The sequence below is a fragment of the Salmo salar genome, chromosome 23 (assembly GCF_965601325.2).
Source record: "Salmo salar chromosome 23, fSalSal1, whole genome shotgun sequence".
In the NCBI taxonomy this organism is placed as follows: domain Eukaryota; kingdom Metazoa; phylum Chordata; class Actinopteri; order Salmoniformes; family Salmonidae; genus Salmo; species Salmo salar.
This window is the reverse complement of record NC_138313.1, coordinates 4173108-4245196: the sequence shown is the minus strand read 5'-3', so window position 1 is coordinate 4245196 and position 72089 is coordinate 4173108. Positions and strand designations below refer to the sequence as shown.

Genomic DNA, 72089 nt, shown 5'->3' with positions numbered 1-72089 from the left:
CATGGTCCCTGAGATGGGGAAATAAAATGCAACCTGTGCTCCGCGTTAACTGAACAAGTTTGGGGGCAATATGGCTCTTTTCCATAGCTTAACATTCTTGTCCAATATCAGTATGTAGCACAATGTGGAGAACCCACATATCATCAGAAAGCTCGCCACACGAGTTGTTAATAGGCCATATTGCAGTAAAATATTGTGCAACGTTAAAGGAAAATGTGCTTCGTATTGGTCACTTTCAGAGAGGACCTCAGTTACGAACAGGGATGGAAGTGTCCATAACCTTAAAGTTAAAAATATAATTTGTACCTAGTTAGCACCATAACGCTATATTTTGAAACCGTGATCTCTGGTTCCCCAGGACGACGATGACGACGATGATGATGATGATGATGATGATGCGGACTTGTCAAAGTACGATCTGGATGCCAGTGGTGATGAGGGGGAGAAGGACAAGCCAGTCGCAATAAAGGATAGCACCCCGGGGTCTTCACAATCCTCCTCGGGCTCCTCCAGCTCTCGGTCCAGGTCCAGGTAAAAGGGTACAGGTCAAGGGTAACTCCAGGCAAAATGTCAGTATCAGCTCAATATTCCTTATAACCTATTGATCCTCATGAATTATGTACTTTTGTGCAACTTTTTTTCTCCTGTTTTGTCTTTTAAGTGATTCAGTATGTGTGTGGGTTTATCCCCTAATCGTAATGTGAAAAAGGGTACTTGTGTTTATTTGTACACTGAACAAAAATCTAAACGCAACAATTTCTAAGATTTTACTGAGTTACAGTTCATATAAGGAAATGGCCATTTAAATAAATTCATTAGTCCCAAATCTATGGATTTCACATGACTGGGAATACAGATACCTTTTAATTAAAAAAAGAATAGGTTGGGCGTTGATCAGAAAACCAGTCAGCATCTAGTGTGACCACCATTTGCCTCATGCAGGGTGATGCAACTTCTTCACATAGAGTTGATTGTGGCCTGTGGAATGTTGTCTCACTTCTCTTCAATGGCTGTGCCAAGTTTCTGGATATTGGTGGGAACTGGGACACGCTGTTGATCCAGAACATGCCAAACATGCTCAATGGGCCACATGTCTAGTGAGTATGCAGGCCATGGAAGAACTGGGACGTTTCCAGGAGTTGTGTACAGATCCTTGTGACATGGGGCCTTGCATTATCATGCTGAAACATGAGGTGATGGTGGCGGATGAATGGCACAACAATGGGCTTCATGATCTCGTCACGGTTTCTCTGTGCATTCAAATTGCCATTGATAAAATGCAGTTGTTTGTTGTCCATATCTTATGTCTGCCCATACATAACCCCACCGCCACCATGGGGCATTCTGTTAACGACGTTGAAATCAGTAAACCGCTCAACCTACACGACACCATACACGCTGTTTGCCATCTGCCCGGTACAGTTGAAACTGGCATCCATCCGTGAAGAACACACTTCTCAAATGCATTTACCCACTGAAGTTGGTTACGATGCCGAACCGCAGTCTGGTCAAGACCCTGGTGAGGACGACAAGATTAACTTCTCTGAGTTGGTTTCTGACAGTTTGTGCAGAAATTCTTTGTTGTACAAACTCTCATCAGCTGTCGGGTGACTTGTCTCAGACAATCCCGCAGGTGAAGCCGGATGTGGAGGTCCTGGGCTGGCGTGGTTATACGTGGTCTTAGGTTTAGGCTGGTTGAATGTACTGCCAAATTCTCTAAAATGCTGGAGAAATTAACAAATTCTTTGGCAACAGCTCTGGTGGAAATATCTGCAGTCAGCATGCCAATTGCACGCTCCCTCAACTTGTGTAGCATTATGTTGTGACACAACTGCAAATTTGAGTGTCCCCAGCACAAGGTGCACCTGTGTATGATCATGCTGTTTTAATCCGTCTTGATAGTCCATCCACCTGACAGGTGTGGCATATCTTGACAAAGGAGAAATGCTCACTAACAAGGATGTAAAAAAAAAAAATGTGTTCGCAAAATTTGAGAAACTTTGTGTGTATGGAACATTTCTGGAATATTTTTCAGCTCATGAAACATGGGACCAACACTACATGTTGCGTTTATATTTTTATTAAGTATAATCTGTTTTTTGTAATTTGTTACAACTAATGTTTTCAGATATGTTATTGATTTCTGTATTGCTGTCAATTGGTTACAATTGAAGGTCACTGCCATGACTTAAGTGGACACAACAATGTAAGATGGCGTATGATATCAAAAGGGGGGGGGGGCTGGGCATATTCACAAGTGTGCATCTTTTCATGCTTTAGAATGGTTGGTTAATGCTGGCCAGTTTAATACTTGGTTTATTGTTGATTGACCTTTTTATGTTAGCTTGACTCAGCTGCTTTTTTTAAAAGGTTGAATCCCTTGTATTGTCAGTTTTAGATGTTTTTCAGTTGCTTTGTCACATGGTCCAAAGTAGCCAGTGATCATTGGTTTATGTGCACATTAAGGTGTGCAACATTGATCTATTTTGCCATTGATGGACTGTTACACAATGTATGATAGATGTAACTTGTTTGTTTTCATCTATGTGCATGCCCCTTGTTTTTCACTCGTTAGAAAATATTGTTACATTTCTTGTTTTCTGTTTTTCAGATCCCAATCTAGAAGCTCATCCAGTTCCAGATCTCGCTCCAGTTCCCAAGAGCGAGGCCGGTCTCGCAGGTCCAACTCCAGGTGAATGAGGTGACATGCACTCTCCTTAGGAGAGAGTGTATGTGACTGGGCAGAATGTTCCAGAAACCATATTGGCCTATTTAAAGTGTAGAAGAGGCTGCGCATTGACCTCAAATTCTACAGTTTCTGCTTATACGGTTCCTTCCTTGGATGTCCCCAATTTAATTATGGAAAGTGTCACAATATAATGACAAGTTTGTCCCTGTTTATGAATTTATTTGTCATGTTAAATCAACTATTTCTATGTCCGTTGGTCTTTTTCATATCCATTTTAAGGCCGTGTCCCCTTTGTTTCACTTGCTGTGCATTCAGAAAGTATTCAGACCCTCTTGACCTTTTCCACATCTTGTTACGTTACAGCCTTATTCTAAAATGGATTAAATTTGTTTTTTTCCTCAATCTACACTCAATACCCCACAATGACACAGCAAAAATAGGTTGTTAGAAAATGTACGAAAAATAAACTGAAATATCACATTTACATAAGTATTCAGGCCCTTATTAAGTACTTTGTTGAAGCACCTTTGGCAGCGATTACAGCCTAGAGTCTTGGGTATGACGCAACAAGCTTGGCACACCTGTATTTGGGGAGGTTCTCCCATTCTTCTCTGCTGATCCTCTCAAGCTCTGTCAGGATGGAAGGGGAGCGTCGATGGACAGCTATTTTCAGGTCTCTCCAGAGATGTTAGATTGGCTTCAAGTCCGAGGTCTGGCTAGACCATTCAAGGACATTGAGACTTGTCCCGAAGCCATTCCTGCGTTGTCTTGGCTGTGTGCTTAGGGTTGTTGTCCTGTTGGAAGCTGAACCTTCCAACATGTCCTGATTGCTCTGGAGCAGGTTTTCATCAAGGATCTCTTTATTTTTATTTAAAAAATGTTTTATACACATTTAACCTTTTAACTAGGCAAGTCAGTTAAGAACAAATTCTTATTTACAATGACAGCCTACACCGGCCAATTGTGCACCGCCCTATGGGACTCCAAATCACGGCCGGTTGTGTTACAGCCTGGATTCAAACCAGGGTGTCTGTAGTGATGCCTCTAGCACTGAGATGCAGTGCCTTAGACTGCTGCATCACTCAGGAGCCCTGTACTTTGCTCTGTTCATATTTCCCTCAATCCTGACTAATCTCCCAGTCCCTGCTGCTGAAAAACATCCCCACAGCATGTTGCCACCACCATGCTTCACCATCTTGGTGGTTCAAAACTTCTTCCGTTTTAAGAATGATGGAGGCCACTGCGTTTTTGGGGCCCTTCAATGCTGCAGATTTTTTTTTTTTTTGGTACCCTTCCCTAGATCTGTGCCTCGACACAATCCTGTCTCGGAACTCTACGGACAATTCCTTCGACATCATGGTTTGGTTTGTCCTCTGACATGCACTGTCAACTCTGGGACCTTATCTAGACAGGTTTGTGCCCTTCCAAATAATGTCCAATCAATTGTATTTACCACAGGTGGACTCCAGTCAAGTTGTAGAAATGTCTCAAGGATGAACAATGGAAACAGGATGCACCTGAGCTCAATTTCGAGTCTCATAGCAAAGTCTGAATACTTATGTAAATAAGGTATTTCTGTTTTATGAATTTGCAAACATTTAAAAAAAAACCTGTTCGCTTTGTCGTTGTGGGTTATTGTGTATAGATTGAAAATTTGTTTAATCAATTTTAGAATAGGGCTGTAACGTGAAGTTAAGGGGTCTGAATACTTTCCGAATGCACTGTACCTGGTTCATTATTGTTTTTGCCTCACTGATTGCTTGATTTATCTCTACAAAAGATCCAGCTCTAGGTCTGGAAAGGCCTCTTCTCCCAGGAAGAGGACTCGCTCGCCCTCCTCCTCGCCAGAGAGAGAAAAGAAGCGTAGTCGCTCCAGGTCCTCATCTGGAGAGAGGAAAAAAAGGCGCTCTAGATCACGATCGTCCGAAAGGTTTGGGTTTCTGTGGAATACCGCAAAATGGTGTACTGAATATTAGCCTTGCCATCTACTACATCTACCCTTTTCACTACGCGAGTCAAGATTTTGATGTGACTTACTTACCTTAATGCTGTAATATCAGGTGCATGTGCTGATTTTAAGCCTTAGTTAGAGGGTTGTGCCTGTCCACCCTACTCACCTCTCTGGTATTTTGTTTCGTTTCAGGCGCCGTGGCCAGTCCTCTGGATCTTCCCATTCTGGCTCAAGTTCAAAACAGAAATAAGTTTAAAGCAGCCCGTAAAACGGGAAAAAGGAAACTTAATGCCAGTGAATGATGTTTAAAAAAAGAAAAGAAAAAAGAAACAGGACAGATCTGTTCATTATGCTGTTCATTTTACCAGAGCTTTGCAGTACACAACAAATATTTTCCTTAAAAAAAAAGAAAATGGTGACATGTCTCTTTTTACCATTCATTACATGCTGCCTTTTTAGAGCTCACTAAGCTCCCTGTCTGTATCAAGTGTGTAACTTTAGGTGTTCAATAGGCTTATGGTGTCTGGTCCTTTTTTGTTGTTGAGAAACAGAATAATATTGTGAAGAGGCAACATCCAATTTTAATCCAAACTGCACAATATCATGGCAGGATACATTTTAATCCAGTCATTGTTAGGTTTTGAGTAATGAAAATAGCATAGAATGAACTTTAATTTTTTACCAAGGATGTTTTACAGATGTTGGTCTTAACCCCTGATTTTCAGTGATTCAGGAACATTCTTGTGTGTGAAATTGTATAAGGGAGGCAAAAATGACCAACTCAGGTCTGTATAACCATCATCTTGAAATATCTATTGTGTTCACCAATAAGCTTGCTAAACTAATTTGATGTACTGTTAAGTCTTTTCTATGTTTTGAGGTAAAGTGAAGGTAAGTATTTTTCTTTACTTTCTGATATTTCTTGTTTTAAATAAGTGCAAGGTATTCCAATGGTGTTTTAGGTTTAGGAAATAACCCTAAATGATTTGGCGCTGACAGTTGTTAGGCCACCAATGACAGTTGAGGTAAAACTAAGTATATGTCTTACAGTAATTCATGTTTAGGGCCTATAAAATCACTACTCAACTTTGGTAAGTGTGTATGTGAAACTCATAACAGGTTTTCATGAAATTACTTTTTCTATTGTGAAAGCTAAAATCTTTTTGCTTTGTTTCTCTGCTCTGTTGTATACTCAAACAGTTCATGATTACTGTGCAGTAAGGATTAATTTAAAAACATATTTTTTCTCTTCAAAATGACAGTATCAATAGAATGTGTTAAGATCTCTAAAAATAAACTGAAATGTAAGCAGCATGAATAAAATCCTGTCAATCATTGCTGTGCTATTTTCAAATGCAAAACTCACGAGGTATGAATGTCAGGAGACCATTTTTAAATGACAGTGTGCCCGATCTAGGCCTGTGTAAACGTAATATGGTGGGAAATGTATCTCCGGTCACAGGTGACTGAGCGTGTGATGTGATCCATGATGCACGCCGATGCATCATCGTGGGGATAGTATGCAAATTATTGGAGCTTTCAAGACAACTGGGGGGGAGAGAAAGAGTTCAAATCACGACGTCAGTGATCTTCAGGATTGGAAAGTCAGCGCTCTAGAAAGATGCCTGAGATTCCGAGTTGGATGACGTCAAAAGTCTGAGGATTTCCCAGTTTTGAACCCCAACTGTCCATGAATTTCAAATGCTACCCTCTACTGACCTTGAGGTCACTACTATAATCAAAGCACATGTTACGGATTAATCATTTTATTGACGTTCAGTCTTGTCTTTAGGTGGCACTTAAAATACTAGCAGACTAAATTATGGAGCCCACTGTTAATTTTCAGACCAAATAATATCGTCCAGGAGGCTATGTAGAAACGCACTTCAGGGTTAGGAATCTGGGTTTACAGGAAATGTTGAATATCACGATTCTACTTTAAATCCAGGAAGCAGCCAATCCTACTTGCCATTCACCAGATTTTCATTAATTATATCAAAATAGATTCGGTACTTACCAAAGAGTTTTGCTTAGCAACTATTGTCATTACTGCTGTTACACCTGGGATGTACTTCAAAAAAATGTCTAAATAAAAAGTTGCATGCAACTGAAAAAATGCCTTGTCTGGAAAGAATATTGTTTTTGACCAAGTGCGTATGCGCCAAGTCCATCTATTACTCACCTACAATATTAAGAATTGAATTAAAATACACAAAATAAAGCTCATCTAGAAATATACAATCACTGAAAAACGTACTCTATATTGTCTACTTAATCTACTTGCATGAAATATTGCATTACGTGTAGCGTGGATGAAACAACAGATTCGTGTTGCGTTTATATACTGTTGTAGGTGATTCAAATCAATTACCTTTCCTACTGCTAAATCAGCCGACCTGTGCGTGGCAGTAATGAGGGATTTTATTGGAGGTGCAGAAGAGATGGATTTGGCACAGCACACTTGGTCAATAACAATACTTCTTTCCAGACATTTTTTTTTGGTTGCATGCAACTTTTTTATTTAGACCTTTTTTGGAAGTACATGACGGCAGTAATGATAGTTGCTCAGTGAAACTCCATTCTTTGATAAATACCGAACATATGTTGACATTAAGCTTGAAAAGCTGGTGCATGGCAAATTGAATGGCTGCTTCCTGGGCTTAAAGGAGAATTGCCATATTCAACATCTCCGCTAAACCCAGATTCTGGTTCATTTTCAGGGCAGAAAATGGTGTTAAACTGCACTGTGAAGGATATAGTTGCTTCATTTTGTTAAATGCAATAACTAGGCCTAGGCTTGCCTATGGCTCTGGAGTATCCTAGGTCAGTGATTTTCAACCATTGGACCAAGTGGCCTCGGGACCTTTTTTAAGAAATATCAGCAGCAAGGCCAAAATGTCTCATTTAATGCGAGAACTGACTGGCATAGTGTAATTTCATATTTTGTGTGAACAATTAGCACACATTTTGCTGGGGTGTCCTGGATTATTTGAAAGCTTTTCAGAGAAACCCAGAAGGGATCAGAACACTTAGTCCAGGTGAGATCAATCATGGGCCTATCAAAGCCGTTGATAGCCTATATTATATTTAAGGCATAGCTGCCTACTAGTATATGCTAGTAACATGAATTAAAAATAATGTATTCAATGAATAACCCTTGTCCAGCTGCCAAAATTTTCCTGCATGAGTCAAGTGTTGAAAGATAGGCCTGCCTCTTGTGCTTTAAAAGGTCTGATGCACTTTAATGCACAGTCACTTTGCAGATAAGTCTTGGTGATGCCAGCAGTGTCGGGGAAGCTACTCTGAAAATATAGTTTAACAATTACTTCACACTGGAAAAAGTTAATCTAAATGTAAGCTACCCTTAAGAAAATAAAGTTTATTAAGTGACTCACTACCTAAATGACATAAATTATATCTAAATCTGAAATGTCATACTACTACCAATTGCAAGAGCAAATCCAATCACTCTGGAGTCAATGTTAACCAAATGTGTAATTTAGCATAGACTCAAACTATATTTCAAGTGAGAATTGGGCAGGTCTGACGCTGAAAATAATTCTTACCTACTTCACACATTTTCTTTTCGCAACAAAGGTAGTGCATTTACAGTAGGCCTATTTACCTATACAATTACATAGACAAATGAATGTTAATCGTTTATTTACAAATTCTCTCCTAGTTTTGGTGCTGGTCCCGCCCTAAAGCAAGACGGATTGTGCAGTATGGCTGCATTTGTGCTGTATTCCATCCGAACAATCACTCCATCTGATTTGGCTGTGATTTAAGTTCAGTAGGACCTCCCCCACAGGACACTTTGCGTTGGACTATATTGGAAATCAAAACCTAAACAAAATGCGCGTCCCTGTGAAATTTTTTTCTTCTTCAAGATCTGGCCAATTTAAATTGCCAGAATAATTTTTTTAAGAAGATATGTATTTTTTATTATTGTTATTTCTGGGTAATTTGATATGCATCACTGTTCCTTTGTACGTAGGCATCGAATTGAGCGTATGCTGCGCAGGCTCACTGGTTTGCAAACCTAATGGATGGGTCGTGCTCATTGATGTGTAGATCTGATGCAGTTGCTACCTCAGACTATGAGCCCAGCTAGTGTTGCAAATGAGGTATGTAGTCCACCAGATGGCCACGGGGAGGAGCAATATATCTATAAACCCATACAGTTTTTGGCTGAATAAACCCTAAACCTAACCCTAGGTAAAATCGAATCAAATTATATTGGTCACATACACATTTAGCAAATGTTATTGCGGGTGTAGGAACACAAGCATTTCGTTATATCAAACAGTGCAGTAATATCTAACAATTCACAACAATACACACATCTAAAGTAAAAGAATGGAGTTAAGAAATATATAAATATTAGGATGAGCAATGTCAGTGGCATTGACTAAAATAGGGTAGAATACAGTACATATGAAATTAATAAGGCATTATTATAAACATTATTAAAGTGACTAGTGTTCCATGTCTATGTATATAGGTCAACAGCCTCTAAGGTGCAGGGTTGAGTAGTGGGGTGGTAGCCGGCTAGTGATGGCTATTTAAAAGTCTTATGGCCTTGAGAGACTGATAAACAGCTTCTCTCGGTCCCAGCTTTGATACATCTGTACTGACCTCGCCTTCTGGATGGTAGCGGGGTGAACAGGCAGTGGCTCGGGTGGTTGAAGTCCTTGATGATTTTTTTGGCCTTCCTGTGACATCAGCTGCTGTTAGTGTCCTGGAAAGCAGGCAGTGTGCCCCCGGTGACGCGTTGGGCAGACCGCACCAGACTGTTGTGGGCTGTGCAGTTCCTGTACCAGGCGGTGATACAGCCCGACAGGATGCTCTCAATTGTGCATCTGTAAACGTTTGTGAGGGTCTTAGGGGCCAAGCCAAATTTCTTCAGCCTTCTGAGGTTGAAGAGACGCTGTTGCACCTTCACCACACTGTCTGTGTGGGGGGACCATTTGAGATCGTCGGTGATGTGTATGCCAAGGAACTTGAAGCTTTTCACCTTCTCCACTGCAGTCCCATCGATGTGGATAGGGGCGTGCTCTCTCTGCTGTTTCCTGAAGTCCACGATCAGCTCCTTCGTTTTGTTGACGGTGAGGAAGAGGTTATGTTCCTGGCACCACTCCACCTGGGCCCTCACCTCCCTGTAGGCTGTCGTTGTCCTTGTTGGTAATCAGTTCAGTCGATAATCAATTGCTGTGTTGTCTGCAAACTTGATGATTGAGTTGGAGGCATGCATGGCCACGCAGTCATCAGTGAACAGGGAATACAGGAAGGGGCTGAGCATGCACCCTTGTGGGGCTCGTGTGTTGAGGATCAGCAAAATGGTGTTTCCTACCTTCCCCACCTGGGGGTGGCCGGTCAGGAAGTCCAGGACCCAGTTGCACAGGGCGGGCTTCAGACCCAGGGCCCTGAGCTTAATAATGAGCAGGGAGGGTGAGCTATAGTCAATTAACAGCATTCTTACATAGGTATTCCTCTTGTCCAAATGGGATAGGGCAGTGCGATGGAGATTGCATCGTCTGTGGATCTATTGGGGCGGTATGCAAATGGAAGTGGATCTAGGGTGTCAGGTAAGGTACAGATGATAGTCATTTAGTTCAGTTACCTTTTAGCCTCTCAAAGCACTTCATGATGACAGAAGTGAGTGCTACGGGGCGATAGTCATTTAGTTCAGTTACCTTTGCTTTCTTGAGTACAGGAACAATGCTGGACATCTTGAAGCAAGTGTGGACAGCAGACTGGGATAAGGAGAGATTGAATATGTTCGTAAACACACCAGCCAGCTGGTCTGCGCATGCTCTGAGGACGCGGCTAGGGATGCTGTCTGGGCCTTGCGAGGGTTAACACGTTTAAATGTCTTACGTTGGCCACCGAGAACGAGAGCCCACAATCCTTGGGAGCAGGCCGCGTCGTGGCTGGTTTTCCCTTTGTAATCTGTGATTGTCTGTAGAGACCCTGCCACATACGTCTCATGTCTGAGCCGTTGAATTCTGACTCCACTTTGTATCTGTACTGACATTTTGCCTATTTGATTGCATTACGGAGGAAATAACTACACTGTTTGTATTCAACCATATTCCCAGTCAACTTGCCATGGTTAAATGCTTTGGTTCGCCGTTTCAGTTTTGCGCGAATGCTGCCATCTATCCACGGTTTCTGATTTGGGTATGTTTTAATAGTCACAGTGGGAACAACATCCGCTATACACTTCCTGATGAACTCAGTCACCGTGTATACCGTGTATACATCAATGTTATTCTCAGAGGCTACCCGGAACATATCCCAGTCCGCATGATCAAAACGATCTTGAAGCATGAATTCCGATTGGTCAGACCAGAGTTGAATAGACCTTAGCACGGGTACTTCCTGTTTTAGTTTCTGCCTATAGGAAGGGATGAGCAAAATAAAGTCATGATCTGATTTGCTGAAGGGAGGGTCGGTGAAGGGCCTTGTAGGCATCCCGGAAATTCGAGGAGCAGTGGTCTAGTGTTTTAGTAGCGTGAGTACTACAGTCAATGTATTGATAGAACTTCGGTAGTGTTTTCCTCAAATTTGTTTTGTTAAAATCCCCAGCTACAATACATTTGGCCTCAGGATATGTGGTTTGCACAAAGTCCAGTGTAGGTCCTTGAGGGTCGCCGTGGTATCGGCTTGAGGGGGAATATACACCGCTGTGACTATAACCAAAGATAATTCTCTTGGGAGGTAATACGGTCGGCATTTGATTGTGAGATATTCTAGGTCGGGTGAACAGAAGGACAAAAGTAACAGTCAGTATCTGGTGTGGCCACCAGCTGCATTAAATACTACAGTGCATCTCCTAATGGACTGCACCAGATTTTCCAGTTCTTGCTGTGAGATGTTACCCCACTCTTCCACCAAGGCACCTGCAAGTTTCCGGACATTTCTGGGGGGAATTGCCCTAGCCCTCACCCTCCGATCCAACAGGTCCCAGACGTGCTCAATGGGATTGCTATCCGGGCTCTTTGCTGGCCATGGAAGAACACTGACATTCCTGTTTTGCAGGAAATCACGCACAGAACGAGCAGTATGGCTGGTGGCATTGTCATGCTGGAGGGTCATGTCAGGATGAGGCTGAAGGAAGGGTACCACATGAGGGAGGAGGATGTCTTCCCTGTAACACACAGCGTTGAGATTGCCTGCAATGACAACAAGCTCAGTCCGATGATGCTGTGACACACTGCACCAGACCATGAAAATATACTTCATTCATGTCTAATTATGGACATTGAGTAAAAATTTGCTTTGTCCTCATGTCTTCTCTATTGTTAGGAGAACATGCTTAGGTTCTTCATCCTTCGCAACACCATTCTCACTTACCGCTGCAATTTAAGGCCAGTTGCGGTAGAGAACATCTGTTTCGGTAATGAGAATTTAATCATACAGACTATATTTTTAAATATATATAATTAACAATTAATTTCAATATTATTTACTAACTTGATATTTTGCTTTATGTCCTGTTCAATTTCAGACATTCAGCAAGTAACAAAAAGAAAACTTTAGCGAAGGCTGACAAAATTCAGAGAAAAGGTTTACGCCAACCCAGAACTGCTGGAAGAGTACAGAAGGAAGGAGAGAGAGGTTTGGGGTTGGAGAGGTTACAGCAAGAGTAATTATCATATAGTCTATAGGAAGCCTATGCTCTCATACAGTGTTTATAGGAAGTCAATACCCTACAGTGTTAGGAAGTCTATACATGTGCACGCACACATTCATCACACACACACACACACACACACACACACACACACACACACACACACACACACACACACACACACACACACACACACACACACACACACACACATCAGTAAGCCATTTAGTTTATACGATAGGATGTCCACACACAGTCTGTAAGCCATTTAGTTTATACTATAGGATGTCCACACACAGTCTGTAAGCCATTCAGTCCCTACTGTAGGATGCATGCACACACACACACACACACACACACACACACACACACACACACACACACACACACACACACACACACACACACACACACACACACACACACACACACCACACACACACACACACACACAAACACAATCAGTAAGCCATTTAGTTTATACTGTAGGATGTCCACACAGTCTGTAAGCCATTCAGTCCCTACTGTAGGATGCACGCACACACACACACACACACACACACACACACCCACACACACACACACACACACACACACACACACACACACACACACACACACACACACACACACACACACACACACACACACACACACACACACAGTAAGTGTAATGGAAATTATATGATTAAAGGTTTGACTAAATGATTTCACTCAGAAACCCTATAACCTGTTGAAATGTATTCGAAATTATAAAGGCTATAATAATGGGTTAAAAACTATATTCCAATACTGTGTGTGAGCAAGACACTGTTACCACTTCAAAATCAGCAGGGCAGAGTTGATAAGACGACCTTGGGAAAGGAACCGGAGAAGATGTCTCCCTAAGTTAGGGAGAGAAACAACGGCCTGGGAACAGCTAGGCTGGCAAAAGATAAGGAGACAGGTGGTCTGGGTACTGTGGAAAAATACAGGCGCCTAAAGCTGGGTGGAGTTCTCTGCTGATGTAAGTGTGTGTGTGTGTTTGTGTCTGTGTGTTAATATAAAAGGCTTTGTACATTGTAAGGATTTTCAGAGCTCTCATAAATAAACGTTTTGACCCTTTTAGGCTGGCTATCCGTCTGCTTCATTCAACCAGAATCTTACACACTCTTGGGGGGGGGGGGGGGGGGCAGACTGAGTAGTTTAATTGAAGTTCGGTTTAAGAACATTGATAACTTAATTCACGTAACAGTAAGTCATTCAGTCTCTACTACAGGATGACATGTCAATAACAGTGAGATTTTTCCCATGTTATGAGACATGCTCATTTCAAGTCATGCTTCCTTTCCATTTCCAGATATAAAAAATGAAAGCAAAATTGTAAAATCAAGAAAACTCAAGATCTGACAAAGAAGTAACATGAAGAGAAGAAAAAGTGTCAGGCAAACTCAAAAGGTATTACAGAAGAAAGAAACAGCTAAAGGCTGTATTGGACATAACACCACCACACTTCAACATGTTCAAGAAGCAAACTGAAGAAGATATTCAAAATCTTCAAGAAGACAGCCTCCCCAAGAGAACAGCCATTCTCACCTCAGCAGGTAAATGTCCCTGCCATCAACTCAACTCCTAAAAGAAGAGCGACATCTCTACAGACACCAGGACCAATGAAGACATCTACCCCAAAGGAATCACCCAAAAAGAGGAACAGAAGAAAGAAAACACGATCAAAATTGAGGTCAAAGTTGCGCTACACAGAAGAGAAGCTGCTGGAGAGGACCAAAGAGATGGTCAACCTAAAGAAAAGACTGAAAAGACTTGAGATGATGGCCTAGAGGAAGCACGTAATTGTCAACATGGAAGGCAGAGAGGTCCAGAAGAAAACTACAAAGAAAGGTAATCAGAGAACAACAGCCAGAGAAGACTAAAGGGCAAACTTGTTAGCCAGTTCCTTCACCAAGATGAAGTCTCCACTGCAATAAATGGGAAATTCTGAGAAATTTGGAAAAAGGGCCAGATATTCCGTAAGAGAGCCTTAACGGACGCTATGGCAAATCTTCATAGATTTATGTCTGAGAATCCAAGGCACAACCTTTCCAAGGCTCAATTCTTTAAACTTAAGCCATTTTGGATTGGCCAGCGAAGAGTCAGACAGATAAACAGGTGCTTGCAAAACGCATGAAAACTTTGGCTTGAAGATTAAGAAGCTGCACAAGCTTGGGGGTCATAGAAACATCATCCCCAAGGGACACTTTATAGGCCAGTGTGTGTACTGACGATGACATGTGCTGTTCTCATGTTTTGTATGTGTTGTTTTTATGTGTTCTCTGTTTTTAGCCTGTGAATGTTATGTACTTTTGGTGCAGTGCAAAATGAAATTGATTGAACTTGAATCCATGATTGTGCCAATATCTCATTTATTTTCTACATTAAATGTTATATTTTTAACCATACCTCAGTCTTAGTATACTTATCATTAGGAAGTCATCATTACCAACATGTCATCATTAACGATATCATCAACCTGATTTCCGAAACCTATATCATTACCACAACAGGTGTTCATTTAATGTTAATTTTATGAATGGAAAAATAGTAGTTTACCTTTAAATGCATGTGCATAATCTATACGTTACGTTCTTTCAGGCTTGTCACATCATTTTGAAAATATCAAAAATATTAGGTTGTAGATTGCGGAAGGTGTTGTGGTAATGAGAGAAATCAGTCAAAATCAAATAAATGTTCATTTAAAAATAGATTATTTCAGAGTTTCAAGTGACTGCATTATTAACTGTTAATAATCAATTTACATTTTTCTTTTTGAAGTATTAGCTATCCTAATGGCCATCTCAGGAGGTTCCGGACTGCGGGCCGTCTCAGGAGGTTCCGGACTGCGGGCCGTCTTAGGAGGTTCCGGACTGCGGGCCGTCTCAGGTGGTTCCGGACTGCGGGCCGTCTCAGGTGGTTCCTGACTGTAAAACGTCGCCGGAAGCTCTGGACTGGGAACTGTCGCCGGAAGCTCTGGACTGGGAACTGTCGCCGGAAGCTCTGGACTGGGAACTGTCGCCGGAAGCTCTGGACTGGGAACTGTCGCCGGAAGCTCTGGACTGGGAACTGTCGCCGGAAGCTCTGGACTGGGAATGTGCACTGGAGGCCTGATGCATGGGGCTGAGGTGACACGCACTTCAGGGCGAGTGCGGGAAGCAGGAACAGGACACCCCGGACTGGGCAGGCGCACTGGAGGCCTGATGCGTGGGGCTGGCGCATGTAGCGCCAGACTGGTGACACGCACCTCAGGGCAAGTGCGAGGAGCAGGCACAGAGCGTACCAAGCTGGATAGACTCACTGGAGGCCGGGTACGTGGGGCAGGCACAGGATATACTGGGCCGTGGAGGCACACTGGAGGTCTCGAGCGTAGAGCTGGCACAACCCGTCCTGGCCGGTGCTTGCTTCGTCACTCGCTCCCCACGGTAAGCACGAGGAGTTGGGTCAGATCTCCAACCTGACTCTGCCAGTCCCCCCGTGTGCCCCCCCCCCCCCCCAATGTTTTGGGGGGGCTGCCTCTCGTGCTTCCCTCGATGCTGTGCTCTCGCTGCCTCCACCTGTTCCCATGGGAGGCGCTTTTTTCCTGCCCCTAATTCCTGCAAAGCCCTGGGTATACTCCTCATCTCCTCAATAGACCAGGATGCCATTTCCTCCTGGGTGTCTTCCCAGGTCCATTTTTTCCAGACCACGCTGCTTGGTCTCTTGGTGGTGGGATCTTCTGTGACGATCGTCAAAAGGAGTAGACCAAGGTGCAGCGTGGTAAGTGCTCATATTTCTTTATTGTAACTCAGAACCCTAAATGAAAATAATAAACAACGAAAAAACGAACGTCACGTTCTGCAGGCTTACTGAGCTGTACAAAAACAAGATCCCACACTGAAGGAGGGTAAAAGGGCTGCCTAAGTATGATTCCCAATCAGAGACAATGATAGACAGCTGCCTCTGACTGGAAACCATACTAGGCCAATCAAAGGAAAAAAACAACATAGAAATATAACACATAGAATGCCCACCCCACACCCTGACCTAACAAAATAGAGAAATAAAACGTCTCTCTCAGGTCAGGGCGTGACAAATATATTTGAGATTCTTCAAAGTAGCCACCCTTTGCCTTGATGACAGCTTTGCACACTCTTGGCATTCTCTCAACCAGCTTTTTATTTAGTTATTTTATTTAACCTTTAACTAGACAAGTCAGTTAAGAACCTGCAGGTTTCCTGCGGGGTTCCTGCGGGACGTGGGCCTGGGATTAAAAATATGAAATAAATATAGGACAAAACACACATCACAACAAGAGAAACAATACTACATATAGAGAGACCTAAGACAACAACATAGCAAGGCAGCAACATAACATGGCAGCTGCACAAAACATGGTACAAACAATATTGGGCACAGACAACAGCACAAAGGGCAAGAAGGTAGAGACAACAATACATCACACAAAGCAGTGCTTCTTGAGGCAGTCACCTGGACTGCGTTTCAATTAACAGGTTAATTTGTGGAATTTCTTTCCTTAATGAGTTTGAACCAATCAGTTGTGTTGTGACACGGTAGGGGTGGTATACAGAAGATAGCCCTATTTGGTAAAAGACCAAGTCCATATTATGTCAAGAACAGCTCAAATAAGCAAAGAAAAACGTTTACTTTAAGACATGAAGGTCAGTCAATGCAGGTGCAAAAACCATCAAGCGCTATGATGAAACTGGCTCTCATGAGGGCCGCCACAGGAAAGGAAGACCCAGAGTTACCTCTGCTACAGAGGATAAGTTCATTACAGTTACCAGCCTCAGAAATTGCAGCCCAAATAAATTATTCAGAGTTCAAGTAACAGACATATCTCAACATCAACTCTTCACAGGAGACTGTGTGAATTAGGCCTTGACTTTTACGTGTTACACGCTTCAGCACTCTGCGGTACCGTTCTGTGAGCTTGTGTGGCCTACCACTTCGCGGCTGAGCCGTTGTTGCTCCTAGATGTTTCCACTTCACAATAACAGCTCCTGCAGTTGACCAGGGCAGCTCTAGCAGGGCAGAAATATGACAAACTGACTTGTTGGAAAGGTGGCATCCTATAACGGTGTCATGTTGAAAGTCACTGAGGTCTTCCATCGGGGCCTTTCTACTGACAATATTTGTCTATGAAGATTGCATGGCTGTGTGCTCGATTTTATTCACCTGTCAGCAACGGGTGTGGGTGAAATAGCCCTATCCACTAATTTGAAGTGTTGTCCACATACTTTTGTATATATAGTGTACATTGTTTTGTCTTCTAATACCCTATGGTTGCACAAATCTCTCCTTGACTATCCCCAGCTTGCTGTACTTCCTGAACTAAGACACCTGAACTATGACCTGTACAAGCACACCTGAATGACCAGTTTAATAATGTCAGGTTGAACTATAGTATATTGAAGTGGAGCTGCCTGTGGGTGTGGATGATACATTTAGGCATAATCTTGTCTTAATGCTCAAAAGTGCTTAATCAATGTTTTACTCTTCATATTATTATATTTATTTAAATTGTCACAAGCTGAATAACATTGTTACCTTGTCCTGACATGCTGTACTGTAATTCATATTTGGCCTACCCTGCAACCGCCTTACACTTATGTGTCTTATGTTTTATTTGTAGACGTCAAAATATATTTTTGTTCGAAAACATAGGATCAGGTTTGAAGATGTGGGTGTACACCCATAAGTGGGTGTACTGTTGCTCCTACTGTCCTCGGATAGAGCCAATTTCAGCCCTCTCTGAAGGTCATGTGATATTCAGAGGTATATTTCTTACATATTACTAGTATACTACCAGTTCTTGTGCCCGATGCAATGCGGAGTGCCTGGATATAGCCCTTAGCTGTGGTATATTGTCCATATACCACAAACCCCCAGAATTTGTAATGTAGTAGATGTTCTGCATGGAAAAGCTGAAGTGGAGCTGGGGATTTTGTTTTGGACTCTGTATCCCTCAGCACTGTATCGCAGATGAAACTGAGTGAAATCCTTTCAATGACACATCTTTCAAACTACTCAAGTTTGCAGACGACACCACACCGATTGGTCTGATCTCCAACGGGGACGTGTCAATCACAGCAGGCCGCTGAGGGGAAAAAAGCTCATAATAATGGCTGGAACGGAGCAAATGGTTTGACATCAAACACACGGATACCATTCCACCCATTACGCTCCAGTCATTACCACAAGCACATTCTCCCCAATTAAGGTGCCACCAACCTCCTGTGGTGTCCATGTACTGTTGTGCCCTGGTGACACAACAACCTGGAACTTAACACTCGAAACCGTGGAGAGGGTGATTGACTTCGGGAAACTTCCCTCACCACCTCTCCACCTTGAAATCAATGGCACAGCTGTAAGCACAGCTGAAATATAAACATTCCTAGGGACTGTAATCTCCCACAACCTCAAGTGGGAGGACAACATCACAGCGATCACCAAGAAGGCACACCAGCGGATGTACTTCTTGCACCACCTGAAGAAATTAAATCTCTCACAAGCAATACTGGTAGAATTCTACAGTTCTACGGTTCTGCCAATGCCAAAGGCAAACTTCAGCAGATTGTCCGGTCTGCTGAGACGGTCATTGGCTGCCACCTGCCCTCGATCAAGGACCTGCACAGCTCCAGGGCAAGGAAGTGTGCAAGAAAGATCATCGCCGACCCCTCCCACCCTGGACGCACCCTCTTCCAAAAACTCTCTGGGATCCTGGGTGCAGCGCCAGATGGTATGGTGGGCACCACAGCAGTGGTGGAGGTCAAGTGTCCCTATGGTGCAAGGGACCTGACCATTTGAAGAGGTAGTGAAGTCAAATTATTTCTATATCAAGGACGGAGGGCCTTACAGCCTCAGTGAAGACAATCCTTACTGACACCAGGTCCAAGGTCAGCTCCACATCACTGGAAGGGCCACCTGCTTCTTCGTTGTGTGGACCACCAAAGCCTCGATCACCTTCTCCAGCAGCGTGATGACCTCTGAGACTCATATTGCTGCTCCTGTCAGTACCTGTTTTCAGGGAAGCCAATGGTCTAAAAAATATTCCACATAATTCATACACATTAGGCTCCCAGAATAGGTTATATATTACATACAAGTTTTGCTCAAAGCATCCAACTAAAGTAATGTAGTTAACAAAGGCTGGTCTGAGTGCATCTCCTCAGTTTCATTCAGTAGTACAACACAATTCACATTGCATTTTATCATGGGCACAGTGGGAATTTATATCTGTGATGTTCCCATTATTTATTACCCCCTGGTCTTACTTGCTGAAGGCCCCAGTCATCCTTGCCTGTACTTGACATTGTTAAAAAACAAGTGAGCAATGAATTATGTCTTACCCCCAGAGTGAGAGAGTACATCACTTTCAGCAGATCTCTTTGCTGAGGGTGGCGTTGATCATGCACTGCTTCTCGTGGGGTGAGCCTCATGTTCCGCATGTCTAAAACATGGGGAAAGGGGGACATAAATTCCACATTTTGATGCATCTACAAATTCAATGTGTTACACTGTGTTGTATCATATTTGATGAGTTACTATACTTTCCTTCCAAATGCTCAATCTGCTGTAGTCTCTACAACCGGATCACACTGGCACAGGATTTCCATGCACCAGATGGCCTGAGGGATGCACTCATGTTGGACTGGAAAACAAAGAGACATTTGGTCAGGGGTACTGTAGGTTTTTTTTCAATGCTGTATCACTATCTTTATCTGGACAGAAAGCACATTGTTTATCATACTCAACACCTTATCCTCATGTAACATTGTTTGTTCTTGTTTCCCAATCAACAGTCTGGATCTTCCTATTCTGCCATGTTGGATGTGCTACGTGGGGTCTGGGGAAAAGTCTGACTACATGAACAATGAGCTATCATAACTAGCTAGCTAAACGTTAGCTACATATTCCTGCCCTGGTGGAGTAGCATGTCACCATGTGGAAAAGTGACTACACGAACGGTGAGCTAACGTTAACTAGTTGGCTAGCTAGCTCACAAAGGGCTCAATGTTGTAGCTGTCTTTTTTGATGTGGTCCCTTACTTTTTTCAATCTTTACTAACGACATTTGAATAAAGCCAGTGTGTCTATGAATGCGGATGACTCAATACTATACACGTCAGCTACTACAGCGACTGAAATGACAGCAACACTTAACAAAGAGCTGCAGTTAATTTCAGAATGGGTGGCAAGGAATACGTTAGTCCTAAATATTTCAAAAACTAAAAGCATTGTATTTGGGGCAAATCATTCACTAAACCTCAACTAAATATTGTAATAAATAATGTGGAAATTGAGCAAGTTGAGGTGACTAAACTGCTTGGAGTAACCCTGGAATGTAAACTGTCATGGTCAAAACATATTAATACAACAGTAGCTAAGTTGGGGAGAAGTCTGTCCATAATAAAGCACTGCTCTACCTTCTTAACAGCACTATCAACAAGACCGTTCCTACAGGCTTTAGTTTTGTCGCACCTGGACTACTGTTCAGTCGTGTGGTCAGGTGCCACAAAGAGGGACTTAGGAAAATTGCAATTGGCTCAGAACAGGGCAGCACGGCTGGCCCTTGGATGTACACAGAGAGCAAACATTAATAATATGCATGTCAGTCTCTCATGGCTCAAAGTGGAGGAGAGACTGACTTCATCACTACTAGTATTTGTGAGAGGTATTGACATGTTGAAAGAACCCAGCAGTCTGTTTAAACGACTAACACACAGCTCAGACACCCATGCATACCCCACAAGACATGCCACAAGAGGTCTCTTCACAGTCCCCAAGTCCAGAACAGACTATGGGAGGCGCACAGTACTACATAGAGCCATGACTACATGGAACTCTATTCCACATCAGGTAACTGATGCAAGCAGTAGAATCAGATAAAAAAACGGATAAAAATCAATCATATGGAACAGCGGGGACTGTGAAGCAACACAAACATAGGCACAGACACATGAATACACACACACGATAACATGCACTATACACACATATACACATGGATTTTGTGTTGTATATATGTGATAGTGGAGTATGGGCCTGAGGGCACACACTTAGTGTGTTGTGAAATCTGTTATGAATGTATTGTAATGTTTTTTAAAATTGTATAACAGCCTTAATTTTGCCGGACCCCAGGAAGAGTAGCTGATGCCTTGGAAGCAGCTAATGGGGATCCATATTAAATACAAATACAAATCAAGCTTTATATTATGGGGGTAGGAGGAAGAACGTACAACTGGATAAAGGATTTGCCAGGTGAGGGTGGAGAAGTCTCTATAAGGCAGCTAGCTACCTGGTAGATAACGGTACACCACAGGGGAGTGGGATTAGTCCTCTGTTGTTCTCATTCATGATCAGTGATGTTAACTCTCAGGTACAGCCGGATATTGGGAGGTCATTATTTGCAGATAATGGGGCCTTATGGAAGAGGGGAAGAAATGTGCCATACATAGTCAGGAAGGTACAGGAAGCAATTGATGAGGTAGAGCGGTGGGCATTAATGTGGGTATTTAGGTTCTCTGTAGAGAAAACTCAGACAGTGTTCTTTACCAGGAGAAAGGTAGGAGATGAGGTATGCTTGAGGTTATATGGGAGAATCTTGGAGAGGGTGGGGGCCTTCAGGTTCCTTGGGGTATACTTTGACACTAGGCTGACCAAGGCAGAACACATTGAGAGAGTGGTGGGAAAGTGTAAGAAGGTGCTAAATCTGATGCTCTGTCTGATGGGGAAGGAGTTAGGGGCCGGGCGTTCCTCATTGAGGACCATGCATGTTTCATTGATCCAATCTGTAATACACTATGGCAGTATAGCGTATGGTTCGGCAGCCCGGACCTCATTGGAAAAGTTAGATGTCATACAGGGGCAAGGACTCAGAATATGTAGTGGGGCGTTTCGGACCTCCCCAGTGGCTGCACTACAGGTGGAGATGGGGGATATGCCATTGCAGATTAGGAGTCTCCAGTCCTTTAACTCATAGCAGACAAGACCTGCTTTATGAGGTGCTACATGCCCATGGCAGGATTAGACAGATGGGATAAGAGTTACTTGGGTCGCAGCCCATGTGGGGGTGGAGGGGTACAAGGCAGTTGATGTACTGGCTAAACAAGTACTTAGTAGTGGGGATGTTTAGGTTGTATGAGCAAGGCAGAGGCAAAAAGCCTGGTATGGATAGTGATGGTGCAGAGATGGCAGAAGCAGTGGAATAGAGATAATAAGGGCAAGCATTTATTTCATTTACAGAGGATAGTCGGGGTCGGGGAGGACAGCGGGAAGGGGCAGAAGAGAGGAGGCTATTTTTACAAGGTAAAGGGTGGGACACAGCCAGTTGAATAAGACCTTAAATGTGATAGGAAAGCATCAAACAGGAAAGTGTGATTATTGCCAGGAAACAGACCGTGGAGCATTTATTGCTACAGTGTGGGTAGTATCAGAGGGAAAGAGAGAGGCTGAGATATAGTATGAGGGAGAAGGGTATACAGGAAATCAGTTTAAAGAGTAGAATGAGTAGAACATCATTAGATATAGTCTGAAATATTTTATATTTTTTAGGAGCAAAGGTGCTGGCAGGTGGGATTTAGTTTCTGGCCCACAGTCCAGTACAGTAGGTGGCGGTAATGCACCATAACGTTGGATGCCAACCGCTGATAAACCCCACCGAAGAAGTCGTTTCACCTGTGATGAAATGTTTTCCACACACATTGAGCTAGTAGCTAATTAGCTTGATCAGTTTTGTTTAGCTTGCTGTTAGCAAACATAGCTAGCCATTTTTCATGTTAGTTTAACAGTACATCCATATGTTTTCAATAATGTATTGCAAAGTTAGTACGGTCATGAAAATCCTGCAAAAGTCATGGAATTTTAAAATGTTTTTTTTTTCCCAGGCCTGGAAAGCATCTGGAAAATGATCAAATCTGACATTTTGGGAAAGTCATGGAAATTAATGTAATAATTTATGTTAATGTACATTGTTTAGGCACAGTTTTTAAATACTGTATCAATCACATAAAAATCTACCTATCAGCCAGGATCAGAATGACACTTGCAAGCATCACCTGCGTTGTGTGCAAGACGAGTGGGCCATTGCTCAAGGAGAGAGAAAGTTGGCCATTGCAGCAGCAGGTAGGCCTACCCTATAAAATGTGATCGAGAACAGACTAACTAGGTAGCCAATTTAAAACATATCTTGTACCCTGTAGTTAACTGTTTAGCGATTGATAGCATGTATTATTGTTTTCGTCATGTCCCCCCCAAAAATCTACCGAAACTCTTGAATAAGGCCATACTAAGTAGATTTTTTTGAACGGTTCAAATTATTAATTTAAACTACTATTTTTGATTGTATTATTGTATTAGTTGGGATTTGGTTCAATTGTGGTGAATGGAATCATTTGAATCAAAATAATAATTTGTGAATATTGAACATTAATTTTAGGAAAAAATATTACATGTAGCCTTTCTTTTGGATTATGTGGCTTCAAAACTTGTTTTGTAGATACTTCTAAATACTCCCATAGATGCTAGTCAGCCTGCAAAGTAAACACTTCTAAGGTAGGTAAGATAAATATGACTAAACTTAGAAAAAGGTACATTTCCTGAAGAAAAGTTGCATGCTTGCTTCAGCTGAATAAAAATATTTGTCGCCTACCATAGTCATTTGATCTTTTGATATATTGAATGAGAAAATTATTTCAAAAGGCATAAAATGTATTTGGTTGTAATGTTGCAAGGTTTTGGCTTTTATTCAAGTCCCCCTCTAAGAAACTACATTTTAGAAATTAGCTTTTCAACTGGACATTGATGAAACTGACTCTGATGTGTTTGAGCAGGGCTTCATCAATAGCCTGCACATCCAGTAGCTCTCCAGACTGAGGGTTGACCACATGTGTTTTACACAGTTGCCAAACAGGTATTCTACATTGTCCGGGGTTAAGTGCCTTCCTCAACAACAGGAGATGGTATGGGATCAGAGCAGCCTCCCAGTGTTGTTACCACATTAAGCTTACTTTTTTATACTTACATAGAAACGCCACCAATCGTTGGTCATGGAAATTTGGTTAAAGGTCATGAAGAAGTCATAATTCCATTTGTCAAAATGTGTATGAACCCTGTTATTGCTTATTGTTTGCTCTCAAATACTACCAAGTACCGAAAAGTTTCATTGGCTACAATATACAGGCTTGTCCCTCACAAAGGTTTGTGTATATTTTTAAGATTACATTGGCTCTCTTTTAAAATATATATATTTAAAACATCTCACGTGTAAATTAGAAAATCACTTCTGAACTGCATTAGGGCATTGTAGCTTTCAAAGTATAATCTCAAACTAATGCACTAGCTACTTCATAAGAATAAATGTTATCACATTTGGCATGCTTCATTTGGGAGTGAAAAACACTCAAACACTCAGGCCCACGACTGGACTAGGTGTTCACATTTCCCACCAAACCCTCTGTGCTCTGAGCTCACTGGGTCAGGGTGACATGGTGCTAATTGTGCTTGGCTGGTGTGCAAGTGCAAAACAGCTTACTCCAGTGGCTCTGAGTTTACCCCTGTTAGGACACAGCTTCTCCACACCTGACTGCTCTGCATGCCTCTACCCCTAGGGCTGGGTCAGGTGCATTGGACAGGCTACGCTACTCAGTCAGGGCAGATCAGCCCCCTCACCAAGAGCCTATTCAGTAGGTTGGAATGTTTAGAAAGATGTTTTGTTTTGTGGAATAGAAAATAGTTTTTGTGCAATGGAAGACTATTATGCTAAGAAACAAAACTTTGAAACTTTTTGGACTAATGACGTCATTGGTGAGCCTGGTGCTGAGGCTGCTCTGAGCATGTGATTCTGTCCTGGGATGTCTGTGAATTATATGTAGGTCAGGTGCACAGACGGTTGTTGTCGTGAAAATTTTGCTGTAAAGATGAATCGTCGAAGCAGAAGTAGGCCGGGATGACGACGTAGTAGAGGGTAGTGGTTTCTTGTCTTTGTATTAGTTGTAGCATTAGGCTTATGTAATTTTGTAACATTGAGTGAAATCAAAGACAGCAGGAGCTGACATACATTGCATTCGGAAAGTATTCAGACCCCTTCCCTTTTTCCACTTTTTGTTTTACGTTAGAGCCTTATTCCAAAATGGATTTAAAAAAAAAAATCCTCAGCAATCGACACACAATACCCCATAATGACAAAGCAAAAACAGAAATATCTTATTTACATAAGTATTCAGACCCTTTGCTATGAGACTCGAAATTGAGCTTGGATGCATCCATCATTTCTATTGATCATCCTTGAGATGTTTCTACAACTTGATTGGAGACCATTTGTGGTAAATTCAATTGATTGGACATGATTTGGAAAGGCACACACCTGTCTACATAAGATCCCACAGTTGACAGTGTATGTCAGAGCAAAAACCAAGCCAGGAGGTCGAAATAATTGCCAGTAGAGCTCCGAGACAGGATTGTGTCGAGGCACAGATCTAGGGAATGGTACCAAAACATTTATGCAGCATTGAAGGTCCCCAAGAACATAGTGGCCTCCATCATTCTTAAATGGAAGAAGTTTGGAACCATCAAGACTTTTCCAAGAACTGCCCGCCCACCAAACTGAGCAAACGGGAGAGAAGGGCCTTGGTCAGGGAGGTGACCAAGAACCCAATGGTCACTCTGACAGAGCTCCAGAGTTCCTCTGGAGATGGGAGAACCTTCCAGAAGGACAACCATCTCAGCAGCACTCCACCAATCAGGCATTTTATGGTAGAGTGGCCAGACAGAAGCCACTCCTCAGTAAAAGGCACATGACAGTCCACTTGGAGTTTGCCAAAAGGCACCTAAAAGAATCTGACCACGAGAAACAAGATTCTCTTGTGTGATGAAACCAAGATTGAACTCTTTGGCCTGAATGTCAAGCATCACGTCTGGAGGAAACCTTGCACCATCTCTATGGTGAGGCATGGTGGTGGCAGCATCATACTGTGGGGATGTTTTTCAGTGGGAGGGCCTGGGAGACTAGTCAGGATCGAGGGAAAGATGAACAGAGCAAAGTACAGAGATCCTTGATGAAAACCTGCTCCAGAACGCTCAGGACCTCAGACTGGGCTGAAGTTTCACCTTCCAACAGGACAACGACCCTAAGTACACAGCCAAGACAACGCAGGAGTGGCTTCGGGACATGTGGCCCAGACAGAGCCAGAACTTGAACCCGATCGAACATCTCAGAGGATCTGCAGAGAAGATTGGGAGAAACTCCCCAAATACCAGTGGTGTAAAGTACTTAAGTAAAAATACGTTTTAGTACTACTGAAGTCATTTTTTGGGATATCTACTTTACTTTACTATTCATATTTTTGACATTTACTTTTACTTCACTACATTCCTAAAGAAAACAATGCACTTTTAACTGCATACATTTTACCTGGCATCCAAAAATACGTGTTACATTTTAAATGCTTAGCAGGACAGGAACATGGTCAAATTCACACACTTCTCAAGACAACACATGGTCATCCCTTCTGCCTCTGATCTGGCGGACTCACTAAAATTCTCATTACTGAAATGCATCCAGATTAAAGTCTCGGGTCATTTTATAAAATTTTATTTTAGAAAAACCTAACTTATTTGAATAAAATACGATTTTGCTGTAGTTTATCCATAAACAATTGTATACTAGTTGAAGTTGACATTAAATTATGATATTTATTACGTAAAAACAGTGTCTCATTACCGTAACACTTTTTCAAACTCCAATCATTTAAAAAAAAATATATATTCACCATGATGCATCACCTAGAGGAGTAGTCTTTCGATAACTACAAGTAAATGTATTTGCCTATATGCCTTCAGAAGAAGGTTCTTATTCTCAAACAACCGCTTTACCCCACTTGGCCTTCTCATGAGAAGAAACAACTAAAAAGCTCAAATGTGAGTGGAAACAGTCAGAGAACCATTTCAGTGATGTGGTCAATTGTTTGCTAACTCATAATGTCGGTCTTCTATTATTTGCAGATTGAGCTAATTGCCTCTCATTAATTAACAAAACAGACATTTCTCATCCCCATATCATTTTTAGGTTTGTTTCGGTAATAAGATATAATTTTGGTAATGATATTCACACTTCACATGACTTCTTCCACATGTAGTTGTGTTACAGCCTGACTTTAAAATGTATTAAATTGAGATTTTGTCACTGGCCTACACACAGTACCCCATAATATCAATGTGGAATTATGTTTTTAGAAATTTCTACAAATGTAATAAAAAAATTCAAGTTGAAATGTCTTGAGTCAATAAGTACAATTATCTGTAAGGTCCCTCAGTCGAGCAGTGAATTTCAAACAGATTCCACCACAAAGACCAGGGAGGTTTTCCAATGCCTCGCAAAGAAGGGCACCTATTGGTAGATGGGTAACAATTTAAAAGCAGGCATTGCATATCCCCTTGAACATGGTGAAGTTATTAATTACAATTTGGATGGTGTATAAATACACCAAGTCACTACAAAGACACAGGCGTCCTTCCTAACTCAGTTACCAGAGAGGAAGGAAACCGCGCAGAGATTTCACCATGAGGCCAACAGTGACTTTAAAACAGTTACAGAGTTTAATGGCTGTGATAAGAGAACTGGATCAACAATAATTCATTAATTGTTAGTTGGTTAGCAGCTGAAAATATATTTGACTGGTCATGGATATCAGTCTATCGGTTAATTTGCCTAATTCCGTGGAATTAAATTGGTGTCAGAAATGAACAAATCCTGTCAGTCATAAAACAGGAACAGTGGGTGTTTCTCTAAGCATTCTGCCGTGCTCCACACTTATGCTCCGAGTGCATTCTCCGACAACGTTCTCTTGAGTACGTTCTTTCTAGGATGAGAGTGTGGAGAATGCATAAAACATGACATTTGAGAAGCATTCACACTCCCCCTACTGTATTACCTTACACTTCACCTCCCCATTCACTGAACCTTCTTCCAGCCAGGAAAATGGCCACAATAGATGAAGCAAGATATACACAAAGCAAACGTTTTACGGCATCATTATCAGCTAAATATGCGAATTGTAATAATCTAGCTAGCCAGCTAGTTAAACAGGCAAAAATGACTTAAAACTAATGTTACGCAAGGTAGATGTACATTTTTCATGGGTAGCTACCAATTATTTGTGGCTACTTAGCTATCCAGTTAGCCCTATTGACTTATGGACTTGGGACTTAGCCATTCACTCTACTGTCTTCCAGCCAGGACAATGGCAATAGAGACAAAAGACGATATACACAAAGCAACCGTTTTACTTCATAACTATCAGCTAGCTATATGCGAATCGCAATAATGTAGCTAACCAGATAACCAGCAAAAATGACCTAAAACTAATATTATGCAAGATGGAATTTCTTCGTGAGTAGCTAGCTAACAATTCTTTGTGGCTATCTGGCTAGCTAACATTAGTAGCTAGCCAGTTAGCCCTATTGATTGATTATGGGGCTAGGGTACGTAGGCAGATAAGCATGCCAAAATTGACACAGCATGTATTTAATAACGTATCAAGATAAAATATTGTAGTCAGGCAACATATGAGATGTGAATAGGCAACATTTTAATCCGAATTCTGAGTTTTTTTCCTCTTGCTTCAGCTCAAATAATTTCCTCCACTGATTTCAATACATTTTGCATTGTTTTTTACATTGTTGCGTCATATTTCTTTGCCTACTTTCCGTTGAAGCTTGCATCGACGCATTTCTTCAAAATATTTACAAACCGAGTACGCATTCGAGAAGTGCCTTCCGTGCTCTCTTTTCGCATACTTTGATACTACGACCTTCCCATGCTCCAATTTCGCATCCTCGGAGCACGGTAGTATGCATTTTGAGAAATACCCTTGGTCGACCAGAATGATTATTTTGCTAAAAATAATGTACAACGAGTTAATAGTAGCTCTCTTAACTCAACTAATGGCTGTCTCTAGCAGGGTTCCCAGGTCAAGCTAAAACAAATTGCCCAATTTCTAGCCCCCCCACAGGCCTGAAAACGAGCCCTATTTCTTTCCCCACGGTAAGAGAGGAGTTGCCATATTTATACTTATATTTATATCCTCAAAATAATTATTGCAAGCTATGACATGACGTGAAAAGGAATTTGAATACGTGGCAAGAGAAAATATTTTCCAATGAACGTAGATTTAACAACCTTTAGCCATGGTATATTGGCCATGTACCACAAACCCCCAGGGTGCCTTATTGGTATTATAAGCTGGTTAATAATGTAATTAGAACAGTAAAAAGTAATGCTTTATCATATGTCATAGAAATATTGGTCAAATAATATTTCTCAGATACTGGAACTTTTGAATTCAAAGTAAACGTTATTACAAAGTAACAAGCCGAGCTGGTCCATGGAGCAACTGTCTTCCCAGTCTCGGCACACTCCTTTTATACAGTTTCATCCTTACATCACATATATAGTCACTCCTCTTTATGTTAATGATTAATACCCTTTGGCATTCAGCCACCATTATCTCTTTGTCTTGCTTCTAACTTGTTTATGCCCATCTTAACTTGGTTTTCACTCTTATTGGCACAGACATTAGGGCATAGATTCTATTAGTGGCGTAATCATAGCAATGATACAGAAAAATAATACAGACACATACTCCTAATGCAGGTGCTTAAAAATCATTCTTTAACCTGTCTCCTCCCCTTTATCTACACTGATTGAAGTGGATTTAAAATGACAACAATAATGGATCATTGCTTTTACCTGGATTCGCCTGGTCAGTCTATGTCATGGAAAGAGCAGGTGTTCCCAATATGTTTTGTACTCTCAGTGTAGTGCACCTGTGTGCATGAGTGGTAAAGCCCCCAATACTAAGCATAGAGTCCTAAAGGTTATGGGTTAAATCCCTATGGCCACCATTCACATTTTATCTCCTCCTACCCTATATTCGCCTATATTTCTGCGCTATCTGAATAAACAAAAATTGTGCAATTCCAGTGCCCTTTAAAAAAAATAATAGATACAAGTTAGCTAGTGTTTTCTATTGAAAATCAAAGATAAGCCCTCCCGAGTGGCGCAGCGGTCTAAGGCAGTGCTAGAGGCGTCACTACAGAGCCGGGTTTGATCCCAGGCTGTGTTGCAATCGACGAGACCGGGAGACCCATGAGGCTTCGCACAATTGGCCCAGTCTCATCCGGGTTGGGGAAGGTTTGGCTGGCCGGGATGTCCTTGTCCCATCGCGCTCTAGCGACTCCTTGTGGTGGGACATATGCATGCACGCTGACTTTGGTCACCAGCTGTACGGTGTTTCCTCTGACACATTAGTGCGGCTGGCTTCCGGGTTAAGTGAGCAGTGTGTCAAAAAGAAGTGCGGCTTGGCGGGGTCGTGTTTCGGAGGACGCATGGCTCTCGACCTTCGCCTCTCCCAAGTCCGCACGGGAGTTGCAGCAATGGGACAAGACAGTAACCACCAATTGGATATCATCAAAGATAATAATTCAATTTTGCCTTTGATCCAAGACATTTAGATTACCAACGAGACATTCACAGTGGATTGGAATACATTCATATCGATGCTGTGGACACTTACGTTGGCCTGTCCAGAGGACATAAGAATGGCGAAGTGTGTGAGGTCATTGCAGGAACATATGGTGGCGGTGCTGTTGACTAGGATTTGATCACAGTCCTGCATGCTGGCCGGATCGTACTCCCAGAACTCCCTGAGAGTTGGGTGATTTCCCCTGCCTCTGCATAGCACATGTAGTCTGTAACACCAGGGTCAGTGTTTGGTTTCAAGATGTCACCAACCCTGTCCTACCGCAGGAAAACTATGGACTATTTTCTGATGGACATAAAAAATATTGAATTTGAATGGAGTAATATTGAAGTTTATATCAGGTGTTGATGCAGTATGTGCTAGTGTTTGGTTCTACATTTGACAAATGTAGAGGTTCCTGAAAACAACATTTGTGTTGTTATTTTGATAAGATTCTTGTCACATTTAAATTCATCTGTAGCTGACAATATGCCATAACACTAAAACCGCTAAGCAGTCATTTTGACTGCTCATGATTTAATTATTTTATTACTCTGCAATTTTTTTACTAATACCCCCCTCCATCCTTGACTTTTCCTAAATAAGGCTATATAACAACCTGCCGTTGTTAGAATCCTCTTCCGAGAGTTGAAACTGCAGTGCCCAGCTGATAATCGCCTCAACAATTGCCTTGAAACTGAACCTAAACTACACCGAAACTAATTTCACACATAACAGATTAAATAAATGAAAGTATGATGGGGAGAATGGGTGAGTTGATAAGCAAGGGGAAGTGAAAGATGCATAATTATGTAATCACCAAGTGTGAAGAAGAACAGGGCAGGCCATTCTATTGTATTGATCCATTCTAATTATACGCCTAATCTTAAAATGGTATGTACCCTATATCAGTTCACCAAATCAAAGCAGTCTTATCAGTCTACTCTGGCCTACTTGGAATAGACTACACAGCAAAAACGTTCATAATTGTAGATGTTGAATAGCTTTCAATCTCTGGGAAAATATCCACATCGATTAGTAGGCGTGAGTGTCGGAGAATGTGGTGATGAGGCTTGTGGAACCTTATGTTGGCAAGGGGAGCAATGTCACCATGGACAATTTCTTCACTTCACTGTCATTGGCAAACAAGTTGCTTGCAAAGAAAACGTGAACAAAGTGAGACGGGTACTCCCTCCCTCTGTGCAAGATAATGCACCTATACAGCTGTTGTACTCAACAACAGTGCTGAATAATGACAAAACAGGACACAATCAAGAGAAAACCGGATACTATTACACACTAAAACCAAACAAAGGTATGATAAAATGTGTCAAGCATGTGAAAGTTGTATCAACTGTTAGGACAAAGATAACAGAAAATGAAATCCAACTAATGCCATTCCGTGAAGATGCACGATCAAATAAACCTCACGTAGCAAATAAGGCATTATATTTGACCTCCATACAAAAACTCCTCTCTTGCTCATAAAAAAGAATTTGCGCCAAGTTATCCCTCTCAAAGCTCCTCACACTTGAGGATTTTTTTCAAAAACGAATGTGACTGACTGGCTCAAATCGATCTTAATTAGGAAAATTTGAAATTCTGTTTTTTTTACATAGGATAAAAGTAGAGATTCAGAGATACAAAATGGTATATCAAACACTACAGTTGAGGAACAATGGGAAAGTCCTTTTGTTTTTAAAGTTGATAAACTTGTAATCTCAGATTTGAGAAAATGGCCTTTGAATGTTTTGGTACTACTACTGGAGACCCCTTTTTTGTCTACACCCATTTAGCATCGTTCACACCCTCTTAACCTTTAGTCCCACCCATCTCTTTAAGGGTTGATCCAAGCGTTCTGTACTAACAGCAGTGAAGCACCCCTGTAAAATACTTATTATACTCCGATGTTGTGGTTGTGACCCAGAGACTCTTGTCCATTTATTTTGGGACTGTTCTTATGTCAGAAGATTGTGGAGTGAGTTAGAAGATCTTATTTTAAAAGAAACTACTATTAATGTTAATTTGAAAGACTGATTTATTTTGATACAAATTATATGGACCCTGATTTAACTTTCATTGTTAATTAGTTTATTTTTCATGGCAGATTCTTTATCCATGAAATGAAGTCGGGGAAGAACAAATCCCTCTTCACATTGTTTAAGACAGAATTTAAATATTATTTTGAAATTATCAGTGTAAAAACAATACGTACCATAAAACTTTGACAAGTTGAAAACGTATCTTGATATGTAATACCCCTGTCTGTTAGGTTTTATGTACTTTTGTTTGTAGATTTCTGTTTTTGTATTTATTTTGTTCATATTTTTTAAAGCACTCAAGCACCCAAGGTATCTTTCTAGCTACTCTAGACACAAATGAGAGAACAACTCATTGAACATTACTCGACCCAGCAGAGCTGGTTAGGCTGTTATTTTATCCAGACTGTCAGATTGTCCATTTGTAAATTCAGAGTGTTTTGCTCTCGGAGCGTTTAGAGCGCACACTGGATGCTCTGGCTAATGAGCAGGGTTGATCTGAACATTAACCTCATAACAGCAGTCAAGCACCCAAGCTAACTGGCTAACATTGGCTAGCTTGCTAGTTACTTCCAGACACATAATGAGAGAACACCCCACTCTGACCATTTTACTTGACCTAGCAGAGCTGGTTAGGCTGTTTTCATGTTATCTAGAGTGTTGGTGACTGCAACTGTGCTGCTGGCAACAATTTAATTACACTTTTGCCGATGTTTACTGACACCGGCCCTATTCAATGGGTGTTGAGCATTTATAAATTCAGTTATTCTGCACTCTGGCACACTCAAACGAGAGTCTTTTGTTAAGACATTTAGCTAGCTAGGTAAACAATGAAACATAATCCAACTCATGATGTTACTACCCTGCATGAATCTGCAGGTAGCTAACTAACCAGGTTCAATATTAAGTAGCTAACATTAGGCTATAACTAGTCAAGCAAATGGCTCTGAGATACGCATAATAAGATCATACATGTAACGTTAGCTAGCGAGCTAGATAGCTAACGTTAGCTAGCTAGCTAACAGTACACTAACTTGAAATGAAAAGACTGTCAAAATTAGAAATGTGTAAGATCTGTAAATGTAGCTAGCTAGACTATCTTATGCATCATGGATGGACCATCTCCTGTCGGATGTCATGGTTGCCCTTAGTTTGAAGATGTAATCCAGAGACAGGCATTTTTGCCATCTCCTTAGCTATCATACTCAAATTCCACTGTTTCGAAACTCGGTCCTCCAGAAAGTGGAGAGCATACACATAACGTTAGCTAGCAAGCCAGCCAAAAAACACGTTTTGATAAAAAAAATTGTTTAGGTTCAAATGGCTCTCCTGTGAAGTAGTGACCCGTGACATATGCCTAGTTTCTTGAAACAGGTCACAAATAACTTCTGTTAAAGGGATGAGAAGATAAAGAAAACACCTTTAGGTTTTACAAAGTGGGAAACGTTCAGAAGAGGTCATTATATCTATATTTTAATGCATTTGATTTGTTTTTGACTAACTTGAATAATTTACAAACTTATGACACACATACTGAAAAAGCTGAATCTTTATTAAAAGTAAATACTTAATAGGCCATACCATGCCGTGTTGGTGTACTACCCTCATCCTCCATCTGCTAACAATGAAGAGAGATTTTGATAGAAAACAGAAGTGCAAACTGGTGAGCACCAAGTTAATAAGGTATCTGAGAAACTGTTAAGTAATGTGAGAATGCTCAGTCATTAGAAAAAAATAGAACAGAAGTAAGATTCTAGGTTTAAGATGAGACAGTGAAATGTTTAGTGCTAAAAAACTAACCCTCCAAAAATTCTCACAAGTCAAAATGTAGAATATTAAAGGTCGACTCAGCGATATGACGTAGATGTAAAAAGCATAGTGGGTCAATTTCAGCAACAACTCGGCTGTTTTGGGCCCGTGGTGAAGCGAACCCGTGCACATGCTCAGATACTGCATGCGACTGTGTGTGAGAGAGAGAAGTCTTGCATCTCGCTTATCGCAATATCTGCGGTGCTGCTTGTGGCAATGTCATCTCCCAGAGTCTACCTTTAAGTCAATCTTACAAGAAGGAGAAAAGAGATTTAAACACAAAACATTCTTTGCTACTTGAACAATTTGCATCAGTTGAACAAGTCTGTTCTCATTATTATTCTCTTTGCCTGGTAAACAAAGCATACATGGGGGTAAAGATATTGCAGTGCTGTACTCTACTTAAAAAAAAAAAAAAAGACTCCAGAGTCTCCAGTAACCTTTGCTGATGATGGGCCCTCTGGATTTCGCAGCCTTGTTCATCTCAGGCACTCAAAACAACATGGCACATTTTTGAACAGCCGGTAATACTCCTCTTGGATCTGGTAAAGTCAAATGGAATGGCGAATGTATTACATGCATTAGTTAGCATCAGTGTGTGGATGAGGTAAAATATGACATTTTTATAATGAAGGAATGCTAAAGTAATTACAAATAGGGCCAGAAGTTGTTTATCTCCTGACCATATGATATGTCCAGGCAAAACTCTGCGCCCTGCGTTTCTCCTGGTCAGGTCATGTGGTCAGGAAAAACTTCTGCCCATAATTATGAACCTATTTGAGAGAAAGGTTTTACCTTTCTGGACAACACACAGAGGAAGATGAAGATGAACATCCCTTGGAAAGCGTTGGCAATGGTGAAGAGATAGGCTGTGAGGGTAGTCTCGTTGAGAATGTGCAACACGCCAAATGTCCAGGTGGCGCCCAGGACGAACAGAAGGGCAAGGGCACCACGAGCACAGGACCTGGAAGGACCATATATGGTTTTGTCATTGTTAGCCATATTCTGACTTGATGTACAGTATGTGTGCTTAACTAAGGCTCATACAATCAGCTTAATGCTAACGTTTGTAGCTCAAGTTCTGCCCTAAAGTAAAGTATCTGCTCAATATTCAATACTTCTGTGTGACAATTTTACTAACTGTAGTCATCTTTATTTTTTATTTTTTTTACACATGTTGAGTTTTCCTCAACAAACACTGGGTCTTTGGCATAAAGTCAATACATTCTTGGGATGTTTTTATCAAGCTTACCTTATGTTTTGGTAATGGCTAATCTCAGGCTTCTTCACAGCAGTGTGTCGGTACACTTTGTAAATGATCACTCCAAAAGCCAGGAGATTGACCTTAGACCGGATAGACACATACAAAACCATGAGAAACAACCTAGGACTACTGCAATATGTTCTTTGGAGTAAACAACTTTTTGATGTAATTGTGGAATGTCATCAACTTTATTACCCATTACTGACATGCAAAATGATAACATGTTGTAAATGATTTAATCAGTGTTTCCAGACATTTCTGAAAGAAAGGAAATTCTTGAATGTCCAATAAAATTTGTGAAAATGTATTGAAAATAATATGATGAAATTAAAATGTTGAACCTTACCAGGATAATCAAACACGCTGGCCCAATGAAACTCCAAATAAAGTTATTTTCTGTGCTCAGCCAACACCTTTGAAACATAAAACATTATTTAACCACATGCTGGTGTGTAGTGCTACAACAACACCTAACAAGCACACTCCATTTTTCTACTTACACTTTATTGGTACCATAATACTTGGAGCCAAGTGTAGCCGAAATGGCCACCACCACTGCAGGGCTTCCATATCCAAAGATGTAAAAGTTGCGATGCAGGAATCCTTTGTTGTAGATGACACCGACCACTATCAGATACAGATGGATCCCCTCAATGCACATCCAGGCAAACGCCGCTAAGAAGAAATAATGGAGAAGCCCAGCAATGATGGAGCAGAATAGCTGAGGGCAGACAAAGAGAAACAAAATTGACCTTTATCATATTAGACAGACTTACCATCTATGAAATCGTATAAGACAAGGGTGACTGCACATGTAAACAAATGCAAATGAGATGCAGACGGAGGCACAAATACACACACAGGTTCACTTTATTCAACATACTGTCTGGCTACGTTCAAGAATATACTGTTCAATATTTATTGGAGCCGAAGTGCAGTCAGTGCTCACTTTATGGGTGTTCATATTGATCCCGACCAGAAAGATGAACTCAGCCATGAAGAGGCTGCAGCACAGGTTCTTGTGAATGGTGGTTCTGGTACTCTGTATCTCACTGAAGAACCAGAAGGTGAAGATGCACATGGACAGGCAGATGATGGAGATGATCATTCCCAGCTGAGTGATCCTGGTCAGAATGTTGTAGTGGGCCGCCATCTGAAAAGAAGAACCAACACAGCGGGAAGGCGAATCATTTTTACAGCTCATATTCCCCCTCTCCGTGCTTCTCCCCTAGTTTTGTTGTTGTCAGAAAATAGAAAGTGACATCTCATTTGAAAGCTTCAGCCCTTGTGGTTTTGGAAATCAAACTCAAATCTTACTGCTGGCAATGTCATAAGAATGCCCTGTGCTTTTCAAATGGGTGTGTTCCTATGTGAATTTGCACATGTTTAGAACGACACCATTAGGTAAACAATCTGACTTTCTTTTTCTTTTTTTTATCCTTTTGTAACAGTAATTGGGGACATATTTTATTTCAAACCTAGACTTTCAAATCTCCTTTTCCCCAAACAAAAAAGCTGTACATTTCAGTTTTTTTAGCCTGCAGTATCTCGGTACTTTATGAGGGTAGTATACAATATTATGTGTTGTTTAGAAAAGGCCACCGGAAGGCGTCAGAGTTTGAGAGGTTAAACCTACAATCTAGTAGGTGTGGTTGAATGGTATAGCCCCCAATACTATGTATAGAGCCTAAAAGGTTGTGGGTTCAATCATCATTCACATTTTCTATTCTCCTGCCCTATATCCCTCTATATTTATGTGCTGTCTGAATAAACAACAAAAAATATAAGAGGGTGCAATTCCACTCTCCTTAAAAAAAATATATAAATACAAGTTAGCTTGTCTTTTCTATAAAAAATCACTTCCATTTTGCCTTTCATGCAAGATGTTTAGATCACCAACAAGACAGCCACAGGGGAATGGAATACATTCATATGGATGGTATGGACACTTACGTTGGCCCGTCCAGAAGACATAAGAATGGCGAAGTGTGTGAGGTGATTGCAGGAGCATGTGGTGGTGGTGCTGTTGACGTGAGTTTGCTCACAGCCCTGTGTGGCCCAATGGCCCTGCATGCTGGCCGGATCGTACTCCCAAAAGGCACATTTGGTTACATCATCTTTAGTGTCAATAGGCTTCAAAAGAAAGGGAATGAAATAGGATAGGAATTGGATATGTTATGGCAAAATATGTTTTTGAAAAAGGTACAAAATAAATGGGGTGGTTCGTGTAAAACAAATGGCTACCTTATGATTGTGGAAATACTGAACAACCATACCATGCCTGCATGCACTTTTAAACTAACAGAGGGCCATACACATTAATCACAACGCTCCATAACTTAACTTAAATTGTAACACAAATCTCCTATTGACATCAAAACAGGATTTACAGGAGTGTTGTAATTTTGTGTGTGTCACAATTTAGCGGTCTGCCACTGGAGAGATAATGGATGAGTCTAGGCTGTCTGTGTGACTGCAAACATACCACTGTGTGTCTGAGAGTGAAGGTCACATGGTCCACCTGGTACATGTCAGCAGGTTTGATGGCAGCCGCTATCACCCGAGAGTTCACAGTGATTTCCCCTGTTTCTGCGTAGCTCGTGTAGTCTGTAACACCAGGGTCAGTGTTTGGTTTCAGGATGCCACCGACACTGTCATACCGCAGGAAAACTATGGACACACTTCCTGATGTACAGAAAAAATTATATTGAATTTGAATGTAGTAATATTGAAGTTTATGTCAGATGTTGATACTGTAAGTGCTAGTGTCTGGTTCTACATTTGACAAATGTAGAGGTTCCCCCAAAAACAATAACATTTGACTTGTTACTTTGATAAGATTCTCATCACATTTAAATGCATCTTTAGCTGACAATAATGCCTTAATGTTGTCATAGTGAATGTTTTTTTCCCTTTTATCTGATCTCTTACCATTTTTGTTTCCCTCATGCCTTTTAGGATTTAAATTGATACGATCTCCTCCCATGGAGACAGAGAGCTCGGGTTTCTTAGTTTGCTGGACATCAAAAGTGTAGAGTTTAATTTCTGTATATGAAAGAACAGAAATTATTCAGTTGAGTGGAATAATAATTGTCTGATTAATACAGCATCTGCGTCAATAGAGAACGGATTTCCAATAAACCTAGATCTTAACAACACATAAACACTTTTCAGCATAAAACTGACTTTAACCACATAGCATCATCACCTGCAGAAATGTTTTTATACAATCAAAATGGATATGGTCAAAAGTAAGCATTGTGGCCTCCCGAGTGGCGCAGCGGTCTAAGGCACTGCATCACCGTGCTTGAGGCGTCACTACAGACCCAGGTTCGATCCAAGGCTGTGTCACAGCCGGCCTTGACTAAGAGACCTGTGAGGCGGCACACAATTGGCCCAGCGTCCTCCGGGTTAGGGGAGGGTTTGGCTGGCCGGGATTTCCATGTCTCATCGCGCTCTAGCGACTCCTTGTGGCGGACCGGGTGCCTGCAAGCTGACTTTGGACACCAACTGGACGGTGTTTCCTCTGACACATTGGTGCGGCTGGCTTCCGGGTTAAGCGAGCAGTGTGTCAAGAAGCTGTGCGGCTTGGCAGTTATGGAGGACGCATGGCTTTTGACTTTTGCCTCTCCCGAGTCCGTAGGGGAATTGCAGCGATGGGACAACACTAACTAACAATTGGAGAGAAAAAGCGGTAAAAGTAAAAAATAAATAAAGTAGGCATTGAATAGCTTTTGGTGTTAGAGTTGGATGTAAAGGAGAAAACACATTGCACCAAATGGCGGTCTGCTGTTCATCTGCCGTTTGTTCACCATTCGTTCAGCGCTGTGTGTTTTAGGGACCAACCGCCGGTAGGCATCTAACTGTCGACATTTTCTCAGGTTTCTACATGTAGAATCGGTTTGCAAATTACGGTTGGCACTCTGTTCAGAGGTGCCAAGTACAATCGGCCATTAGGCCTGCATAAGACTTTTCAGTCATTTCAACAGTAAATCACTGAATGCACAGAAAAAAAATAAGTTAATCTGTTTTACAGCATTATTGCTGTGGATTTCACAGCATTATGGGTAAAATTATGAAAATAGTGTTATTACCTATAATTGGAAGCCTCCAGTAAAAATGAATCCAACATACTGTACTTCTTTACAGTAATATCTTATTCCTACTGTAGATTCAAATGATCGGTTTCAGGTGCCAACCTCATACTGTCAGGTGAGACATAAAGCTAGACTATTTTAGTAAAATATCTTCTTGAAGCTGCTGTGAAGTGGAAGAATATTTTCAGCAGCTGCTGGGTAGGTACCTTGACTTGTTTATCTTTATTGCTAACCAATGTTGAATTACTACATGTTTTCCTAGCTAGCTAGCTGCCTTACATTTGCTAGCTAGCTATAATAAGCTAGCTCAAGCTGACACAAGCCATTTCGGTCCGCTCTAAATTGCTCATAAATATATTTCTGTGACACCTAGAAAAAAAAATAAAAAATAAATCACCCAGATAATGATTGTTGTGATGATAGGCGTCGCTGTACCGCAGCCGCTGAGTGCCATAGAGAATAAACTGAGTACAGATTCGTAACCATTATGTTTTCACCATTTCTACAGAGAAAATGGCTCGTTTCTAGCAGTTCAAAGGATATTACCCATATTACCGGCACAACATTATTCTTTTTCGGATTGAAGGGCCGCATTTTACACATAAACCACAGCTTCAGCGAATGACTAGTGCACCGATGTTGTATTGAGGTGCTTTCCGATCTAAAGTGATTCCACTGGGGAGCTCTATCACAGTGTCACCATTGGTAGGTAGTAACGTGGCCAATAATTTTTCCTCCCAGGATTATATTTCAAGTAAGATAACAGCCTACAAAAGAAATTACTAATATTGGTAGCCATCTAGATGTCCAGTGATACAGTATGCTAAATGGGGAGAGCATGAACGGCAACAACACCGGGACAATGTCCTCCTTACCTGTCACTGTTCACTCGGCTCTCAGCTGTGCAACATTCGTCCGTATCCATATATCCTCTCAAACTTTGTTGCATAATGTTACAGTATTAGCCAAACCTGTTCACTTTACCAGTAGTATATAAACATTTGGTGGCAGAGAAAGAAAGGAAAATGTTGTGAGTCTGGTATATCAATATTTTATTGGATTGAAATAGGTGAATCTAGCTGTCTTATTTGTATTTGTTCAATGCCTCCATTGATTTCATAAACTACACAGAAAATATAAATGCACATGCAACAATTTCAAATATTTTACTGAGTTACAGTTCATAAGGAAATTTGTCAATTGAAATAAATAAACTAGACCCTAATCTATGGATTTCACACATTTTCACTGAGAATACAGATATCCATCTGTTGGTCACAGATACCTTCAAAGAATAGTTAGGGGCGTGGATCAGAAAACCAGTCAGTATCTGGTATTACTACCATTTCCCACATGCAGCACGACACATCTCCTTCGCATAGAGTTGCTTAGGCTGTTAATTGTGGTCTGTGGAATGTTGTCCCACTCCTCTTCAATGGCTGTGCAAAGTTGCTGGATATTGGCGGAACTGGAACACGCTGTTGTACACTGGGACATTTTCAGCTTCTAGGAATTGTGTACAGATCCTTGCGACATGGGGCCGTGCATTATCATGCTGAAACATGAGGTGAAGGCGGCGGATGAATGGCACGACAATGGGCCTCAGGATCTGGTCAAAGTATCTCTGTGCATTCAAATTGCCATCGATAAAATGTAATTATGTTTGTTGTCCATAGCTTATGCTTGCCCATACTATAACCTAACCGCCACAATGGGGCACTCTGTTCACAATATCGACATCAGCAAACCGCTCGACCACACGACGCCATCAGTTGAAACCGGGATTCATCCGTGAAGAGCACACTTCTCCAGTGTGCCATTAGCCATCAAAGGTGAGCATTTACCCACTGAAGTTGGTTACAACGCCAAACTGCAGTTAGGTGAAGACCCTGGTGAGGACGGTTAGCACGCAGATGAGCTTCCCTGACAGTTTGTGCAGAAATTCTTCAGCTGTGCAAACCCACAGTTTCATCAGCTGTCAGGGGGGCTGGTCTCAGACGATTCCGTAGGTGAAGAAGCCGGATGTGGAGGTCCTGGGCTGGTGTGGTTACACGTGGTCTGCAGTTGTGAGGCCGGTTGGACGTACTGCCAAATTCTCTAAAATGACGTTGGACGTGGGTTTTGGTACAGAAATTAGCATTCAATTCTCTGGCAACAACTCTGGTGGACATCCCTGCTGTCAGCATGCCAAATGCATTCGTCCTCAAACTTAAGGCACCTGTGGCATTGTGATGTGTGACAAAAATGCACATTTTAAAGCGGCCTTTTATTGTCCCCAGCACAAGGTGCACCTGTGCAATGATCGTGCTGTTTAATCAGCTTCTCCATATCCCACACCTGCCAGGTGGATGGATTAGCTTGGCAAGGGAGAAATGCTCACTAACAGGGGTTTAAACAAATGTGTGGACAAAATTTGAGAGCTTTTTGTGCATATGGAAAACTCTGTGATCTTTTATTTCAGCTCATGAAACATGAGGGCCAAACATGTTTTTATTTAACTAGGCAAGTCAGTTAAGAACAAATTCTTATTTACAATGATAGCCTACCGGGGAACAGTGGGTTAACTTCCTTGTTCAGAATGACAGATTTTTACCTTGTCAGCTCAGGGATTGGATCCAGCAACCTTTTGGTTACTGGCCCAACGCTCTAACCACTAGGCTTCCCGCCCGCCGTTCTCAACCCCTACAATAACCCATTCTTCCAAGAGCTCACTGAGTTTGAATGAAGCCCTTTAGTGTGGTAAGTACACACACACCACACACACACACACACACACACACACACACACACACACACACACACACACACACACACACACACACACACACACACACACACACACACACACACACACATTCTTGAGCCCCCACTGGGAACTGTTGGAGCTGAGCATGAGAGTGGCCTGGGGGGCCCTTTCTTGCTGTGCAGTTGTCACAGCGGCGGCAAAAGTCCTCCACATCCCTCTTGTGCTGCCCCCAGTAAAAGCCCTGACGGAGGCGGCGGAGTGTTTTTTGTGACCCCAAAGTGTCCAGTCCCCACCTCCGCCATGAGTACTCTGGAGCACAGCCTCCCGCAATGCTTTTGGGACCACCACCTGCCACCTCTCCTCTCCCATAGCTGACTCCTTCCATGCCCGCTGTAGCACGCCATCAGCCAGCCGCAGTCTCTCAAACTTTTACCACAACCCTTTGGTCGCGAGTGAGAGCGCTGTCACCTCTTCCCATGGTGGCCTCACCTGCACCTCTACCCACTGTAGCACTGGCTGTAGGTCTGTGTCCCGTCCCTGCTGCTGCCCCCATTCAGCCACGTCGACAGTCTGCAGCTCACAGCAGACCGGCCTGCTCGCCCGGCACACTGTGGCACAGACCCCCTCCTCTGCACTCAGCGCTCTCTCCCGTCCCTCTCTCCGTTCACAGTGGCGGCAGCCATCTGCAGTACAGGGCCGACGGGACATGGCGTCGGCGTTGGAGTGGCGTGCCCCTGCCCTGTGCACCACTGTGAAGTCATACGGCTGAAGCTCCTCCAACCAGCGTGCCACCTGTCCCTCCGGCTCTCTGAAAGACATGAGCCACTGGAGAGCAGAGTGGTCAGTCCTCACAGTAAATGGCAGGCCACTCAGGTAGTACTTGAAGTGTTTGATGGAAGCCACAACAGCCAGGAGCTCCCGCCGGGTGACACAGTAGCGGCGCTCATGTTTGTCAAATGTTTTGCTGAAGTACGCCACCACTCTCTCCCCCTCTGGCCCCATCTGGGCCAGCACCCCACCCATGCCCACATTGCTTGCGTCTGTGTCCAGGATAAAGGGCAAGGTGAGGTCAGGAGGGCGAGCACAGGGGCCCCGATCAGTGCACGTTTGAGGGTTTTGAAGGCCTCCTCACACTCCACTGTCCAAGTGAAAGCCTTGTCCTTCGGCAGCAGGCGGTTCAGGGGAGCAGCGACACTTGAGAAGCCCCGTACAAACCTCCTGTAGTACGAGGCCAGGCCCAGGAAGCTCTTCAGCTGACGCTGGTCGGTGGGGTGGGCCAGTCTCGGACAGCCCCCACCTTGTCCTCCATGGTGCTGATCCCCTCCTTCCCCACTTGGTGGCCCAGGAAGGACACCTCTCTCCTCATGAAGTGACACTTCTCGGGGTGGAGCTTCAGACCAGCGGCAGCCACCCGCTCCAGCACACGCCGTAGCGCCACCAGGGCTGACTGGAAGGAGCTGCCATGGGTCAGGATGTCATCGAGGTATACCAGACACTGCTGTCGGGGGATGCCATCCAGCACCCTGTCCATCAAACGCTCAAAAGTAGCTGGAGCGTTGCACAGGCCGACGCACAAGACCTTGAACTGCCAGTGTCCCCTGTTAGTGGAGAATGCAGTTTTGGCTCTGGCCTCTGGGGAGAGGGGCACCTGCCAGTAACCACTGCGGAGGTCTAGTGAGGAGAACCAGGAGGACCCCCTAACCAGGTCCAGCGACTCATACCCCATACCCCATACGTGGTATGGGGTATGAGTCCTTCCTGGTTACCTCATTCAGCCGCCTGTAGTCCGCACAGAACCTCAGCTTGCCCCCCTTCTTAGGAACCATGACAACTGGCGCCGCCCAGGGGCTGTCTCAGGACTTGATGAAGTCTGCCTGCTGCATCTCCAACACAGCCTTGTCTGCCGCCTCCTGGCGTGCCAGCGGGATACGGCGGGGACGCATCTTGATGGGTCGAGCATCACCTGTGTCGATCTTATGCTGCACCAGATGAGTCTGACCCACCTCTTCCTCACTCAGTGCAAAGCTGTCTCTGAATTCAAACAGCAACTGCCACAACCGTTCCTGCTGCTCGGGGTCAAGACCAACACAGTTCCTCCCCCATATCTCCCTCACTGCAAACAGTGTCCTCTCCTCTCCCATTTGTGGTAGCTGGGCTGGGGGGGTGCGGCCCGGGCTCACGGAGGGCTGTGTCGTGGAGGTAGCTGGGGGAATGTAACACAGCCGTAGGTGACAGGGGGGCTGGGGAAAAGTCACACACAGATGTGGGGGAGGGGGGCAGCCATGAGTCTCTGCTGCTTTAACTGTTGGCGTAAAGGGTTTGTTGGGTTGAGTGAATGTGATATTAGGGGGGGGGGGGGGGCATGGTGACTGCCGACCCTCCCTGGAAGCTCAGTGTGCCCCCATTTAGGTCTAACTGGCAGCCTGTGCTCCTAAGAAAGTCCAACCCCAGGATACAAGGGTCCTGCACAGCCGCCACCCACAAAGGATGACGCACAGACCTGCCCCCTACTGTCAGAGTCATTATTCCCCTTCCTTTCATGGGTGCCAGCTCACCTGTGACTGTGCGGAGCTGCATAGTTGTGGGCTCACACTGAGTCCAACCTGATACAATATCTGGCCTCACCAGGGTCACTGTGGACCCCGTGTCCACCAGGGCAGAGCAGGGCACCCCCTCCACAGTGACAGGGACATGACAAAAGTCCCCAACACAGGTCCGGCCCACCACAACAACAGGCTCCGTCTGCTTGCCCTCGTCTGCTTCTGGGGGAAGTGGAGGCTTGCTTCCCTGTCTGGGCCGGTGGGCTCCTCCTGAAGAAGATGGTGGTTGGGATAGAAAGCCAGGGGTCTGCACTACCTGGTCTATGCGGACCCTGAGCCATTTCCCTTAGCTCTGGGCGACTTGGGGCATTCCCGGCGCAGATGGCCTGGCCGGGGACCCCGGCGTATGTTTCGTTCCGCCTGTAGCGACACAGCACAAATGAGTTCTGTCATATCAGCCACCCATGCAGGCTTTTCCGGGTCTGGGCTGCTCTGCCCCCCAGCTCGCACAGAGGGTCTGCCTCCCTGCACCCCCACCAAAGACCCAGCTGAAGCCCCAGCCCACACCAGCTCCTTCTCCAACGCCATCTGCAAGGCTATCTGCAATGACTCAGGATGAGCCAGCTGGGTCTGTATGCGCAGCTCCGTAGGAGAAAGCGCCTGTATGAACTGGTCCCGTGCTAGCTCGCTCTGCACGGAGGGGGGCATGTGAGCATATGCCCGCCGAGAGAGGCTCTCAATGTCATTAGCCAGCACCCGTAGAGGCTCTCCAGGCTGCCTGCGTCTATTACTCAGTTCGGAGCGCAGCAGCCCGGGCTGTACACACTGTCCATAGCGCCTCCTCAGTGCTCCCACTAAGGCACCATAATCGCGTCTGTCCTCGGGGCTAATCAATATCAAACAGGCCAGAGCATCATCCGTGAGGCATAAAGCCAACTGCAGTGCCCTATCTTCATTCGACCACCCCCTAAAATGAGCTAATAGTTCAAAATGTGCATGAAAAGCTTCCCAATCCGCCTTACCGGAATACTTTGGGGTCTTAACGGATACGGACACAGCCGGGGCTGGGCGCCGCCATGTTCGTTTACATCCTGAGCCCCAGATTCCTTGTCCTGCCACGTTGACGTCACCCCTTCGGTCCACCCACCAGAATCTGCGCGAAGCACAGTAGACAAAGCACTCATGCCCGCTTCAGCCGCCATCATTCTAACGTCCTCCCTCAAGTGGCTTCTGGGATCCGACGCCCTGGCGATCTCCTCAGCCAGATCCTCCGACGTCCATGCACACGCATCTCCTTGGCCATAATCGTCCCCTACCTCCACCTTCACTTTTGGATTCCCTCGAAGCATTTTCAACCCCAATCTCACCTACGGTAGCTAGCCACCGAAGTCAGCTAGCTAGCTAACTTTTATTCACGTTTTTACTTCTGACACCAAAGTAATGAAACAGCAGGGAGCAGGTCTTGAACCCTCGACCTTCAAGCCCGAAGTCCGGTACGCTATCGACTGTGCCACAAAAGCATGCTCGAGCGGCAGAGTCGATTTCCGCGCTTATAAACCCAGGGTCGTCACACTACTCCCTCCTTTCAAAGAGCGCGTCCTCGCGCTAACTTGTGACTCTACGTCTTACAGGAACGCGCTCACCGGCCAAGCACACGCACTGTTGTGGATGCAAGGTCCGATCACTTCCGACACCAATGTAATGACCTCACTAGATCATAAAGGAACAATTGTCCAGACAGAGGATGGAGTTAACGAATTGACGGTTTATTAACCCAACACACAAACAGGCTACTGTTTGGCCGTAGCCCACACCAAATAAATGAAAGGTACCCAACAAACCAACCGTGACCTTCTCTTGTGAAGCCCAGACGTAAGAGAGAGAACAATGGCTAAACCCGGTCTTAACTTCCAATGCTCCATCCCCCTGCCCAACCCCCCTCCACGCCATTCCGCCAACCACCAGGCTGCCCGGTATAAGAACATTCCAGGCATTCCCGTGATTGGCAGATAGCAGGTTGATTGGCATGACCCCACGAACACTGGTAAGTACAACACAACCCACTAATAGCCTAAAACATAACCCACAGCTGTCTGTGCGGGTCGCTACAGTATGTTCTTACCTTCTTGTCATGCGGCCCAAACTTGGCACCGTTGGCCTGTTGTAGTGTCTCACTTCTGGCCTTGTTTAAAACAATAACGTTACATTGAAATGAAGTACTGTGCAAGAAAGAACAGATAGGCGAAGTCTCATCTGGGCTAAGTTAATGTAACGTTAACTTGCATACCTCCATGGCTATCATCCACATGGTGTGGTGTATCCATTGCTGGGACTGGCCATTGCTAACTGAAAGACGTACCAGATTAGCTACATGAATAAAGGGGCTATTTTCTCCTCTGAATGTACATATAATGTTAGTTAACTAGCTAGCTAACAACATTGACTAACTGACGTTAGCAAACCATCTAACGTTAGTAAGCTAGCTAGCTAAGTAACTTGGCTAGCAAGGACACAATAAGATAGCAACTTAACAGGATTTACCATAATTTAGCTAGCTAGCAACGGCCATGTTCATGTTTTAGCTAGCTAACGTTATCAAGCTAGATAGCCAAGGAACGTTAATTAGCTGGCTAGGCTAGCTAGCTAGCTTGCGTTATTGTCGTTGTTGACATTACACATGTAAAACTACACAGAAATTAAGGAAAGTAGAAACGTTACTTGAACAAAAAAAGTTGCATTCCAATCTGGTGCATGAACAGCCGAGAAAACTAAAAACGAGAAACATTTTCAAACGTGTTGATTTGACCATTGTTTTACTAGATAACTAAGGTAACTAACAAGGTCCAACGTCTTCGCTGAATGATCCACTTTTTCCATGCATGATTCAAAATCCAGGCTAGAGAATTGGTGCTTCATCTATTGATATCTACAGAATGGGTGCCGCTAGTGTGTTATTGTTCAGTATTTCTAAATGTTTGGTTCTGATAAATAACAATTATTACACAGAGGGGTATCCTACGAAGCAAGCTAGATCTACTCAGGGTTTTCTAAAGCTAACCAGCATCAGTGAGCTTCACATTCCAGCTCAGGCTTCATCTGTACTACAACGGTGGATATTGCTCATCTGCCTGCCGCTCTATCAGGCTTGTAACTGTGCATTTCATGTTGCACATGGCTAGTCGAACGCCAAACTCTTCATTGAGACAATGCTGAAACATCAATCCATGGGCACATTTGTGCTGAAATCAAAATGAAGAAGGAAAAGTTATCTTGCAAATTCAGCAGTCTATGGTGTGAAATAGGCTTTCAGAAGTGCCATCTTCATTTTATTACTTATCATTAATGCCGTCTTTGGTGTGCTTATCTATGCATGAAGACCTTTTTCACACCTATAGATAAAATAATCTTATTTTATTTGTCATATAAAAGTTAATGTGCGTTAAATTTCAAATGCATTCTGTCATTAAAGGTTGAGTAGCATAAATGTCACCACACTTAAAACTAGTATGGGCTATGAGGGAAGTTAGCGTCCCACCCGCGGTTCAGCCAGTGAAATAGCAGGGCGGCAAATTCAAAACAACAAAAATCTCATAATTCAAATTTCTCAAACATACAACTATTTCACACCATTTTAAAGATACACTTCTCCTTAGATTATGTTAGGACATTAGATTATGTTAAGACAGTGCCTAAAAAATAAAAGCCACACAGCCATTTTCCAAGCAAGGACAGGCGTCACAAAAAACAGAAATACAGCTAAAATTAAGCACTAATCTTTGATGATCTTCATCAGATCACACTCCCAGGACTCAATGTTACAAAATACATGTATGTTTTGTTCGATAAAGTTCATATTTATATCCATAAACCCCATTTTACATTGGCGCGTGATGTTCAGAAAATGTATTCCCACCAAAACTTCCGGTGAAGGAGCACAGCAATTTACAAAAATACTCATCATAAACGTTGATAGACTTTACAACAGTTATTTATAGAATTATAGATATACTACTCCTTAATGCAACCGCTGTGTCAGATTTTAAAAAAGCTTTTCGGCGAAAGCACATTTTTCAATATTCTGAGTACAGAGCTCAACCATCAAAGCAAGCTATACAGTTACCCGCCAAGTTCTGGAGTCAACTAAACTCATAATTAGTATTATAAATCTTCCCTTACCTTTGTTGATCCTCATCGGAATGCACTCCCAGGACTCCCACTTCCACAAGAAATGTTCTTTTTGTTCAAAATACTCCATATTTATGTCCAAATACCTCCGTTTTGTTCGCGCGTTCAGGTCACTAATCCAAAGGCATAATGCGAGAGCGTAGAACCAGAGACGAAAAGTCAAATAGTTCCATTACCATTCATAGAAACATGTCAAATGATGTTTGCAATCAAACCTTAGGGTCTTTTTAACATAAAACGTCAATAATATTCCAACCGGACAATAGCGTATTCATTACATAGGAAAAAGAAGGAGAGGCGCGCCAAGTGCCCGCGCATTAAACAACACACTGGTCCCAGGCAGTCCACTGATTGATTGAGCTCCTATTCTCTGCCCAGTAACAGTAGATGGATGAAACAAGTTTCTAAAGGCTGTTGACAACCAATGGAAGCCTTAGGAAATGCAAAAGGACCCCACAGACACTGTAGTTTGAAGAGGGATTAGATAGAAGAAGTACAACTCACTTCCTGGTTGGATTTTTTCTCAGGTTTCTGCCTGCCATATGAGTTCTGTTATACTCACAGACATCATTCAAACAGTTTTAGATACTTCAGAGGGTTTTCTATCCAAATCTACTAATACTATCTATATCCTACGTTCTGAGCCCGAGTAGTAGGCAGTTTAATTTGGGCGCGTCAATCATCCGAATTTCCGAATACTGCCCCCTGTCACTAATTAACATATGGATTTGCACTAGTATGCACATCAAAAGACCCAATGCAAAGTTACACCTCACTTTTCTATTTTTCTTTCAGAATTCTGAAGAATGCCAAAGTCACGTCTAAAAATGTTTTTCTGGGGTGTGATGTAATATGAAGGACCTGGCAAGCCAGCCTATTCAATTACATTTTCAGACAATTCTACAAGTAAATACTTTATGAATATATTGTTAGAAATCAACTTGCAAGGTTACTAGCCAACTAGCCTGCTAACGTTAGCTATATTAGTCAGCCTGCTAACGTTAGCACTGAATGAGTCAGCCAGTCACTATCAACACCTAGTTTACAGCTACATTAAAGTAATCTAGTTATCTTAGCCAGCCAGCTAATTTTAGCTATTTCGCCAACTAGGTATTAGCCTAGCCAGCCTAGCAAACCGCCACGGTTTGCAAAATAAATGTAGGAATCTATGTTATTCAATTATTGCACCCACACTGCTCGTGAGCGTCACCGTTGCCAAGGTCTAAAATAGAAGTCATTCCTATTTCTGACGCAGATCGCTGCAAGTCCTGCCTCTCCCATCTCCTCGTGGGTTAATAGAAGCAGGTACCCACGTGCCATCTCCTCATTGGTTATACCCACGTGGGTGATTGAAAAACGAACTTTGTTGCCGGTCGTCGTGGTAATACTATGAAAGTTTAGATGCCAATCACCATATAAGTTCAAAGATGAAAAAGCCTGGATGGAGGAGAGATGACTAGAAATGATTCGGTTGACTGTTTTATGTGTGGATTAATTGTTGGAGTAGAGGACCTTGTGCATTTCAGGTAAAATAACAACTCAATGTTTATATCCCAGGACAAATATGCTAGCAACAGCAAGCTAGCTAAATAGGACAAATTAGCTAGCAAGTGCAAGCTAGCTAGCTAGCTAAATTGCCATAGATGTTTAATGCTTTTCGACCTGTCCCCAAATTAATGTAATTGGTTCAGAGTTTGTTTTGATATTTTAACCTGTTTGTCGTGATCACGTTTGGTGTGGGGGGACAAAATACATTTATGCACGATGGCGCACGCGTGCTGCCGGTTTGGGTTCCGTCTTACAGATTGATGGCGGGGGCCAATCCGATGGTAAAACTTTTAAAAGAGTGCAGGCTGTGTTAGATACCAAAGCGAGGGGGAGGCGGGCGCTTCACCGGGTCGAGGGAGAGTCAGGGAAATCCAGTAGCTACACTACATGACCAAAAGTATGTGGACATCAAATATCTCATTAAAAAATCATGGGTATTAATATGGAGTTGGTGCCACAATTTTTACACGCTAAGAGCCTCAGCACTTGGCAGTCCTGTTCTGTAAGCTTGTGTAGATTACCACTTCGCAGCTGAGCCATGTTGACCGGAGCAGCTCTAGCAGGGCAGAAATTTGACGAACTGCCTTGTTGGAAAGGTGGCATCCTATAACGGTGCCACGTGGAAAGTCACTGAGCTCTTCAGTAAGGCCATTCTACTGCCAATGTTTGTCTATGGATATTGCATGCCTGTGTGCTCGATTTTATACACCTGTCAGCAACGGATATGGCTGATATAGCCAAATCCACTAATTTTAAGGGGTGTCCACATACTTTTGTATATACAGTGTATAATAGCGAGAAAAATCTCAAATAAATTGATTCCAGATTGCAGTCACCTAGTGCGCTAGCACAAAGCCAAGGTGGTGAAAAGTTGACAAAACAAAAAGGAGAACAGATGAGGTACTACACAAATACATGTATGATTTTCTCTTTTGTTTTGAGCCCACGGCAGGAAGGCACCAGAGCCTGTCATGCAAACGGGGTTCCTACTAGATAACACGGCCACAATGTCTGTAAAGAGCATGAGGTGTGGCTAATGTTAGCCAGCTTGAGCTAGCTACCAAGCTAGCTTACGAAGGATGGATGTTAACTTCCTGTTGAACGCTTTTTGGCTTCTTCTGTGGGGTTTAAGAGGTGCTGCCACCTACTGTAACGTAGCGATAAACACTTTTCTTCAAGTGAGTGAGGTGGTTTAGGGAGTGGAATTTATTAAAAGGAGCAGTTTGGATTGCCCCGAAAATATAGAATATATAATCAATGGAAAAAATGTAGGGTATCTTTGGGCATAATCAATATAATCTACTTAAACTGTAAATTATTAGGTGTATCCTTTTTGTGTCATCCTAGATTATTTTAAATTAATTATGTCCACGTGTAGTTGTATTGTGTTTTTAAATTGGCAAATAAATCGAATCAAATTAAAATCACAACAAATGTAAGGTACTTATAGAAACAACAAAAACAGCTTGCAGCCTCTGGTTGGCTGGGGTTAGCTTGAAGGCGGCAGGCCGAATTTGAGATTAGAGAAATTCCTTGCAATTGTCTTTCAAATTAACTCATGGCTGGATGGCTTGCCACAGGTTTATAGCTGTCCTCTGAGGCTAAATGCCAGAGATGCAACACCAGCCTGGCAAGGGGCGGAAGGTAGCCTAGTGGTTAGAGCGTTGGGTCAGTAACCGAAAGGTTGCTGGATTGAATCCCCGAGCTGACAAGGTACAAATCTGTTCTGTCCCTGAACAAGGAAGTTAACCCACTGTTCCCTGGTAGGCTGTCATTGTAAATAAGAATTTGTTCTTAACTGACTTGCCTAATTAAATAAAGGTTCAATAAAATAATAATTTGTGGTCCTATGAGTGGGTGCTACCCGCCAGAGATACAAATGATGTCTTGAACAGCAAACACCGCTTACCCGCTGGTGATAGGAATTTATAGCCGTGGGTGTGGGAATGGGGAAAATAGCAAGCGGGTGGGCATTTCTGGCATACTGGCAAAGGATCTGGCTGACACTGCCATTCCAAAAATTGCTGCTGTGGCTTCTGCTAAAATGAGCTGTCACCTCAGTGTAACAGTTGGGGTAATGGGGCAATTCGGAGTACAACGCATTTCTCATCCCTGGATTGAGGTATGTTTTCTGAGACATATCTCGCACTAGCTCCGCTGTGTCTTATGCTACACAGGAAGCCTGTCCGATCTGCAGCAAGCAGATCTGCTGGCTAGCTGTACTCTAATATAAGTTTCCATAAACCTGCATCACTTGTGGTATAAGTAGAAGAGTAGGCACTGCAAGAAGCCCCTGGAATGAAGCACAGCTAGTGGTGCCTGCTTTGATTGGTCGAGATTCCACAACGCAGTGGACCACTCTGGACCCATCAACTCATGTCGATTGACTCATTTTCAGCAGTCTACTTTTTCAAAAGTCATAAACTATCTTTTAAAATATGTGTGCCTACCTAGTGCAACCTGACCACTTCGTGACTGTCATGATTTCCTCAATACTTTACTGAAAACCGTGTGCCCAAGCCGTTCAAAAGATATGGTTCATTTTACCAGAGATAGGCTGTTGTTTTTTTTTATTGCAAATTCGAGGGAAACATTAGATAAATAAACCATGTCGTGGGCTGTTTTTAAAACTATGCTACTCACGGACTGTAGCCTATTTGTTTGATAACAAACAAGCTGGTTAAGTCATGTTACCTTATCAGCTAACAATCTGAGGGGTATTCCAGAAAGCCTGATTAGTGAGTTAGAGAAATCTGTCAAACCATAATTTGAGCAATGGTGACGAATGCTCTGAAGCAAACCTGCTACCTACTAGGTTAAGTTGATCTTAGCCTTTAATGGTGAGTAAAGACGGGGCTTCTCCGCCAATCAGATTCTTGTCTGTCACAATGGCATGTCCCTTTGCGGAAAATACAATTGACATCCGAGCCTGCATTGTTCGCAGTGCATTACAAATGGAAGGAATTATTGGATCTCAAATAGATCCTTTAGGCATTGAATACTTTTTTGGCCATCAACCTGTCCATATAATCAAGGAGGACTTTTACAAAATTGCAGGCACTGTTGGCTGTGGTCAATTGACTCTCAGCGATGCTTTGCTAATCTCAAATTAATAACACTAGGCAACATGATCAAAAAATAAATAAATAAATAGCCTAATCCCACAGATTTTCCCAAGGTCACTGGTGTTAAAACTAAACGTAGAAGATATTGTTGCCCGTGTTGTCATGAAAAGCACTCTGAATTCAATCATTTCTTATTCCTCATACCTAGGCTGTGGAATGGGCCTACCAATGCAATTGTGACATAGGCTACCACAATTTATATATTAGGCTATAGCCTTCTCATGTAATATCACCAACGTTGCAATAAAAGTGCTCTATAAAGTGAAAGCATTATTACTAATCACCCATGTGTGTAAATTTGGCCTATTAGATATTGGAATAGTGCCGCTTCACTTACACATTTACTCTGTTTGCAATTTTCTGTCAGGCTCCCCCTCTGGCTTTTGTGGTGGCGGCTGTATTACTATTTTGGGGTAAATTAGTGAACATATTTGTTGTATGTTGTTACAAGTGTTTCTTGTTGTAGACTTATTGGGCTCTGTCTTTTGACTCCATATCTATATATTTTTATGTCATCGACATGAGGACCTTTTTGAATGTTGTGTGCACGCGCCAATTGTCAGATCGACCAATCTGCACTTCGGTTAGTCTAATTACTTCAAGGAGAGGCAGCCATTCTGGAACCAAGAAATCACAGACTCCCTCATCTGGTTAAGGTAAGCTGGATATGTTCAGGGAATCCTGAATTTGTTAAACCATATTTTTGGAATTACCCTCCAGGTAACTGGACAGGCACAGATTTGGTTTAAGATGGCACATTGACAAAGAGATTGTGAACCCAGAAGTATATGTTTTATCCTATGGGGGGAGTGGGGAAAATAGATAGACAGCCTAATTTGGGTGTTGCCCTGGGCAGATTTATGTTATGCCATGTTGTCTTCATATTATAGGATATGCTTGTCAGAAAGAACAGTAGTGTTATTCCCTATACTTCTTTTATTATTACATTTCTTCCCAATTTGTCTGGTGTATCTTATTGCCTGAAATCTAATGTCTAAATCCAATATGCCTACTTGTATTTTTGATAAATTACAAGAGGCTATGCCTTTTTGTAGGCATTCATGTAGGTAGGCTTGGTAAGATCAACATTAAAACATTCAGGCTATCCTAACTTCAAATTCTTTAAGATCTTTATCAACTATAACTATATAAATGAGCATAAAATAACTCACCAACAGTAACTCTTGAATCGTTCAAGCTAGAGACACCAAACCATCTTTCACATGTTCAGGCTATCCTAACGTTAAGTTCAACTATAATTATGTAAATTAACGATAATTCTATACATTTGCACACATTTACATGAAATAATTCCCTAACAGTAACTGTTGAACCGTTCAAGCTAGAGACACCAAAACAACTTTCACATGTTAAGGCTATCCTAACTTACGATTCATACAAAACGTATCAACTGAAACTATAAAAATGTGTATTAAATTAGCATAAAATAACTCACCAACAGTAACTCTTGAACTGTTCAAGCTAGAGACACCAAACCAACATTCAGATGTTAAGGCTATCCTGACTTCAAATTCTTAAACACTTTTATAAACTATAACTACATACATTTGCATAGATTTGCATAAAATAACCCACCATTAGTAACTCTTGAAACGTTCAAGCAAGAGACACCAAACCAACTTTCACATGTTGAGGCTATCCTATCCTCTCAATTAATCGATCCTTCACAAGCTAGCATGCACACCACATTTTCTTCAGGAAATGTACTTTTCTAGTTATTATTTATTATAATAATTTGTTTTTTGTACAAATTCTTAATATATATCTAATCTTTCAATTTTCATCTCAAAGTGCACCAGATCGATGCATTTAGCTGTTAAAATTCATTTTTTTGTTGTTGACCCTACTAGTGTTCCATCTATGGCTTTGGGCTAAGCCTCCAATGTCCTTAAATCCTAGAAATGCCCCTGCTCTCGGCCGACAACTGCTACAGGTGTGTCCGTGCTAAGAGACATGATTGTGGTGTTCTTCTTACCCATTTCACTCTCTTTGATCTCAATCTCAGTTGTTGTTTTATATTTCCTGGCCAGTGTCAAAGTACTCTCCTCCACTGTGTGTAAGAGTTTGGTTATGGTGTGGTCCCGGTACTCCTCTTTGATTCTGTTCCAGGCCACCAACTCATCCTTCTCAACCAAATTGTTCACCACATTTAAAAATGTCTGTGGAATAGAAAGGAAGGCAGTTTAACAAAAGCATTTATGAATATCAAGAAACAAGACAAATCATACTGTTTATTTTCATGGATTGAACAACCCTTTCTCTGTTTTAATGTATATGCAGCAAAGTTTAAGCAGCCTTACAAATGATGACAGAAACCATATACCCTTAGGCCAAGAACATTTAGTATCCTACTTCTAAAAAAAGCAATAGCAGTGCTAGTGGAAATAAAGATTACTCTGAGAGTTGCTTTGGTCACGGCTGGTTTGGCGGTTTGATTCTTCTCCCCAGAGCTCATCAGCGAGGCCGATTGAGAGAGGGCCTCCACATAGGAGATCACATCCACCGACGTCAGCTCTCCCGACGTCTGTTTTTCAATCTCCACCAGCAGGCTCTGAAGATCTGTAAGATTTCTGATCTACAAATGGAAGAGACAAGATCAAGTAAGCTCCAATGGATGCCCCCTCTCCAAATAGGAGAAATAGGATGGTTCTTTTAAAAATGTCTACTAAATCTTAAAGCAAAGCATACAATTAAACTAAGTTACTCCCACAAAAAGTGTTCAGACCAATGCACATTTCTACACATGGATAGTAACATATATTCCTAATAGGAAATCCTGATTGAAAAGCACATGTACCAATTAAATATCTATATAGTGACCAACAGAGGGCGGTGTCCTATTATATACTGCTCAAAAAAATAAAGGGAACACTTAAACAACACATCCTAGATCTGAATGAAAGAAATAATCTTATTAAATACTTTTTTCTTTACATAGTTGAATGTGCTGACAACAAAATCACACAAAAATAATCAATGGAAATCCAATTTATCAACCCATGGAGGTCTGGATTTGGAGTCACACTCAAAATTAAAGTGGAAAACCACAGTACAGGCTGATCCAACATTGATGTAATGTCCTTAAAACAAGTCAAAATGAGGCTCAGTAGTGTGTGTGGCCTCCACGTGCCTGTATGACCTCCCTACAACGCCTGGGCATGCTCCTGATGAGGTGGCGGATGGTCTCCAGAGGGATCTCCTCCCAGACCTGGACTAAAGCATCCGCCAACTCCTGGACAGTTTGTGGTGCAACGTGGCGTTGGTGGATGGAGCGAGACATGATGTCCCAGATGTGCTCAATTGGATTCAGGTCTGGGGAACGGGCGGGCCAGTCCATAGCATCAATGCCTTCTTCTTGCAGGAACTGCTGACACACTCCAGCCACATGAGGTCTAGCATTGTCTTGCATTAGGAGGAACCCAGGGCCAACCGCACCAGCATATGATCTCACAAGGGGTCTGAGGATCTCATCTCGGTACCTAATGGCAGTCAGGCTACCTCTGGCGAGCACATGGAGGGCTGTGCGGCCCCCCCAAAGAAATGCCACCCCACACCATGACTGACCCACCACCAAACCGGTCATGCTGGAGGATGTTGCAGGCAGCAGAACGTTCTCCACGGCATCTCCAGACTCTGTCACGTCTGTCACGTGCTCAGTGTGAACCTGCTTTCATCTGTGAAGAGCACAGGGCGCCAGTGGCGAATTTGCCAATCTTGGTGTTCTCTGGCAAATGCCAAACGTCCTGCACGGTGTTGGGCTGTAAGCACAACCCCCACCTGTGGACGTCGGGCCCTCATACCACCCTCATGGAGTCTGTTTCTGACCGTTTGAGCAGACACATGCACATTTGTGGCCTGCTGGAGGTCATTTTGCAGGGCTCTGGCAGTGCTTCTCCTGCTCCTCCTTGCACAAAGGCGGAGGTAGCAGTCCTGCTGCTGGGTTGTTGCCCTCCTACCGCCTCCTCCACGTCTCCTGATGTACTGGCCTCTCTCCTGGTAGCGCCTCCATGCTCTGGAGACTACGCTGACAGACACAGCAAACCTTCTTGCCACAGCTCGCATTGATGTGCCATCCTGGATGAGCTGCACTACCTGAGCCACTTGTGTGGGTTGTAGACTCCGTCTCATGCTACCACTAGAGTGAAAGCACCGCCAGCATTCAAAAGTGACCAAAACATCAGCCAGGAAGCATAGGAACTGAGAAGTGGTCTGTTGTCCCCACCTGCAGAACCACTCCTTTATTGGGGGTGTCTTGCTAATTCCCTATAATTTCCACCTGTTGTCTATTCCATTTGCACAACAGCATGTGAAATGTATTGTCAATCAGTGTTGCTTCCTAAGTGGACAGTTTGATTTCACAGAAGTGTGATTGACTTGGAGTTACATTGTGTTGTTTAAGTGTTCCCTTTATTTTTTTGAGCAGTGTATATTATAAGTGGTACTACTTTCCTAGTTCATTTGTTGGAGTACTTACATATTCAAGTGTTCTGTTGACACTTTGTGTTATACACACAACATTGTCATGACAATTTTTCTCGGGATGCTCTGGAATACAACATATGGAATCATCATATTCATTTAACAGTCGGCTAGAGTAACCTCAAAACTGCTTGTTTGTTTAACAATATTTAAATATTTACAACTATGATATCACCAGGACATACCAAAATTGTTAACATATTTAATTTTGAAAAGATAATTAAGATAACACTGCTCACAATTTGTTTATTAAGATTTTATATAATATGGTACCCTCACATAATTTGAATAATGTATCCTCCCAATTCCCTCAAAACTTTAGTTTAAAAATTTAGAGGGTGAATTGATATGCTTACCTTGACATATTATCCCATTCTCTGTATGAAATCGTTTAGTGCCTGAAGTAGAAATGTAATCTCTTTGGCAGGTGCAAAAGAAAGATCCATTTGTGTTTGTACAATGTGCGAATGGTCCACAGATTTGGTTGTTCTTGCATTCATCAACATCTGATAGTAAAAAGAATAACAGGGTATTTTTTTCTGAATGAAAGACATAAAATAGGCCCTGATGAATGATATTTTCAAACTGAAAAAAAATCGAGGATATCAGTTTCTTAAATATGTGTTGTAATGTTGAGAAAAAACTGATATATACAGTGCATTCGGAAAGTATTCAGACCCCTTGACTTTTTCCACATTTTGTTACGTTACAGCCTTATTCTAAAATAGATGTAATTGTTTCTTTCCTCATCAATGTACATTACATTACATTTAAGTCATTTAGCAGACGCTCTTATCCAGAGCGACTTACAAAATGGTGCATTCACCTTATGATATCCAGTGGAACAACCACTTTACAATAGTGCATCTAAATATTTTAAGGGGGGGGGAGGGGGTTTAGAAGGATTACTTTATCCTATCCTAGGTATTCCTTAAAGAGGTGGGGTTTCAGGTGTCTCCGGAAGGTGGTGATTGACTCCGCTGTCCTGGCGTCGTGAGGGAGCTTGTTCCAGCATTGGGGTGCCAGAGCAGCGAACAGTTTTGACTGGGCTGAGCGGGAACTGTGCTTCCTCAGAGGTAGGGGGGCCAGCAGGCCAGTGGTGGATGAACGCAGTGCCCTTGTTTGGGTGTAGGGCCTGATCAGAGCCTGAAGGTATGGAGGTGCCGTTCCCTTCACAGCTCCGTAGGCAATCACCATGGTCTTGTAGCGGATGCGAGCTTCAACTGGAAGCCAGTGGAGAGAGCGGAGGAGCGGGGTGACGTGAGAGAACTTGGGAAGGTTGAACACCAGACGGGCTGCGGCGTTCTGGATGAGTTGTAGGGGTTTAATGGCACAGGCAGGGAGCCCAGCCAACAGCGAGTTGCAGTAATCCAGACGGGAGATGACAAGTGCCTGGATTAGGACCTGCGCCGCTTCCTGTGTGAGGCAGGGTCGTACTCTGCGAATGTACACACAATACCCAATAATGACAAAGCAAAAACAGGTTTTTAGAAATGTTCGCACATTTTATTACAAATAAAAAACAGAAATACCTTATTCACATAAGTATTCAGACCCTTTGGTATGAAACTCGAAATTGAGCTCAGGTGCATCCTGTTTCTATTGATCATTGTTGAGATGTTTCTACAACTTGATTGGAGTCCACCTGTGGTAAATTCAATTGATTGGACATGATTTGGAAAGGAATACTCCTGTCTATATAAGGTCCCACAGGTGACAGTGCATGTCAGAGCAAAAACTAAGCCATGAGGTTGAAGGAATTGTCCGTAGAGCGCCGAGACAGGATTGTGTCGAGGCACAGATCTGGGGAAGGGTACCAAAAAATGTCTGCAGCTTTGAAGGTCCCCAAGAACACAGTGGCCTCCATCATTCTTAAATGGAAGAAGTTTGGAACCACCAAGGCTCGTCCTAGAGCTTGGCCAAACTGAGCAATCGGGGGAGAAGGGCCTTGGTCAGGGAAGTGACCAATAATCCAATGGTCACTCAGAGTTCCAGAGTGCCTCTGTGGAGATGGGAGAACCTTCCAGAAGGACAACCATCTCTGCAGCACTCCACCAATCAGGCCTTCATGGTAGAGTGGCCAGACGGAAGTTCTCCTCATTAAAAGGCACATGACAACCACCTGAAGTTTGCCAAAAGGTACCTAAAGACTCTCAGACCATGAGAAACAAGATTCTCTGGTCTGATGAAACCAAGATTAAACTCTTTGGCCTGAATGCCAAGTGTCACGTCTGGAGGAAACCTGGCACCGTCCCTACGGTGAAGAATGGTGGTGGCAGCATCATGCTGTGTTGGTGTTTTTCAGCGGCAGGGACTGGGAGACTAGTCAGGAACAAGGGAAAGATGAACGGAGCAAAGTACAGAGAAATCTTTGATGAAAACCTGCTCGAGACTTCAGACTGGGCTGAAGGTTTACCTTCCAACAGGACAAGCACACATCCAAGACAACGCAGGGGTGGCTTTGGCACAAGTCTCTGCATGTCCTTGAGTGGCCCAGCCAGAGCCCGGACTTGAACCTGATAATAGCTGTGCAGCAACGCTCCCCATCCAATCTAACAGAGCTTGAGAGGATCTGCAGAGAAGAATGGGACAAACTCCCCAAATACAGGTGTGCCATACTTGTAGTGTCATACCCAAGAAATCTCAAGGCTGTAATCGCTGCCAATGGTGCTTCAACAAGGTATTGAGTACAGGGTCTGAAAACTTATGTAAATGTAATATTTCTGTATTTTTATATTTTTTTAATTGCAAAAACAGTTTTTGACGAGAGGGGAAAAAAACAATTTAATCAATCTTAGAATAAGGCTGTAACGTAACAAAATTTGGAAAAAGTCAAGTGGTCTGAGTACTTTCCGAATGCAATGTACCAGTCAAAAGTTCGGACACCCCTACTCATTCCAGGGTTTTTATTTATTTTTGCTATTTTCTACATTGTAGAAATAACACATATGGAATCATGTAGTAACCAAAAAAGTGTTAAACAAATCAAAATAGATTTTAGATTTTAGATTCTTCAAATTAGCCACCTTTGCCTTGATGACAGCTTTGCACACTCTTGGCATTCTCTCAACCAGCTTCATGAGGTATTCACCTGGAATGCATTTAAATTAAAGGGTGTGCCTTGTTAAAAGTTAATTTGTGGAATTTCTTTCCTACTTAATGCTTTTGAGCCAATCAGCTGTGTTGTGACAAGGTATGGTTGGTATACAGAAGATAGCCCTATTTGGTAAAAGACCAAGTCCATATTATGACAAGAACAGCTCAAATAAGCAAAGAGAAACAACAGTCCATCAGTACTTTAAGAATATGGAACATTTTAAAACTTTTAAAGTTTCTTCAAGTACAGTGGCAAAAACCATCAGGTGCTATAATGAAACTGGCTCTCAGGAGGACCGACACAGGAAAAGAAGACCCAGAGTTACCTCTGCTGCAGAGCATAAGTTCATTTGAGTGAACTGCACCTCAGATTGCAGCCCAAATAAATGCTTCACTGAGTTCAAGTAACAGACACATCTCAACATGAACTGTTCAGAAGAGACTGCGTGAATTAGGCCTTCATGATTGAATTGCTGTAAAGAAGCCACTGCTAAAGGACACCAATAACAAGAAGAGACTTGCTTGGGCCAAGAAACACGAGCAATGGACATTAGACCAGTGGAAATCTGTCCTTTGGTCTGATGAGTCCAAATTTGAGATTTTTGGTTCCAACCACTGTGTCTTTGTGAGATGCAGAGTAGGTGAACGGAGGATCTCCGTATTTGTGGTTCCCACTGTGAAGCATGGAAGAGGAGGTGTGATGGTGTGGGGGTGCTTTGATGGTGATTTATTTAGAATTCAAAGCACAGCATTCTGCAGTGATACGCCATCCCATCTGGTTTACGCTTAGTCGGACTATCATTTGTTTTTCAACAGGACAATGACCCAACACACCCCCAGCTGTGTAAGAGCTATTTGACCAAGGAGAGTGATGGAGTGCTGGATCAGATGACATGGCCTCCACAATCACCCGACCTCAACCCATTTTGAGATGGTTTGGGATGAATTAGACCGCAGAGTGAAGGAAAAGCAGCCAACACGTGCTCAGCATATGTGGGAACTCCTTCAAGACTGTTGGAAAAGCATTCCTCATGAAGCTGGTTGAGAGAAGGCCAGGAGTGTGCAAAGCTGTCATCACAGCAAAGGGTGGCTACTTTGAAGAATCTAAAATCGAAAATATATTTTGATTTATTTAACACTTTTTGTGTTACTACATGATTCCATCTGTTATTTTATAGTTTTGATGTCTTCACTATTATTCTACTATGTAGAAAATAGTAAAATAAAGAAAAACCCTTGAATGAGTTAGTGTGTCCAAACTTTTGACTGGTACTATATAAATATATATATATAATACCAGTGCATTCTGTCCCGTCATTTGGTTGAAATTCATTCCGCCCGGTTGAAGTATATCCTGAGGCACAGATGCAGTAGTAGCTGCCCTCTGTATTGGTACAGTTGCTGTTGTTTCCACAGATATTAGTGACATTTTGGCATTCGTTGTCATCTGTTATGATGGAAGAAGGACACAGAAACAAAATAAATTAAAATTGTAGCTGCTGCGTACACAGTTTAGCAGGTGTTATGGCGGGTGCAGGGAAATACTTATGTTCCTAGAACCTATCAATCAATGTAGTAAATGTCAAGCACACAATAATACAAAATTAAAATATATATTTTTTACAGCGGTAGGTATAGTAACGTGACCAGTGAACAATGATTATGTACATAGTGCAGCAGTCCCTACGGTGCAGGGTAGAATACCCGGTCGTAGCTGGCTAGTGATTGTTACTGAGGGGCAGAGTAGGGTACTGGGCAGAGGGAAGGGTGGTGGCTGTTTAACAGTCTGATGGCCTTGGGATAGGAGCTGTTTATCAGTATCAACTGTATCAACAAGTGGTTATTATTCAAACATTACTGAGACAAGTCATAATCAGATTTACAATGAACGTAACTACGACCCCAATACAAGTTAACTACAATTATATAGCTTGTTGTGCACACAGTTCATACTGGTTGTGACTGGTTTGTAAATTCTGGCAACCATCAGATATTCACCATGCCAGTTCATATCAAAACACACCTGCATGAGATATTCACAATGTTTATTGGAAGTGATCCGATAGGACTTTCAATTGTTGTGTTCATCTGTCTAGATATGATGAATATACTGGTCTTCCTCCCCACTGTACCTTGTGTACAAAGCCTGTCCGGGAAGGGATATCCTTAGCTCTGAGAAAGGGAGGTGACAATATTCAGGAGGAAATATGACCATAAGATTCCAGACCTCTGAACCGCCATTGTTAACACAAACACTGTGTAGGAAAGGGTTCCATAAGGAAAATGACTGGCTTCCATTTTCTCTGAGTAGCCTATGGGTAGCTCAATAGGATTTCACAGTACAATGGTAGCAAAATGAATATGCATTAGGGATATGAACAAAAAGATGTACTCAAGTTGACTGTCTTAAAGGGATAGTTCCCCACTCATATCTATTCTCTCGAATAAAATAAATGGGTCTGATTTAGGGAATCTAAGAACATTTCATTGGTGGAGCAAAAATGATAATGTACCTTAAAATTATGGACTATCTTTAAATTTAGAGTAGGAATATTTTATTTAATGGGGCCATCAATTCTGCTCTATATTAATGAAGTGACATATTGTTCAAAATATTTTTTTTTATTCTCCAAAACCCATATTTGTACTGTATTTCCGTGTAGAAGCCATTTACTGTATGTTTATATTACCACAGTTTAATTTACATTTGGCCCTTGGAATATGTAAACCCCCATGATTATGATCAGATAAGGAAATATGAATACTAAGCAAAAGTGTCCCACAAACCTAAATGCAACAATGTTGGCTGACAGACGAACTTGAGCAATAAAACAATTTGACCACTTTCAACACGAGCAATAATTTTTCACATTTCAGTACTTTTGTTATGATAAACACACTTTGAGGTTTACAATTTCAATAGGGTAGATAGGTCGGAAAAAATCCCCACTAGGAATGATTCATGATTTAACCAGGTTTACAATAACTGTGCTAGTTGCCTGAGAGGATGGTGCCCATAAGGCGTTAACCTCTACGGGGTCGGTATCCACCCCGTGCGACGGTTGAGCTAACATAGGCTAATGTGATTAGCATGAGGTTGTAAGTAACAAGAACTTTTCCCAGGATGTAGACATCTGATATGGGCAGAACGCTTGCATTCTTGTTAATCTAACTGGACTGTCCAATTTACAATAAAATAATACCATGCTATTGTTTGAGGAGAGTGCAAAATTATGAACTTGAAAATGTATTAATAAACCAATTACGCACATTTGGGCAGTCTTGATACAACAGTTTAAACAGACATGCAATTGGTTCAGTCTAAAACTTTGCACATACACTGCTGCCTTCTAGTGGCCAAAATCTAAATTGCGCCTGGGCTGGAATAATACATTATGGCATTTTTCTTGCATTTCAAAGATGTCGGTACAAAAAAAAATATGCATGTTTTTTTCTTTGTATTATCTTTTACCAGATCTAATGTGTTATATTCTCCTACATTAATTTCACATTTCCACACACTTCTAAGTGTTTCCTTTCAAACGGTATCAAGAATATGCATATCCTTGCTTCAGGTCCTGAGCTACAGGCAGTTAGATTTGGGTATGTCATTTGAGGCGAAAATTGAAAAAAAGGGTCCTATCCTTAAAATTAACTTGTCTCCTCCCCTTCATCTACTCTGATTTAAGTGGATTTAACAGGTGACATCAATAAGGGATCATAGGTCAGTCTATGTCATGGAAAGAAGTGGTGTTCCTAATATTTTGTACAATCAGTGTATGTAATAAAGTCAAGTCAATATTGGAGCTAAACAAACTGGCCAACTAGTTTGTTACACTAACAATATGTTAGCTGTCTTACCTTTCTTCTGCATGTCATTAAACCTTAATTTATTCAGGGAACTCCCATTGAGACCGATGTCCCTTTTACAAGGAAGCTCTGATTCACAAAATGCAGCATAAAAATACTAAGTACATAATAAGGAATTAGTGACAGTTATTTTTAGTGACACTGTTAAAAAGCTGTGTTCACTGCTGAGTACATTATTATTTGTTAGCCAACTTCCTTTGCTAACGTGTCTAGAATTTTTTTGCCACAAAAACAGCTATGTTTGTTGATATACTTTTCCTCTTCCTTCTCAATTCTCAATCTGACCATTTCTACCACGGGAATACATGTATTTCATGTGTTCTAATAAAAAGCGATGCTGTCGAAAAATAACCCCTTTTTGATTGAATTAATGTCCTAATGTATTTTCACTGGGTGTGTAGCTAAAGAAGGAGTTTTAATCCTTGAGGCAATTGAGACGTGGATTGTGTATGTGTGCCATTGAGTGTGAAATGGCAAGACAAAAGATGAAAGTGCCTTTGAATGGGGAATGGTAGTGGGTGCCAGGCACACCAGTTTGAGTGTGTGAAGAACTGCATCACTGCTGGGTATTTCACGCTCAACAGTTTCCTGTGTGTATCAAGATTGGTCTACCACCCAAAGGACATCCAGCCATCTTGACACAACAGTGGGAAGCATTAGTCGCCATGGGCCAGCATCCCTGTGGAACGCTTTCGACACCTTGTAGTCCATGCCCCAACAAATTGAGGCTGTTCTGAGGGCAACTCAATATTAGGAAGGTATTTCTAATGATTTGTATACTAAGTGTATATTTCTAATTAGATTTGGGTAACTTCCAGTCCACATGGACAGATGAACCCCGGGTTCAATTCAGTTGAACCTGCATTGCTGTACTTACGCAAATTAAATTACAGATTGGTTTTGGCTCATTGGTTTTGGGTTAATGTTGAATTACCACCAAGTGGACTCCTCTCACAGGTACTGTAGATTCTTCAAATTTTAAGAATAGCAAGTGTTCTCAGGCAGTAATTTGTAAACAAAGACAGTGTGTAAATTAAATTCCAGCCTTAACATTGTAAAACAGGACAGAGAAAGTGTTTATTTTTGCAAATCTGCAGACCTGATGATGGTAGTGCGCCTGCTGTTGAAAGATATAAGACAAATGGGTACCACCGGCTGAAAGTTTTCCATATATGTGAAGCAGTACATACATGTATGCAGTAAGGATCCAAGTACAATCAGCTGGTTATGATTAAAGTTTACTCCTAGTGTTAAAAGGTAGTCAAATGTTGGAGTGTTTTTCACACTTTACACCAGTGTAGATTGAATGCAACAATAACCAGTGTTGGCCATGAATATTTTCTTCTAGAGTTACAAAAACTCTGAATGTTAAAAGCTAATACTTCTTGTGTTGGTGTTAAACGTGTTGATTTAAAAGTTTCAATGGTTATCTCATTTAATAATATATATGCTTGAATAATATAACTTCTAAATCCCAAATGAGCTTAGTGCAACCGTCTTATCCCAATCATAACTCAATATAACTTTTCCATTGTTAAATTTATGGTGTCCATTTGAGTCTTTGTAAACAAAGAATAGCCTCAAAAATACACTGTGCATAATCATGTTGATCGCATGGACTCTCTCAGTCCTTGCATCCAGAGCATCCTCTATGAATTATGGTTAAAATCCTACATCCCCTCAGCTTTACAGCCAACCAGGTGACTGTGGTTTGACTAAAACACAAATTAAGGATTGTGCCTTTAGCCGCAGACATCATCATGCAACTTTACTTTACAGACCAGTAATATACACCCTTTTAACCCTGAATTAATGAAAGGATAATCACCCAATATTGCCTAAAATAGTGCCATTTTTTTTTCTTCATTTATTTGGGGGTTGAGGCATTAGACTACCTATCAGGTCTAAACCTGAGTGTAATGTCCCTTTAAGTGCTATGTATTCATAGGCCTACTTAACCTTGTTCTGTATAGGTTTGTAAAAAATCTAGAACTTATATTTACCATTACAAAAGTTGGTTCCATCGCCAGTATATCCACGGTTGCAGTAACAGGCGTTATTGGATCCATTCAGGGATTTACACGAGGCAAGTCGATGGCATTTATCACAAATGTCATAAAATCTGCATGGGTCTATAACACTGGAAAGCCATGCTATGAGATAAAAAATAGAATACATTTGCTTTGTGAATTTAATAAATTATGTGAAAAAAAATTTACTACCAGATCAGCATTAACTCATCAATATGGAAGGAACAATGGTACCATGAACTATGGTATGTATTGAATGTTGCATACAATCATATTATGCTATTATGACTAAGAGTGTTTACATTTTCAGCAAATGGTAATATAATAACAGAAAGACAAAAATCATACGTAAGCCTACTCAACATCAATAAACTACTCAGAAGTAATATTAGACTGATATTGAAATGGACTCACACAACTGCAAAGTTCCTAATTATATCTATGCAACTATGATCACTAAAGGCCAGGAGACCTGAAGTTTGGGATAAAAAATATCCCGCCATGCATCCTGATTATTTTCTCTGGTAAATCCCACATACACATAACGGAAATGGCAAAGAACATATGTGTATTTCTACCATGTACAAGGTGTCTGCTATGCTACAGTGCATACTATATGACAGAAGAATGGATAGACTCACTTACCTGCTAAAAGTACAAGTTTCATCTGGGACTTGAGCAAAGACTCCATACTTGCGTTGGGACAGAAATACTTTTAGCTGAAACTCTGTGGCTGGTGACGTGGTCCGTTTCCTTGCATCAGTTTTCCTGTTTCCCTAAACCCGACCCTTCCTGTCCTGATCTTTAATCAGCTTTCACAAACATTAAACTGGGGACACGCCACCGTCCCATGACAATGGAGTCTAATCAACAGCATAAGAGAATGCTTATAAACCAGTATAGTCTGGCTTCCTAATTAAAGTTATTGTAGCTGTAGTATAGAGTATACATTCTTACAATTTATGATTTGCAATTTGGTGGCTTTTTCTTTCAACTCCATCTCAATATCAATACTAAGTGTTCTTTAAGTAGTAATGTTATTGTGCATCTGGGGTGGCCATTTTACAAAACCACAAGGACATTGTTCTCAACAGAAACACACACACTGTGTAAACACCAGCTGAACAACATTGACTTCAGTGAAGGACAACATCCTCTCTTTCTAGGATACTTCCAGAGATGGCTTCCTACAGATGTAACACTGATTTCAATGTACTCGACTAACTTGCATCAGTATTTACGCATCTTTTCATTAATTTTATTCAGATGATCTCCAGACTAACACTCAAGAGGATGATAGCCACTAAGCCACTCTGAAGCTGCCAAGTAATTTAATTAAGGAATATGAATATCTTATACTGTAAATGTTTTAATATGGAAAACGAAAGTAATGGTTTCCCGCATGCTATTAATTCACTCTTCATCCCTTTGATAAGTTCCAGGTGGTGGACCATTTCACTGGCTGAGTTGCATGGAAAGTCAAATTTGCCAAGTTGGACTGATTCATTGTATTATATTCGCCTGTCACATTATCAGTTCATTTACATGCATGTAGAATTAAATTAGGACTTTTGGAGTATAGGGTCTTCCAAACAAATTTGGTGGAAAATGTAAGTAACGTACCCTACACTTTAGCCTGCAAAATTCGTTGTAGGTTCATTAAATGATGGGTGTGATATACACTTAAGGTTGGCAAAATTGTTTAGGAAAATGCTCAAAAAGATTGAAAAAACAAACAAAACACACTGCTGCAAGTCCAAAATTAAAAGGATTATTGGTAACACTTTATATGTTGGACAAGGTATGACAGAAATCCATGCTTTGGTTTAGTTTCCCTGGCACTGTTTCCAAATGATAACCTTTTATAATTTGTAGCACAACTCCCATGAAAGTTATGGTACTTATATTAGTATTTTCCACGCATCATGTCCAAATTGTCTGTAAGTGACTTTGTTGAGATACACAATCAAATGTAGATACTTCAGGATGATTTGGACATTATGCGGCGGAGGGATACATCCGAGGCGAGGATTTACAGATTTACTCCCGTGTACTCTCCTGCAAGGCCTTGCGGAACTCAGCAGAGATGTGGACAGATGGAGAGTCATCACTGTCCACCAGTTTGATGTCCAGTGCAGTGGCTACCTGAGTGAGTAGGCTCCTCATAGCCTCTCAAGCCGCTGGGGGCAATGAAGCCCCGTTGCTTGCTTCTGATGGCCTGTCAGCCTGGTAGCCCTGCTCACGGTGGTGAACAGTGCCAGCATCGTCCCCCAGGAACAGCCTATCACTGGCCAACAGGGAATAGCCATCGAAGCGATCAACCTCATGACGCAGGGCAAACGCCCTCCGGTCCGACTACTGCCCCTGTCCAGGACTGGCAGCAGATGGGCTCTGCCTGCGGTGGCTCCGGCCATGCTTCCTGGGTGGGACACTAGGCCCAGTAGAGGGACTAACAGCTTGCTGTGGCTCAAACCCAGGCAGTGCATACACAAGTCATAAAGGGAAGCCATAAGCTCAGCCAAGCCAACAAGGCCATGGAGCAGGGGTCCGACACCCTGGGAGAGCTTATGTCGTGACCCGCTTGGAGGAATAGGAACCCGGTGAGGAATAAATGACCCAGTACCTCTGCAAAAAAACAGGGAAGACCTGTGTGGGAAAAGCAGGCAGACAAAGAAACCGCAACCAGGTAATGGATTCGATTTTTTTTTTATTGATTTTTTTTACGCCAACTGCAATATTACCTAGTCGGTTTAATATCCAAGCAGTGAAAACAACACCATATGATGGAGTAACTCCGGTAAGATATTACACTTACCAGTGGCTTACCAAGTGAACTTCAGAAAATTTGTACCTCAAACCATATGGACGTCCGCTGAGAAAATGAAAGAGAACGCGTGTCGTGGGCATGGGGTCTATATATAGGGGCGGACCCCAGCTGTGACACAGCTGTACACGGGAGTAAATCTGTAAATCCTCACCTCGAATGTACCCTTCCGCCGCGGAGTGATACAGTTGTCAGAAGTTGGAGTCATTGAAAGTAGTTTTTCAACCACTCCACAAATTTCTTGTTAACAAACTATAGTTTTGGCAAGTCGGTTAGGACATCTACTTTGTGCATGACACAAGTAATTTTTCCAACAACTGTTTACAGACAGATTATTTCACTTATAATTCAATGTATCACAATTCCTTTGGGTCAGAAGTTCACATACACTAAGTTGACTGTGCCAATAACAGCTTGGAAAATTCTATAAAATGATGACATGGCTTTAGAAGCTTCTGATAGGCTAATTGACATAATTCGAGTCAATTGGAGGTGTACCTGTGGATGTATTTCATGGCCTACCTTCAAACTCAGTGCCTCTTTGCTTGACATCATGTGAAAATTAAAAGAAATCAGCCAAGACCTAAGAAAAATAATTGTAGACCTCCACAAGTCTGGTTCATCCTTGGGAGCAATTTCCAAACACATGAAAGTACCATGTTCATCTGTACAAACAATAGTGTGCAAGTATAAACACCATGGGACCACGCAGCCGTCATACCGCTGAACGTACTTTGGTGCGAAAAGTGCAAATCTATCCCAGAACAACCGCAAAGGACATTGTGAAGATGCTGGTGGAAACAGGTACAGTAAAACTGTCACGTCCTGACCAGTATAGGGGTTATTTGTTATTGTAGTTTGGTCAGGACGTGGCAGGGGGTGTTTGTTTTATGTGGTTCAGGGTGTGTTTTGTGTATGTGTTTAGATAGAGGGGTATTTGATTTATTAGTCCGGGGTTTGTTAGTCATTGTTCTATGTTAGTATATTTCTATGTTCTATCTAGTCTTTTGTATTTCTATGTTTAGTTAATTGGGGTTGGACCTTCAATTGGAGGCAGCTGGTTATTGTTGCCTCTGATTGAGGGTCCTATAATTAGGAGTTTGTTTTTCATCGGTTTTTGTGGGAGATTGTTCTTGTTTAGCTGTTTTGCCTGACGAGACTGTCAAGTTCGTGTTTTGTTTTGTATACGTTTTGTGTTTTCCTTCTTCACGAATTAAAAAGAAGATGAGTGTACATTTTCCCGCTGCGTCTTAACCCTAACCCTAACCCTACGACACCCGTGACAAAAACAAGTCCTATATCGACATAACCTGAAAGGCCACTCAGCAAGGAAGAAGCCAATGCTCCAAAACCGCCATAAAAAAGCCTGACTACGGTTTGCAACTGCACATGGGGACAAAGATCGTACTTTTTAGAGAAATGTCCTCTGGTCTGATGAAACAAAAATAGAACTGTTTGGCCTTAATTACCATCGTTATGCTTGGAGGAAAAAGAGGGATGCTTGCAACCCGAAGAACACCATCCAATTCGTGAAGCACGGGGGTGGCAGCATCATGTTGTGGGGGTGCTTTGCTGCAGGACGGACTGGTG

At 42.2% G+C, this 72089-nt stretch overlaps 2 protein-coding genes across 3 annotated transcripts in view; one reads left to right on the top strand and one right to left on the bottom strand.

Moving 5' to 3' along the window:
• The window catches only part of zranb2 (zinc finger, RAN-binding domain containing 2), a 15248-nt gene extending 9271 nt beyond the window's left edge, over window positions 1-5977 (top strand). Inside the window, exons 7-10 of the mRNA XM_014168661.3 lie at window positions 359-531; window positions 2612-2692; window positions 4470-4619; window positions 4833-5977. Coding sequence (XP_014024136.2) covers window positions 359-531; window positions 2612-2692; window positions 4470-4619; window positions 4833-4890 — 462 coding nt within the window. The 3' untranslated portion in view covers window positions 4891-5977. The remainder of the gene's footprint in view (window positions 1-358; window positions 532-2611; window positions 2693-4469; window positions 4620-4832) is intronic.
• A 28419-nt stretch (window positions 5978-34396) lies between these two features.
• On the bottom strand, window positions 34397-68417 carry adgrl4 (adhesion G protein-coupled receptor L4). Of its 2 annotated transcripts, XM_014168617.3 has the most exons (17): window positions 68321-68417; window positions 67649-67798; window positions 63073-63222; window positions 59036-59185; window positions 58675-58745; window positions 56596-56775; window positions 56176-56359; window positions 38870-38983; window positions 38424-38623; window positions 37892-38071; window positions 36888-37091; window positions 36439-36659; window positions 36285-36351; window positions 35927-36018; window positions 35470-35638; window positions 35115-35216; window positions 34397-34923 (listed from the first exon to the last, which is right to left on the bottom strand). In XM_014168617.3, exons 1-16 carry the CDS (start codon window positions 68364-68366, stop codon window positions 35154-35156), a joined length of 2241 nt encoding a protein of 746 aa, XP_014024092.1. In that variant the 5' UTR covers window positions 68367-68417; the 3' UTR covers window positions 34397-34923; window positions 35115-35153. The 2 variants fall into 2 exon arrangements, with proteins under 2 accessions (XP_014024092.1, NP_001167044.1); NM_001173573.1 differs by having other exon boundaries at window positions 34397-35216; window positions 68321-68371.
• Between the last annotated feature and the right edge of the window lie 3672 nt (window positions 68418-72089).

Coding starts and splice junctions, on each gene's coding strand:
- adgrl4 (XM_014168617.3), bottom strand. CDS start 68,366: ATGGAGTCTTTGCTCAAGTCCCAGATGAAACTTGTACTTTTAGCAG. Junction 37,092..37,891: donor TGTCTTCTGGACGGGCCAAC/GTAAGTGTCCAT, acceptor TCTTCTTTTCAG/ATGGCGGCCCACTACAACAT. Junction 35,639..35,926: donor AGCCATTACCAAAACATAAG/GTAAGCTTGATA, acceptor TGGTCCTTCCAG/GTCCTGTGCTCGTGGTGCCC.